Source organism: Gavia stellata, chromosome 3, assembly GCF_030936135.1.
Source record: "Gavia stellata isolate bGavSte3 chromosome 3, bGavSte3.hap2, whole genome shotgun sequence".
Classification (NCBI taxonomy): Eukaryota; Metazoa; Chordata; class Aves; order Gaviiformes; family Gaviidae; genus Gavia; species Gavia stellata.
Window position 1 is genome coordinate 32,072,884 of NC_082596.1, and position 72,089 is coordinate 32,144,972.

The 72,089-nt window shown below is 42.3% G+C and overlaps 2 protein-coding genes across 2 annotated transcripts; both read right to left on the reverse strand.

Annotated features, from left to right (window-relative positions):
* Positions 1 to 17,192: 17,192 nt before the first annotated feature.
* LOC104263148 (fatty acid-binding protein 5) lies at positions 17,193 to 23,982 on the reverse strand. Its single transcript, XM_059836363.1, has 5 exons — positions 23,970 to 23,982; positions 21,710 to 22,093; positions 18,648 to 18,820; positions 17,578 to 17,682; positions 17,193 to 17,449 (listed from the first exon to the last, which is right to left on the reverse strand). The coding sequence occupies exons 1-5, from the start codon at positions 23,980 to 23,982 to the stop codon at positions 17,399 to 17,401; spliced, it is 726 nt and encodes a 241-aa protein (XP_059692346.1). The 3' UTR covers positions 17,193 to 17,398.
* Positions 23,983 to 32,554: 8,572 nt separating this feature from the next.
* Positions 32,555 to 36,488, reverse strand: MRPL53 (mitochondrial ribosomal protein L53). The gene is made up of 3 exons (XM_059815609.1): positions 36,395 to 36,488; positions 34,810 to 34,922; positions 32,555 to 33,089 (listed from the first exon to the last, which is right to left on the reverse strand). The coding sequence occupies exons 1-3, from the start codon at positions 36,481 to 36,483 to the stop codon at positions 32,965 to 32,967; spliced, it is 327 nt and encodes a 108-aa protein (XP_059671592.1). The 5' UTR covers positions 36,484 to 36,488; the 3' UTR covers positions 32,555 to 32,964.
* Positions 36,489 to 72,089: the final 35,601 nt, after the last annotated feature.

A 72,089-nucleotide genomic window follows, 5' to 3' on the forward strand; every position in this document is an offset into this window, starting at 1 on the left:
TATATAAAACCATAAGAAACCTGGCACCACCTTAATCTTATCTTTGTAATTGCACCTATTATGGTTCAGGACACACCTTCACTTAAATACAAGTAAAGTTCAAAATCTTTCTGAATCAATCTGATATTTTATTTAAGTGTTGTAAGAAAATGATTCAACACTGTAATTACCTCTGGCCATAATTGATTGTATTTGTTTACATGGTAGGTTATTAACAAAACATTATCTGGAACTGAACTCTACCTTTATGTACAGTTTAGATTATTGCAGCAATATACCAAATATAATGTCATAAATGTGCAGCAGGTGGCTACTTAATAATAGTAACATTCAGCATTCGTTCTAAATAGTCTATTTAGGACCAAATTAACTGTCTTGCATGAGTGATTAATTTGACTGATAGTGCACTGTCTGGCATGACTAATAAGCATTATGCAGTTTTATTAAGCAATAACTCACAGCTACATGGAGATGCCAATCTTTATCTTTGAAATACTATTTTACAAAAGGAGTGAATGGTCTTTGCTTCTTTCAGGGTGACGTATTCTACTCCAGGAGCAGTGCAGTACTCTTCAGTGACTAAATTTGCCATCTGGTATAGCCCAATATCATCTTGCCAGCTTAAAACGACAATATAATCAGCCACTCCAGATTTATAACACTGTCTGTCTGTTTGAATGTCATGCAGTAATACCATATTTGATCAAGCCCCTAACTGCATGTAATATTTTAGATCTCTGTGTAAAAAACTATGCTAATTTTGAAGAAAATATCTTAAAAAGATGGAAAATGAGGGAAGCCATATTTCTGAGTATGCTCAGAACAGACCCATGGAAATATTAAAACCTTTCAGCAAACCTGTCTCCCACACGTCTCTCTTCATCCTCTCAAACCAATTAAAATGTTAAGAGTTGAAGTCAGTGATGTGGCAGACACCGGGATACAGAGCCGTTTGCATGCAGCTCACAGAAATTTTTTAAATGGATGAGAAGGCGCTGACAGGGAATGGGGAGGGGGGAAATATAGGGAAGCCAGGTCCTCCTGCTCTACTGCAGTGCCTTCAGATTCCTGCTGCAAGATATTGGGTGATCTTGTAGTTTATAATACCAGCAGCAGGATTGTCACTAGGCTAATATTCATACATACCCCTTTTGCTATGTACTTCCCATTGCCTGTGGTCATCTCCTTACACTCTTGTGCCTTGCTCCAGCTGAAGACCTAGCTGATGTAAGCTGGTGTCAGTGGGAAGCTGTAAAGGCCTGTGGCTGCCATGGACTCAGCTGAATTGAGGCTCCAAATGGGAAGATTTGGGTTTCCCTCCTTTTAGATAGAAGATGTTCCCTTGTGCTATTTATTCAGTGCAGAGCATGATGGTGCACTGAGCCATGCCTCAAAGAGCAGCTAAAGGGCAGATAGTTTACATGTAGGCGGATGTACTGTGTGGTGGTGGAGTGCTGAAGGGTTTCGGTTGGGTTTTTTTTCAGAAAAGTACACTTGGAAATGGAAATGCCTGCCTGTAATTTAAAAAAAAAAATAAATAAAATGTGGTTTTACAGGGTTAAGGAAAAATACATTCTGTAACATTTGAAAAACTGAAATATCCTCTTCAGAAAACATCGGGGGCTCAGGCTCCCACGGAGTCAACTAGTGGTGTACTGTGGGTCCCACTGGGGAGCTGAGAATATATCCTCCCAGCTAGTGTGAAAATCATACTGCTAGGCAAGAATGATTGATCAGTTTATAAACAGACAGATGGGAACAAGAGTGGGAAGAAGAGGAAGGTGTGTCTCATTAGTGGTGTGGATTACTCAGTTTTAGTTCAAAAATCATCTAAATTTAACCTGAGGATTGTTCTGTTTCTTAACCATAAGCTTTTTTCAGGGTGGAGCTCTTTCTTCATTCTACTTCTACACACCCTGTTTTACCAGCATATTTCCTTGTGTTAGAGACAGTCTGTTGATCTTTCGGATCACATCCAATTTATTAGTTTTCTATGGTTAGCTGAGTTACGGTCCTTCGATGACAGGCATAACTCCCTTGTACACTAAATTGTTTGCCATGAAGCACTATGGACCTGCTCTGTAAGCACCAGCTTCGTGCATCTCATTTTTTTATTACATCCAGTGGCTCTTACATTTACAGCAAGTCTATGCCCCAATTCTTGGTTCCCTCTATAAGAACAAGGAAAATATCAAGACCTCCGGGATTTTTTAGAGGATTTTATAGTTTAGATGTGAGTACTTGTGACACCTAGTGGTTCTGGCAGAAAAATGCAAATATTTTAGAGGAAGAGGAAGTAGGGGTTGGGTCGGGGAAAGGAAGGAGGGATTCAGTATCAGCTACTGGAAGATAGTTACTACAACCTGAGAAAACACACAGCTGAGCAAATTCTTTCCCTGGGGATGTGACACACTTGTCTGAGGCAGCCACCCTTTGTAACCCATCACGTAAGCAATGGAAAAGTTCAGCTATATGAAACACTTCTGGGGTGGGGTGAGATGAGGTGATTAGAGGTGTTTGGGTAAGGTGGTCAGGCAATTGCCCAAATCCTCTTTGTGAAACAGGAGGTGAGCACAGGAGATGTGGGTGATGGCATCAACCTGGCATCAAAAGAACAACTTAAAGGCACACCTGGGATGGAGCAAGACTATTGATTCAGGGAATTCCACACAATGAAAAAAAAAAAAAAGGAATATATTTTAACCAGTTCATTGCTGGCTCTTTACAAAGTCGTCCTCTAAATGTGACACTTCAGCAATGTCCCATCACCCAAGACTTTCCCTATATTCAACAGAAAATTGTGGATGTTTCCCAAGCCATGGACTCAGAACTTAGGTGGACTGAACTGCTCTGTGAAGAAGCCTGTTTTAATACCCTAACAAGATCCCTTGAATTGTATGAACTTTGTAAAAAGACAAGATCGAGATCAGACATCCGCCTGATGCATAGCAAACCAATTGGGAGTCATGCTCAGATGCAGTGACTAGGCAGCATAAGCTGTGCTGGCTGACTGGGACCCTGCACCTGGAAAGGCACAACCTGTTTGCTGTTGCAGGGCATGGCTCTTCATCAGCTACCCAGGCTAGTGACTCAAGTGTGCAGAAACTCAAGAACCTCCTATGTTGGAAGGTCTTGGGAGAAAACCGCTTTTGATGGTAGAGATAACAACATCCAATGGCTTTTGGCAGTATCTAAAAGAAGTCAAAACAATGGAGTGCAACATAATGCAAAACTCCCTCAGAGCCAGGTATTCACAATTAATTAATAAAAGTGCCTATTTCTATGCAGTTGTCCGCTAACACAAAATACCCATCTGAAGATCTTTTTAACATAGGTAACATAAACAAAAACAGTTTACTGCATAACTAGACCATTTTGCACAGCTAGATAACAGATCTATTAAAACACAGCTTGTAAGCATGCAGATACAGACATATATATATGCATAGTTTATATATACTTAGTGTGACTCATGAATTGGAGTACACGGTGTGACTCACACAACTCCTGTGAGACTTGTTGTGTATGCTATGTACCTCCTACTGTGTCATGGCTTCTAGTGTTATAGTGTACCATTGTATGTCTCTGGAAGACAACGAAGTATGTTTGCAGTGGACTCGGCAGTTTAGTCCTCAAATTCTGCCACCTGGCATTTCCAGGTCACGCCCTTCTTCACTGCCTTGGCAGGAGCAAAATACCTTAGCTGGATGCTTCAGGTTAGGTTAGGTGAGATAAGTCTGACCCCACAGTGTGCCACAGTTGTTATAACTCCTGTCAGATGTTATTGCTAGGTTTGTCCAATGAAGGGATAAAGCTTGAATCACAGTAACTGCATGATTTAAGTGTCTAGAAGTTTGTGAACAACAGATCCTATATCGCTCCCAAAGCTGCTCTCAAACCTTACAAAGGGTCATTTTGCTTGGACTGCTTACTTGTAGTTGCTTGTCTAAAGGACCATTGTTAGGTGTCCCTTTGTAGATGGTTATAAGAGAAATAATAAATATGTTTTGTGAGAGTGCTGCTACTACAATGGCAGGAAGAAAACTGATCTCCCCTAGTAACCAAGGTGTAAGCTGTATGCCATCAGAGATAGGAGTAAATACTTCTCATACGGAAAAGTAATACATCTGATGATGGGAATGAAACTATTCAGGATTTGCTAAAGAATGATCTCTGTTTCCTCATCCCAACCTTAAACAGCATAACTGCAGTTAAAAATGGAAACTGGATTGATTCATTCCACTCAGTACCATAGTCCCATTTTCCCACGTGAACCCTCAGGTTTGCAGGGAAGCCAAGAAATTATGACCTGTTGGGTCAGCAGAGAAGCAGAGTGACTTCCCAGGGCACAGCACCACCGCTGACCCGGGCAGCCTCAGCACGCTGCCGTGATATATCCCAAGTCCAGCTAGACTCTGCCTTGTAGAAACCCAGAATAAGCAGAACCTGGAGAAACAATCAGTTTGATAGTAAGACCTTATCAGTCCCCGTTCATTGTCAACAGTGCAGATAGCAGAACACCGGACAGAGTTGTCTTGCATGTGCAGGCAGAGCCTGTAGGGAAGGTGGAAGCAAAGCCATGGAGTGAAAAACTTTTAAGAAATGGAGTTGCCAAGAAAGCAATTGTCCACTTGTGAAGAATGATAAGAAGAAAAATACCTTAATTGGCACGTCGGCACCCACATCAACTTCTGAGATAGAGGGCAGGGACAAACTTTGCAACAAAGGAAGGGACCTATCATTTTTCTTCAGTATTTGAAAAATATTGCTAAGGAAGGATGTGGAATCTCCATTAGTGAAATGTTTTAAAAATAGCTTGACTGTTATTTCTCAGGGACAACACAGACATCATTGATTCAGCTTTGGGATAAAGGAAGGAATTAAATAACCTGTGAAAGATCCTTCATGCTCTACTTAGTATTATTTTTCTATGATACACTTCTTTAAGATATAAAAGTGGAACAGTAATGAAGAACAGTGCTTACAGCAACACCATCATTTCTCCCTTGCAATCTCAAAAATGTATTGTAAAAATGAAAGAAAGAAAGAGGGAGAAAGATAAAGGAAAAGATAAAGAAAGGGAAAGAAAAAGAGAAAAAGAAGAAGAAAAAGAAAAAGAGAGAAATATAAAAGCAAAAGAGAAAGTAAAAGAGAGAAAAAGAGAAAGAAATAAGAAAATAAAGAAAAAAGAAAGGAAAAGGGGAAGGGGAAGGGGAAGGGGAAGGGGAAGGGGAAGGGGGAGGGGGAGGGAAAGGGGGAGGGGAGAAAGAAATAAAGTAAGAAAGAGCAAGCTATCGCAAAGCGTATAAGAAACTAGGAAACTGGCTAGTTTAGGAACAGCCCAGAAAAGAGTAAAATTACATATTTGGCTTGAATAGAATCAAACTTCTTTTGCACTGTTATACCTGGGCTCAGCATCGGAGTCCATTCAGCTTTAAAATTGTGTTTCAATATCTAGAATAAATCTAGTATACAGAACTAGGACAGGAAATACCCATAAAGAACCCTGTAGAAATTCCCCTTTTGCTGAAGTGGGAATATTGACTACTAAAGGACTCAGAAAAAAGGAAAGTTGAATGAATTCCACTAAATTCTTCTGGTCACAGAAGGGAAATAAGCAAAAGCCTTCTAAACCTCCTAATAAAAGTATGAGCAAAATCAGTAAAATGTTCAAACTTTTCTTTTGAAGAGGCCTTTCACTATGTGAAATGCTAGCCCTAGCCTCACCAAAGGATAAAAAGGGGACAGAAAAACATGCCATGGTTGCTTACCAGTTCTTCACACTTGTTTTCTTTTGCAGAAGTAAAAGCTTTGAACAGCACGTTTTTTTACTTCCAGGCAGCGTTGAGTATTTTTGGGTCTGTGTCTGAAGGAGTACTGTTTGGTTAGCCAAATCGGACACTGGTCATTAGATGAGCCAATAACTTCTAAGGCACATCAGAACTCTCAAGGAGCACAGTTTTATCTGGTAGAAAGGCAAAGTCGTAAAAATAGAGGTTATGCTGCTCTGCCCTCCAAGAACTGTCCCTGTGAAATGCACCTATTAAATGCAAATCACATGAGAAAACCTGCACTGCTTCTTCTTGGCTTGGGCATTAAGAGCAATTGTGTTAATAAAATCATGCTTTTATTGATGTAACCTATTCTTTTCAAATGATACGCGAAACCACATCAAATTATATCCAAGCGCATCTTTCAAAAGCAACAGGTGAAGTCAGGAGAGTTATCTCGTATAAAATATTTCATAATTTTGCTGGTAATGTGAGAGCTATAAAAAAAATTAATCTGGCTTTTCCAGATTTGTGTTGGATCCATTGGACTCACAGTAATAAAATAGCATCAGATTTTCCTTTTTCTCCCTGATGTAACTACATACAACTTAATATGGAAATAAAGTTGCTCTGCTTAGTAAGTAGCTGGCATTTTATTACATGAAATTAATTTAAAGACTTGCAAGAACAACACCCCAGTGTATAGGGTAGTCAAAATTAATTACAGCCTTCTTTTCAGCAATATAAATAAAATAACTGTACAGGCATGAGTGACAATATTGTATAGCATGTTTTATTGGTGTTTTCTTCAAAAGATGTCCCAATAAGCATTAAACTTAAAAAAATTACATTGGATCCTAAATGTTTTTTTGCTTGTTCATATGTCATCATAACATTACTGAAGGTAACTGTGAAATGTTATTGTAAGATGCAACTGAATATTCTTCCTACTAAAAATCTGTTAATACTATTCAAGGCCAATAAACCACGTAAGGGAAAGGTTTTCTTTATGATGTAATTTAATAAGAGTAACACCAATAGAATACAATATATTTTGTTCTCTACTCAATTCCACACATTTCTTTTAGATTTTATTTCAAGAATAAGACAGTGAGAGCATAATAAAACCATACTGGCAACGGTGATCTCTCTGTTGTAAGTATTAGCCTCATCAACCTATCAGAATAAATAAGCAAATATATGAATCTATCAAATTTTACTTGCTGCTCAAATTGTGTTCCCAGTGAAATCTCTTACCATCATAAGTGTTATAAAGGAGAAAAATTTTATAATCTAATTTTAAAGAGTAAATAACATGACTTAAAATTAATCATCCTTTCTTGATCTCTAATATTAGCTTTCAGTTACTAAAGTTACTAATCCAATCTTACTGAAGTAATGCAAGGCTTTCCATTGATATAGAAGGCTGTCATTTCATAAGATACCATCAGTGCCTGTATAATAAGTGTGCTTAGCTCTTGATCTTAGCAGGAATCCAGCTCAGAACTCCAGCTCAGTATGCTTCAGCCTCAAAGCAGCAGTTAGCTCTCTAGTAAAATCGAGAGAAGAAATTATGGAAAAGTGCCAAACATCTCCTGAAATTTAAAGCCGTGAGTACAACAGGACCAGAGAAATCTGGATTTTATCTTTACAAAAATAGTTGATCACAGTGGAATCAAGACACAACTGACAAAAAGTTATCAGCTGGGGAAAAGGGAAATTCCAGTAGATGTCTGGACAACCTCTCACACAAACCGTGCTTTAACTTACAAGGAGGGATGTTCAGCTGGTCCAAAATAAGTCACTATCTACATGAATGGGAGCTATGGCTGATGACCTGAGTTTGCAGAGCTTTATCTAAGATTTTTTAAATATTCCAAAAGGTTTGATAAACTTTATTTTCCAAGGATAGGTAATGTTTCAGATTTGTGTTTTCTTTAACAGAGAAAAATCTCTGAGGACACCTTTCTTTCCAGACCCATTTTTTTGACATATTATATCAAAAGATATTTAACTTGAATTGTTCATTCCCTCTCCTCTACAGACCAAATGAGGAAAAATAAGTTGAGAAACTTCTACGGACTGTGTCTTAAACATTGACCCCAAGGGAAGGATATCTTTGAGTAAATTCCCAAAGCAGTGTATGACAGATGAGAGTAACTTACTGGGAAAAGACGTAAATTATGAGGGAAAATCTCAGAACCCTGTAAATTAAGATAGCAACAAGACAGAACCCAGTGAAAATTGAGCTACAAATTTTCAAGATCCAGCTTGAAACTTGAGTTCCAGTTCCATCCAGATATGATCAACCTTTTTCCAGGTCTGTAGAGCTCTAGCTGACAGATTAATAACGCAATCAGATCTTTTCAGATTAAGTTGTTTACTTCATTTGATTATCATAAGTCACATTCAGAAAATAATAACACTGTCACTGTTACAAAAACTCAATCCAGCAGAGAATTGCTTTTTGGGAAAGCATATATCTATCTACTTTCCTAGGTCAGGTACTGATCAAATACTGGACAAAATTCTGCTTAAAACTGTTTCAGCACAAGCATAAGAATGATGTACATGTGGGACCAGTTGAATCTGGGGCTAATATTGCTTAGACATATACTACTTTAAAATCAGACTTTCAGGGTGGCTGCCACGGTTAACATACATTGCATGTAGTTAGAGGGAAAAGCTGTGCACTTAGTTTTCTTCATTCTCTTGATGCTGAAAAACAGAGTGAAAAAAAGAAAAAAAAAAAAAAAAAAAAAGAGAGAAACTGGACAAGACCCAGCTATATTTATTATCTTTCCAATAACCATGTCAGCTGCATGATCAGAATCTGAATCCAAGAGACCTGATAATCTTAAGCATAATAGGAAAAAAGAAGAATCTTCATGAAGAAAGTGAACATCCAGAGGGATAATGTGTAGGCTCAAATAAGCATGAACTGCGTTGTGCAAATGACAAGGGGAAAGAGGACTGAGGATACTAAGGCACTGAGGCATCTGTGATTTCTGTTTTAATCAGTTGGCTTCCTCTCTTCTGTTGCAGTTTCAGAAAAGCAGCCATAGGTTAAGCTGGTTAAACAGAAGGACCATATTCCATGAAGCGTGCAACAAGAATATGATTATTCAAACAATGCCACCAGTAAAGATATGCAGCTTGCATTTTCATTCTGCATCTCACCAAGAGAAAAAAATAAACGTAAAAGAATAAAAACATCTCATTTTATGAACTTTATTTATAGGCGATTAAATCTGTAAAAGGAGGGTGGTTTAGGAGAATGAGTGGAGATGAGACAATAGAAAGCACTCAGAGAAAAACCCAGTATCAGTTACTGCTTTACACATATTGGAAAGGGAAAGTAATCATGATATTTTGCCTTCATTACACTCTGCAACAAAATAGGAATAATTCCTACTTCTCTACTTCACTGGGCTACTTATAGAATTAAATTACAAAGCCTTAACAAAGTGGCTGTAATTTCTAGACTGAGGAGTCAGTCTGAGTTGCCTTCAGCTCAACTTCCCATGTACCCAAAGAGCCCTTGTACTCCAGGAGTATCCAGAAACTCCCTGTCATGGACTCTTTGGCCTCAGTTCAAGGTTGCTGCTGAGGTCAAGAGATGCAGACTACCCTATTCTTTATGATTTCAAATTTGCTGTTCACCACACAGGACTATACTGCATGGCCACAGAGGACATCAAGCCACAAAGTGAAAAAGCTCCTGGGGTGTGCGGCAGCTCAGCCTGAAAATTGCACTCAGTCCTTTGATTTTCTGTTGGACACTTGCACTGTACAATGAGCTGAGCTGTGCCCTTAGTGACACAACCAAATGCCTTTTCTGAGGGTAGACTCACTGATTTCAAGCATGAATTTCCAAAGGAACCAGATGTTATGCTTGTGGGAGCAAATGTCCAGTCCTAGATAGGTAGTATATATTGTCCTCAGAGTGGGATATTTGTCTTCTGGCATTTATTTTCAGAGTGTACATCTGTGATTAATGACAAATGTGCTATTTATTTTAAAGTATCAACTATAATAATAAGGATTCAATAGATTTTTGCAAGACATTTTCTGCAACTGATTCTGGATTGCACTTATTGCTGAAAATTTACATTTCTTCCGAAACTAATGGACTTCACCTGTAAATATCTCCAGAATATAATTAAGACTATCTGGTAGAGGGAATTGATTTTTGAAACATTTTTGCTGGAAAGGAAGCCAAATTGACTCCTGGGAGCGGGGTCTCTAACGGTGTTTCCTTTTCCTCTGAAATAATAGTATGAAGTAAAACCATTCTGGGAAGTGTCAACAAAATCTTAATTTGATGTACAAGGGCTGAAAAGCCAAAGCTAGAAGAAGAACCATGGGACAAAATGTGTTTACACAGATGCTGGATTGTCTCCAAAACCTATGAAAATAGTGCTAAATGCTCCCAGGGCTGAACAATGGGACTGAAATGAGGCATCAAAGAATAACTGATATATGTTAACTTGCTCCCACCCACTATCACACTGTGTGGGATTTTTTTCCCTACAAGCACAAATAATCAACATAGTGCAAAGGGTTTCTAATCCGTTCATTGTGTGAGCCCATACTCAGGCAGGGAAGGTGTCACCAACAAAGGTTTGATTGGAGCTGGCCTGCATTACTGCTTTGATTTTGTAAAACAATTTCAGGTAGAATACAAGCCCTTTATAAGGCAGTTCCTTCACAGAAATTAGTTTAATGCATGAATTTTTGTGTAATATCTGCAGGTATCTGTGCTGGGGACTGACCCTCTGACAACTAGCTCAGGCACAGGCTGATGCCCTGGGCTGAGCAGAAATGGGGCTCCTGCGCCCATGGGCAGGGGTCAGGGGAAGCCCCATGATCAAGTCCATAAAGGCCTGTTGGTGCCACTGGGGCCCTGAAAAATACTTACAGGGCACTTATTTTCAGGATCTAACTTTAATAAGAATTTCTTTGAATGGGCAGCTTAATGAATAACAATATACTGGACATAGTATTATACAGAAGTAGGTAAGATTGTTTATTGTTTATATTTGCTAGAATCAACAATACTAGATTTTTAGGTTATAACCTAAAAAAGATAGAGTGACTATTCAATGAGCAAATATATCTTCCTACACTGACCTCCACACCTGAAGAAATAATCATTGCCTTTTTTTAGGACAGCTGACAGCAAACAGTGGAACCATAACCTCAGAAAACTGAGAGATTTCCCATCATTGACTTTGTTTTTTAAAAAACTTTGATCTGAAGTGCATGTGTGAGGTAGGGAGGAGAGAGGAAAAGGAAAGGCCAGTATTAATTGCAGAGAGCGCAGGCAGAATGGGATAACAAATTTGAAATAAATCATATAACCAAACCATAACAGGAAAATCTTTGATAGTCTGAGCATTGTGTAGCTAGTACACTCTCCCCGCAGCAGAGTGCCCTTTCATTAGTGTTCCTGGAAAGCTCAGGCAAGACATTTCCCTAATGTGGCAAAATATCAGATCTGAATTGCTAAACAACTTGTTTTCTACTCCTTTACACCAGTTCAACACAAAAAAGCCCCCTAAAACTCACCCAACCCCCCCAAAAAAACCAAACAAAACCCCAGAACGCCCTTCTATGGAAACAGCAGAACTAGACACATTTGAGAAGAAAGTGAGATATAAATACATAAATTGGACACTGCTCATGACTTTAAATGAACCTGTGTTGGAATGAATATGGAAATTGCTTCCCTTTGGGCAAGTTTTACTTGCAGCTTCAGTTTGCTGAAGATGTTTCTTTTACCCTTCCAAAATGTTTTTTCAAAAGCATGCACTAAAATGTCACAACAAAACTTATCTCCTTATTTCATAATTCTGTAGCATTATAAAGCAGTCCCGGCTAGATAATGCATAATTTCTTCTTTTTCAGTTGTTCGTGGAAGTCTTATTTTCCACTATCTTATGTGATATAGTGAACTACAGAGAGTTATTCAAATCTCAGGACCATTTGGTTATGAGAACATTGGGTTCACACTTAATGAAGAGTAAAACTTTCGGCTTGTATAATAACGAACAGAAGGAATTTGGAAATTCATTATATTTTCAAGTCTTAAGCATTGTAAATCTTGGCTTGCAATATTATAAAACAATTGTCATTGTTTTAGAAAAAACAATTTGTCATAAGTATATAGTCAAATCTAACACAAACAGGTTGTATATATGGTAGTTCTGAGTCACAGTACACTTACATTGAAGTTACCAGCAACATAGGATGATGCATGACAATACCAGCACAAACATCAAAATAAAGCAAATAAATATGCGAGCCTAAGTAGTTCTGGAGAATTAGCTCCAAAGAATTACAGTTTCCTGTTGACCTGCATCTTACCATTGGTCAACTTTTTGTATTTAGGATAACTTCTTATGTATGCCAAGAGGATTTATAATGTTTTTCTTCCATTTAATGTCAAACAAAATGTCACTTACGTGTGTAGTCTTCCCATCATCAAGGCACTTTAATCGTCTATATCTCCTTCATCAGCCGACCTATTTTCATGACATCTGTGGGACAATAATTATCTTTGGGATCTCTAGCTTCTACTTCACATGTGACTGAAATCAGAGAGCACACACACACAAACACAGACTTCATAAGCCTTGTTCCCAAAAGAAATAAGGGAAAGGGATAAAACCAGGCTCGCCAGAGATAATCCTGGGGGTGGCACACCAATGTTAGAGGGACAGTGTGCTAGCGAGGTCCTTTGGTCTTCCATCTCAGTGAAGGTAGGGGATGGAGATCCATGTGGCACCAAAGACACAAGGGTTATTGATGTGTTAGAAACTATGGAAGCACCTGAGAATGGTCACGTAGGAATTAGGGCTTTTTTCCCCAAAAAAGTGGTGAGATCAATAGCCCAACTAAAGTGCATCTATACCAATGCACGCAGCATGGGCAACAAACAGGAGGAGCTGGAAAACATTGTACAGCAGAAAAACTATGATATGGTTGCCATCACGAAAACGTTGTGGGATGACTCACACAACTGGAGTGCTGCAGTGGATGGCCATAAACTCTTCAGAAGGGATAGGCAAGGAAGGAGAGGTGGTGTGGTAGCCGAGTATGTTAGGGAGTGTTTGGATTGTCTAGAGCTTAATGATGGTGATGATAGGTTGAGTGTTCATGGGTAAGAATCAGGGGGAAGGCCAACAAGGCAGATATCATGGTGGGAGTCTGTTATAGACCACCCAACCAGGATGAAGAGGCAGATGAAATATTCTGCAAGCAGTTGGGAGAAGTCTCACAATCGCTAGCCCTTGTTCTCATGGGGGACTTCAACTTACTAGATGTCTGGTGGAAATACAGTACAGCAGAGAGTAGACAGTCTAGGAGGTTCCTGGAGTGTGTGAAAGAAAACTTTCTGATGCAGCTGGTGAGTGAGCCAACTAGGGAAGGCGCCTCGCCTGACCTATTGTTTGTGAACAGAGAAGGATTTGTGGGTGATGTGATGGTTGGAGGCCATCTTGGGCATAGCGATCACAAAATTATAGAGTTCTGAATTCTTGGAAAAGTAAGGAGGGGCGTCAGCACAATCACCACCTTGGACTTCCAGAGGGATGACTTTGGTCTGTTTAGGAGACTGGTTGACAGAGTCCCTTAGGAAGCAGTCCTGAAGGGCAAAGGAATCCAGTAAGGCTGGACACTCTTCAAGAAGGAACTCTTAAAGGCGCAGGAGCAGGCCATCCCCATGTGCCGAAAGACAAGCTGGCGGGGAAGAAGACTGGCCTGGCTGAAGAGAGAGCTTTGGCTGGAACTCAGGAAAAAAAGGATTTTATGGCCTTTGGAAGAACGGGCAGGCAACTCAGGAGGCCTACAAGGATGTCATGAGGTTTTGCAGGGAGAAAATTAGAAGGGCTAGAGCCCAGCTAGAACTTAATCTGTCTGCTGCTGTAAAAGACAACAAAAAATGTTTCTATAAATACATCAAGAACAAAAGGAGGGCTAAGAAGAATCTTCATCCTTTATTGGATATGGAGGGAAAAACAGTGACAAAGGCTGAGGAAAAGGCTGAGGTACTTAATGCCTTCTTTGCCTCAGTCTTTAAGAGTAAGACCAGTTGTTCTCTGGGTACCCAGCCCCCTGAACTGGAAGACAGGGACGGGGGTGCAGAATGAAACCCTCATAATTCAAAGGGAAAATGGTTAGCAACCTGCTACACCACTTAGACACCCACAAGTCTATGGGACCGGATGGGATCCACCAAGGGTACTGAGGGAGCTGGCAGAAGTGCTCAACAAGACAGTTTCCATGATCTACCAGCAGTCCTGGCTAACTGAGGAGGTCCCAGTGTACTGGAGGTTAGCAAATGTGGCACCCATCTACAAGAAGGGCTGGAAGGAGGATCCAGGGAACTACAGGCCTGTCAGCCTGACCTCGGTGCTGGGGAAGGTTATGGAGCAGATCATCTTGAGTGCCATCACATGGCATGTACCAGACAACCAGGTCATCAGGCCCAGTCAGCACGGGTTTATGAAAGGCAGGTTCTGCTGGACGAACCTGATCTTCTTCTATGGCAAAGTGACCCACTTAGTGGATGAGGGAAAGGCTGTGGATGTTGTCTGCCTGGACTTTAGTAAAGCCTTTGACACCGTTTCCCACAGCATTCTCCTGGAGAAGCTGACTGCTCATGGCTTAGACAGGCACACTCTTCGCTGGGTAAAAAACTGGCTGGATGGCCGGGCCCAAAGGGTTGTGGTGAATGGAGTTAAATCCAGTTGGCGGCCGGTCACAAGCAGAGTCCCCCAGGGCTCAGTATGTTTAATGTCTTCATCAATGATCTGGATGAAGGGATGGAGTGCACCCTCAGTAAGTTTGCAGATGACACCAAACTGAGCGGGAGTGTTGATCTGCTTGAGGGTAGGAAGGCTCTGCAGAGGGATCTGGACAGGCTGGATCGATGGGCTGAGGCCAGTTATATGAGGTTCAACAAGGCCAAGTGTCAGGTCCTGCACCTGGGTCACAACAACCCCATGCAACGCTACAGGCTTGGGGACGAGTGGCTGGAAAGCTGCCCAGCTGAAAAGGACCTGGGGCTGTTGGTCCACAGCCGGCTGAATGTGAGCTGGCAGCATGCCCAGGTGGCCAAGGTGGCCAACGGCATCCTGGCCTGTATCAGAAATAGTGTGGCCAGCAGGAGTAGGGAGGTGATCATGCCTTTGTACTCGGCTCTGGTGAGGCCACACCTCAAATACTGTGTTCAGTTTTGGGCCCCTCACTACAAGAAGGACATAGAGGTGCTGGAGCGTGTCCAGAGAAGGGCAACGAAGCTGGTGAGGGGTCTGGAGCACAAGTCTTATGAGGAGCAGCTGAGGGAGCTGGGGTTGTTCAGCCTGGAGGAGGATCAGGGGAGACCTTATCTCTCTCTACAGCTACCTGAAAGGAGGTTGCAGAGAGGTGGGTGTTGGTCTCTTCTCCCAAGTGACAAGTGATAGAACAAGAGGAATGGCCTCAAGTTGCACCTGAAAGGGTTGTCAGGCATTGGAATGGGCTGCTGAGGGAGGTGGTTGAGTCACCATTCCTGGAGGTATTTAAAAGATATGTAAATGTGGCGCTTAGGGTCATGGTTTAGTGGTGGACTTGGGAGGGTTAGGTTAAGGGTTGGACCTGATGATATTAAAGGTCTTTTCCAACCTAAACAATTCTATGATTCTATGAAATCGCTCTAAAAAGATACTCTTCTGCCTTTTGTTTTACAAGAAGTGATCTCACTGTAGTCAAAACAGATGTCCTATAAAAAACATTGGAAGCCTTTTCCATTCAAATGACAGATAAACAATTAACACTGCCCAGTATCAGAAAAGTAAACATGCAGTGGTAAGTGATAGACCAATGACTCCAAAGAAGGCACAATCACAGAATCACAGAATCACTAAGGTTGGAAAAGACCTGTAAGATCATCAAGTCCAACCATTACAAAAAAAATGTCCTGCTTAAAGCAGTAATGTTGCTTCTTTTGGAAGGGAGGCAGGATTTTCATATCATGCCATGGATTGCTGCAGCCATTCTTCTGCTACTATTTAGTGTATTTCTGATCGTAAACTTACGAGGTTCCTCATCAGATCAGTTTGTTTTCTCTTTCTATTGTTTCTAGGGGGAGATTCCTTCCCCTAATAACAAAAAAATCTCTTTCTAATATTCCATATAAGAACACTGCATAGATCTTCAAGGTTCACTTCAGAGACAGAAAAAACACTAAATGAAAGTGATATGAAGATTGGCCAATGCAAAAAAAGATGTTAGGGGATCGGGAAAAATATTTACTTTTCTACAGTTTATGAAAAAATATTCTGCAACAAATATGCTCCAGTTATAAATTCTTTCAGATGACATAGGTAAAGGCGGTGTTTCATAAATAGTCAGGAAATTACAAATAGGATAAATGGTCCAAAATTACAGGAAAAGTCATTTTCCATGTTTGGTAGGATGAACATAAAGAACAGACTTTTCTGCTATTAGGGTGAGCTCTGCAATATGACACATGCACTGAGCAGCTAAAATACTAGTAGTGTTGAAGCAGGAACGGATTCTGCAGCAAATGATGCTGCAAACTGGAAGTGTCTGACTGCATGATCCCCCAGACTTCTGAATCTGATAGAAATCTCCCCATCACCTGTCATGAAACAGTTTCACTTTAGGATGTTTGTCTGGTGTGACAGAAATCCACCTAAATCTTTTAAGTTTTGTCTGATCTGACATCTCATTGGAAGAATAGTAGCATTGTAAGCTCTGTTTCCCTACCAGTGTAAAGGTAACACTCAAGACACTAATATTTCTGATTATTTATTATGGCACTTTAAAGCATATAAACTCCATTTCTAGGTGTCCCAAGTGAGTTTAAAAATAAAATAGAATGAGGCTTTAGGTAGTATTTCAGTAATTTTGGTTAAGAATTTTTAGAATGTTAGACAGGAGATAAGAATTTTGCTAGGAAAACAAAGAGTCTTCTCAAAATAAGGCTTACCTTCAGCAAAGCATGGACTTGTTTGCTTAAGTTTATCTTGTCCATTGGCTCACCAGTATGTATTTTTTCAGATAAATTTGTGGGTTTGAAACATGAAAAAACCCTAACCCCTGAAAATATATTTCTCTAGTTGAACACCAACAAAGTTTATCTCTTATTTATACCCACCCAATTTATTTGCTTTGTAACAGGCAAGTTAGAAACAATTCTAGAGCCTGAACTCTGAATGTTTTTTCTGTTTCAGGTCTTACTACCTTAGCAATTAAGGATGGTGGTCAAAATCCAGCTTGTTATTGACTGTTTGTTGCTATATATTGCATTATCTTGAACTGAAGGCAGTTTGTAGTAGAGCCTAAAACCAAACAGAGTTTTTATAAAACCTTCCTTTAAAATTCCACTATAGTAACAACATTTCCACTTGATATATTTGACAATTTTATTTAACAGCCTGGTAAGTTCAGAATAGTTACGTAATAGTTACATCACGGCTTTTAAAAAGGATGGCACTCAGCTACTCAGTCCATTGAAATACTAGAAAACAGGGAAAAGGAAAATACGGAGTGTAAAGGAGCTCTGTCCACTGAACTGAGTTATTTGTAGCAAGTTCCTACTGAATGTGATGACGTCCTCATGCTTTCTGGTAGACTCTAACACACTTGACACCATTCATGTCACATTCCTAGAAGATAAAAAGATGGATTTATTAATTTGCCTCAGTACAGACTATAAGGAAACAGATCTTTTAGAGTTACTTTTCAGGCTACCAGCCAGCAGCACTCAAGGATCAGAAAGCAGGACCAGACTCACCACCACCAATTGTCCATCCACTAGTTTCCGTGTTATTATGGTCTTCTTGCCATCCCATTCCTGCTCTTGAATCAATGACCCGTCATCTTTTAAGCTGACAAGGGTCTGAAAGAAGAACGCGAACATTACTATTTTACCCTCGACATTTGATGGAGACTGAGGCTTTCCAGAGGAAAAATTCCCACCCCACCTTACTCAATACTAATTTTGCCTTTGACTTCTATAAAGCCAGGATATTGTCTTAAAGGTTTTATTGATCCTCTTCTTACATTACCTCACTGCTTGTTCACTCACTGCTCTGACTCATTCCTGCATCGGGTAGATCTTTGACAGCATGCACAATTTCAACTAGCAAGAGCAGACGATGTTCTCTGTTCATCTCTTTGTACATGGGCTTTGAGCTTTTGTGTAACACTTATCTGATCTTGCAATAATAGATGAATTGCCAGTGTGTGGCTGGAGGGGGGGAATGGTACACAGAGAGCACTCACACAGGGAAATGAGAGAGACATATTTGAGGGCTTCTTTGTGTTTAACCTCCTTTTGGATGAATATTCTCCCTACTCAGTGCAGGGAGAAGCTCTTTGCCTTCTAAAATTGGAGATTAAGGACTGTGATTCACATGTACACCTTGTGAGTCTGCTATCCCACTGCACACTGAACCAGGCTCTCTTGTTATGCAAATACAAGACTGAGCGGAAAGGTTAACCCTAGGGCTGAATTGCCTCTGATTAAACATCAATGGGATTTTTTTCCACAGGCTTCAAACGAAGTGGCGTTTGGCTGTAACAGGGATTTAGATGTCTGTTAGTTTTACTAATACAATGCTTCTGCTACAAATTGAAAACAAGAAAATACACAAGACAATATTGGTTTCAGCATTTGCCCTCTTTGGATGTTGCTTAATCCACGAAAAAAAAGAATTTATTTCAATGAGACTTACAAAGACAGCTGTTCATCAAATAAAGCATTGCTAGTGTGGATGTCAAAACTGATTTTTAAATAGCATCTCCATCTGTAAAACATCCAAAGAATTGTGCTTTTTTCCATAGAAAGTCTAGTATACTGACCTGAGTTTTCCTGCCATCTAATGTGTTTTCCTCAAATTTCTCACCAAGCTTGAAGCTGAACTGTGAAGTTTTGAAGGTGCTTTCTGTTTTTACGGTGATTGTGTCCCCGTCCTTAATAATGTAAACATCTGGTTTGGCCATGCTTCCCATTTTTCTCATGGCCATACCCACACCTGCAAGATGAGAGGCACAGAGTGTCACAAAGTCAGTTAAACCTTAAGGCTTAGGGCCACACAAGAATTCAAATACCTAATTCCCATTTAATTAGGCACTTAAGTACACTTGAGAATCAAAGCTCAAGAGCTACAAAGAATGAGGATATTTTAAATTATCCACTGATGGGGGAGGAAAAAAAGCTTATTTGCAGGGTTATTTTTTTGCTTCCTCAGAGAGCTAAAATGAAAACTATTTTGCCCTCTAGAGGACTCGCAGATGTCCCAAAACTCAGCATTGAATTTTTACAAACAGAAATAAACAGGAAAACAAACACAAAGGCTTAAACTAGTATGAAATTATTCCCTTTAAGTTCTTAACACTTCAAAAATTCTACAGATTTTTAATTGTCAGATTAATCCACCTGCATATTTATTTCAACTTACTCAAGAAATACTCTTGCATCACTGTGCACAATTGCAAACATGCAATTTTTAATAAAATTTCATCTTTTACATCCTGTATCCAAAGTACAGACTCGTGAATTAGAAAACCACTATCATGCAAAATAGTGCTTACACAAACAAACAAGACCATGAGAGAAACGAGCTTTGCGAATGACTGAAAATTTATTATCTGGAGACAGCAGCAGCCCTCGAAACTCTTCAGCAAAAAAGATTCACCCCACTTCAGCTCCTGCGTGCACTCTTTGAGGGGTTTGCTCGAGTCTTTTTGATCTGAAGGGTGAAGATACGAATAAGAGGGAAGTCAGGCAAACGTGAATCCATCAAACTGGAAAGTGCAGATCTCAACCAAGGACTGGTAAGCAACCAAATGGAGCAGAAAGTGCCATCAAGTCAGTGCGTGTCTGGGCTCTGCAGCTGGTGTAGTTAGACAATGTTGTCACATAACAGCACAGCACTCCCTGGAGTGCACAGGATACTTGGGTGAGGGCTGAGTCCACAAAGCAAAGATTACAGTTTCCTTGGGAGGTGGAAATAACAAAGTACTTCCCAGCCACTGCTTCTCCAGACTCAACTGAGACTCCAGGACTGAGCCTTAAACTTGGGCCTGCAGAGCAAGAACCAGTCCTCCTCAGTCCAACTTTTCTGACCAGAATCGGAAATTATTGGCACAGTGACCCCCCACCCACCCCTTTGCTATTGTCCAGTCCAGAGTAGTCAGTGAGTTATCTGATCAGCTATGCCTTGGGATCCAACTAAACAGAGATGAGCCATGTATGTCTTCCATATGGCAAGGAGTGAAATTCAAACTTCTTCATCCTCAAATGTTCTTTTATACAGACTAAGCAGAATCTGCAGAATCTCATTTACGGTGCATCAACAGGATCAAAGGCAGAGTTTCCTAAATAGTCAGCAAGGGTGAGATCCAATAAAAGACTGGCTCTTAAAGTGCGACTTGGAGTAAATTTAATTGCTTAAATTGTAATTGTAAAAAGGAAAAGTGACTAGTTTAAGATTGCGATCTAAAAAACAAACAAACACCACTCAGTTGCTGCCTACACATGGGAGGTGCTCTGCAGTTGCAGCACTTAATTTCTACTTTGAAGTTGCAACTTGGCACATGCCTAGCCCTGACGTGAGCACCGCGGCATCCTAATGCATGGCTGAACTGAGCTGAGCTTAAAATTCTTGAATTTCCTCCAAAGTCTCCCAAAAGGCTCAGTCCAGAAAGCTTTCTCACATCATAGCTATCACACATTGACAGGCCTCTCACAAAATACAAGTACAGCCACCACTGTCTGCAGAGTGTAAAGGCAGTGATGCCTTTTGTATTTTTACATGAAAAGCACAAGACCTAAATTCCTTCCTCTCCTTCCTCCCTCCAAAGACATTCAAGGCCACATCTTCTGCCTCTTGAGAAAACATCCTAGCTTTCAGCAGTGAATAAATCACAGAAAATAATAGCTCCTGGGCTACACAGGCACTGCAAGGTGTCTATCACCTGTTGGCCAGGATGCTCACAGGGAAGTGGTAAATTCGAACTTGCGGAGGAGGCTCCAGGTGTTCGGTCTGTTCTTCATCTGCTAACTCTGTGATACAAAATGTAGGGCAACCTGGAAGCAGGGATAACAGGCCAGGACTGTCCCCCTGCGGTGAGGGTGCTACCCACAGGAGAATAAACAGCCTCTGGCAGCGCAGTCAGCTGTCGGTTACCCATAGGCCGTTGATCTAGTCCGGCTTTTTCGTGAGGAGACACCCAAGGCGATTTCACGGGAAGGCAGCCCAGGCTCAGCAGGTCCGCGTGTGGCCACCCCGGGCGGTGTCAGCCCGGCCCTGGCAGCAGCGCTGGCGCGCGGCCTCCATCCGCCTCCCGCCTCCCCCCTCCCGGCGAGGGCAGCGGGGACCCGGCTCCCCTGCGCCGCTCCCACCGCCCCGGGCTGCCCCGGCTCCCCGCCCCGGGGCATTATCCGGAGAGGGAGGAGCAGACTGGCCTAATCGCAGCCGGGCTGCTGGCACCGGCTGATAATCCGGGGTGCTGCCGGCGGGAGGGGGCGGCTGGGCAGCAAGGAAGGCGCAGCACGGGGCGGCGGGAGTGTGCCTGCTGGCACCGGCACCGGCCTCCCAGCAATCACGGTGCAAAAAGGGTGGCCGACATCTTTAGGACGCGGAGCCGGCGGCGGCAGCTCTCCCTGGAGGAAGGGTCTGCTCCCGGCCGGGGCTCCCTCCCCGGCGGCGGCAAGAGCGGGCACGCCGGTGCCGCATCCCGGCACCACCCCACAGCCGCCGCCCGCCGGCCCAGCTCCGGGGCCGCGCCCTGGCCGCGGGGCCGCGCCCGCCGCGGACCTTGGACAGAGCCTCGCCGGCCGGCAGCGGCACCTCCCGGGGCGGCCGGGGCCGGGGGCTGCATCCCTCCCTCCCGGGGGCGCAGAGCCGCCGGGTCCTTACCCAGCTCCTTCATGTACTCCTCGAAGCCCTCGCTGGAGATGAGGCACCATTTGCCTAAAAACGCATCGATGGCCATGGCGGCGGCGCTGGAGCTGGCGGTATCCCTGGGGAAGCGTGGAGGCAGGAGGACGGGCTGCAGTGGGGCCGCGGCCGTCTTTATAGCGGGGCCGGCGACATGTGCCGCCGGGAAGAGCCAATGGGGCGGCCGCCGCGCCCCGGCCCCTTCCCCGCCGAGCCCCCGCCCGGCGAGTCCCGCCCGCGGCGGCGGCGGCAAGAGCGGACACGCCGCGCCGCTGCCCGCCCTCCTCCCGCACACACACGCACGAACACACCCGCACCCACCCCTGTCTGCTCCCCGGGCCCGCAGCTCCCCGGGACGGCACGCTGCGCCCAGAAACGGAGGGACACTGCCGAAGCCATCACGCCGAGGGATGTCATGACCTTAACGCTGCTTCTTCGGACACAAACACCACCCAGCACCCGCCGTGGAGAAAGAGTCCGGCGTGCTGTGCTCTGGCACCCATGGGGTCCAAAACCAGTCTCCAGGATTTTGGCTCCAGGGAAGTTTTTTAAGTCTGGGGCACTGAATCCTGAATTATGCCGTTTATCACATATCATGCTTTTTAGGGATAATTCGGGAACAAACAAGCGTAGGGCATCATATGGCGTGGAGGCAGAGCAATAAGGAGTCAGCATCCCAAACCAGTGCATTGGGTTTGATTGCAGGCCTTCCCAGCACCCCCCCAAGTCCTGCTGGTATATCACATCTTACTGAACTACAGCAATCCATAGCTTGCTGCAACCTGGGAGCAGACCTGTTACATACACACAAGATCAATCAAAATACAGAACTAACGCAGGTACTTGCAATACACAGAAAAAACAAAGCCTGAATGCAACCTCATGCTTTAGCACTGGAAAAATGCGGATTTAGAACCTTGGTTTTAGTCCATATTGAACTGCGATACCCTAAATCCTACTTCCTAAAGGAAAACACAGCAGCTGCCATACTGTACACTGGTGCAGAAGTACCATCATAAAATACACGCTGTTACCAGGCCTCCTGAGGTTTGGGCCAGTCTTTTGTCAAATTCTGCCAGGTGAGCAGAGAGATTTACTGTCATATTCTGAGAGAAAGCTGCTCTTTCTAAGTCACAACAAAAATCCTGATTCAAATGTATCCCCAAGATCTGTTTCCAACATGAGCGTCATGCCAATCTCTGCCTCTTTAGGCCTTGTATCAGACTGGATGAAACCCAGAGCTACTATGTCCTGACCAGAAAAATAACAATCTGAAAATACACCTAATGCCTGGAGTTTTTTGAGGGAGTAGCTGTGGCTATGTTTCTCTGCTAGTACTTTTGTGGAGGAGTTTGAGATTGTGGTGTCAAAACCAGAGCAGACAGCAAGGTCTCTGTGCTGGTTCCAGCATTTGACAACATGAGAAGGCGTTGTGAATCTGAACGTTTTGGTGCAAGGAGGACGCTTCCGCTTATGCTTTGCAGTGATGCAACTTAGTAGAGCTAAACTGAATCAGTTTGAAGGTTCAGTACTTTCTAGAAAAGGTCAGATTTGTCATACACTAAGTAATCAGCTCATTTTTCAACTGAGATTTTAAAAAAATCCTTCCAACATCCTTCCCTACTGAGCTGCTTTTAATTACCTTCCACTTCTCTGACTATATCTTTGCTTTTAATATGCAAACAACACTATAGCATCTGCTCATAAGGCAGCAAGCCATGTTGCCTTTTTTGTCATTAAGTACGTACATTGAAAGCGTTCCCACAGGACTTTCAACTTCCTTCCACTTTTACTTTTATCTTTTTTTTTTTTTTTTGTCTTGAGCAAGACACTTTGGAGTAAATTTTAAATTAGGCTGATGTTTACTACCTAATTCATGGTAGCAGAACCAAAATGACATCCATCCTGCAGTTCTTTCCTGGTTGCTTACAGAAAGCATAAATCAAAAGCAATTAGATTAGGGATCATACAGAATCATCCTTCAGGAATTAGGAAGTCTTCAGTCTTGTAAAACAGGGACAATTTCTAGAAATAAGAAATCTTGGCTTTACTCCATGTATGCTAGCAAAGAATTTCAGATCCACATTTCTGCAGTGCTGCCTGCAGATGGCTTACGATATGCAAATAGTATTCAGGTATAAGTGCTGATAATGCAGCAGAAGATGTAAAATCCACTATTTCCATCTAGTGGTGAGATAGTATTCCTGGATCTGAAGTACATGGAGATCCAGCTACTTACCTGTGCAGAACATGGCTCCATTTTGGAATCCTCCCACAAGTAATTTGGCTTGATTTTTTCTCCTTACAAATTTTTCAGCTCTAGGCATGTAAGTTCATGTAAGATGTAAGAAGAAAAGAGAATCTTATCTCTCTTTTCTGAATTGCAGACTGTTAGGATACAGTGAAAAATCTCTCCCAATTTTTACAAAAATCTAATGTTTTGCAAATTAATCCGGTGATATGGATTACCAGCTGTGATACTGTGAATGCCACATCTCAAAGCTTCTTTGAAAAAGGATAGTGCTGAAATTTGTGGTATCTCACATAGCAAATGAACTAACTAGAGGGACCAGAGATGTATCCTTCTGGGTAAGGTACAAGTGGACTGGGCTGCAAAATAGACGTTATTTTTTACTATGGCAGTACAGTATATATACTGGTCAAATACAGTTCCTGCTTTGGGAGCCAAAATAAAATGGTCAGATATTCAGAGATGGTTGGGCCACAGGGATCTGTCTCTGTAAATCCCAGTTCCTGCCTGGTTTGAAGCTGATGTCACGGTCAGACATGTTTTGTGTGTGTAGTCTCCTCTTCTCCCTGGATATACCTAAAGAGAGGCAGCAAATATATGTATTCATATGGAAAGCGTTGAATTCCTACGCCACATGTTACTGTTTCAGTGCAGACAGCTGAAGTTCTCTGAAGTTTTGCTCATTCCCACATTAGACTATACATTGTCCAACAGAAGGAGAATCAAATTTACGACGAGAAGCGTCAATTTTTCCATGGAAATTAGCTGCACGGAAAGCACGTAGCCACAGTTAGGAGCAACCACCACCTTGGCAGTTTGGGCCTGCCAGAGTGAATGTTTTCCCAAGGTAGTCAAGCCCTTGCGTCCTGTAGGAAGGGAGGGTATTAGAGTCCTTCATTACCAAGTGCAAAGAAAAGGACCAAGGCAAAAGAGTGCACAGAGACCTTCGTTCTGCTCCTTTGGGCAAACACACGTCGTGCAGTGATGCTTCCTCTGACGTGAGAGTTGGGAAGCTGTGGCTGGCAGTGTTTGAGGTTTCTCTTTATGTAGCCGTAGCATTACCCATTGCATGCAAGCTAAGCCATATTTTGTCTTTCGGAGTCATAACACCTGCTTCTTGGGCAGGGCAGAGCACCACCACCTCCTCATCTGCAACATATCGCTGATCAGGTCACATAGGAAGTGTAACTTTTTTTCTAGACCTTTACTCATTAAAATGCCCATATGTTTAACTTGGAAGGAACCCAATCTGATAGCACTATACTTGTTTTACTGCGTAAAAGGGAGGATCTCGCTTTCCTTCTAGTATACAGACATATCGTGTGTATATATTACCTTCTCTAAGTGGTAGGCTTCTTCTAGACAAGATTACCTCTTAAGAAAGGCTTAAAAAATTGCCAGGAAAATTGGACACCACAGCCCAAACTTTACTCTTGAGCCTATCCCTAGTTGTGAAAAAAATTAAAGCAGTCCATGAATAAGTTACTCACCCCCAAGGCACAGATGAGAAAAATCACACAGGTAGCACAGCTTTGTTTCTGTTTCCTTGCTGTACAAGTGTGGTTTTCCCTTCCCAGCATGTCATCACTGGGCAGACATGATGAAACATGTGCTATGGTTGCATAGCTGTCCCAGGCAAGATTTACTCCAGCTAAGGAGCAATTTACTTGGGCAATACTAGACCAGGCAATACAAAACCTACAAGTTTTCATTTGTATGTCAATATGCACAAGATCTTCTAGTGTATTGGCATGTCATTACCTCTGAGCTAGAAGAGATGGGCATAGCCTGTGTTTTATCAATGAGCTTTGTGCAATACATCTCAGTTTTCAAGTCAAAACAAAGCCATCTTACTCTCCAGCATGGCTTAGCCTAAGGAGCATGGGCCCAAGGAGTCCTTGCTCTGGATCTGGCCACTGCTGCATCTGCTCCAGCTGGCCAGCTGTCGGGGACGGGCAGGCTCACGCATGCCTGTGTTCAGCGCCGAGCCAACCGGAGCCCCGATCCTTGCTGATGCCACAGAGTATTACTATAATCCAATTAACACGCCGGCAACCTCAGCGTATGTCCTGTATGCTGTCAGCAGCGTGTTCAAAGCAAGTTCAAAGGGAAATGCTTACACCGAGGGCAAAGTTCGCTGTGCCAATGGTGTGACAGCTCACTGGTTGTACCTTGCCTCAATGACAGGAGAGAAAGCTCCAGAGCCTGCAGTGACCAGAAAGAGTTCTCCAGGCTTCATTTTCCTCATTCCAGACAAAAATGGCCTGATTTCAGTTCCAACCCAGCTCACAGTGACTGCAGATATACGAGCCTGTGTCTAACTTTGGAGGCTTTGAAAACCGCTCTTTGTTTAGCAGCACTATCTACCCTGAATAGCAAACATCCACACATTAGCATGAAAATATTTTTATTTATCTTCAGAATTTGATAACCAGCATAGTCATTACAATGTTAAAAAAGAGATCAGGATGACTATAAATTGTCCTTAGCTGTAATTTTAGCATTGAAAAGGCCTTTGATCCGCATAAACCAAAAGCATATTAGCAGGGGATACCTGCTCACTGAGAAGACTTTCAGAAAGATAATACACTGGTGTGACTTTTTAGAAACCTCAGATATACAAAAATTATCCCAAAGCTCTATAAATAAAGGCAAATAAACCCCCCAACTTTGTCCTTTCTGTGTGGTCTCAAAAAATAAGATCATAAGGGCAAGGACAAGGAATGGCAAAATGCTTTGGAATAAATAATGATAAAAGAAATATTTCTACCAACAATGAGTAATTAACCTATAAAATTTAGAATCACAAATTACAGATGTGCCCACTGTATTTTGGAAGGGGTGTATAAAGTTTTATCACTAATTTTTTGATTGCCTATTGTAAGTACAGTTTCATTACTGAGGATATTAATCAACCACTGTGAAGGTAACCTCAGGAAAAAAAGGTTAGCTTATAGTTCTAACAATTGCACTACTTTTCATTCTCAGGATGTCACCAAGGAGAGCAACACATATATAGAAATCTGGAGGGCAGAGCCTGACACTTGTCCTCTACAGGGGAAGGGTCTTCTCAGTGTGATGTGGGTACCAACACCCTTCCCAGCAGCGTTGGAGCGAGAGGGACTGCGACTGCTACTCTTTGTGTTGAGCAAAACCTTGTTGTAAGGTGTTAGCAGTATGTACAGCCTGCCTACCAGATCAGGGCTCCCAAAGGACTTCATCTTGGGGCGACAAAGGCTTAAAGTGTAAAATAGATCCCTGGGGCACTGTTGATGAAGGCTAGCTTTTGCCAAAAAGCACAAGTCTCTTCACACCTGCGCGCAGCAGTAAAAGATAGGCTCTCCAGGGTGTCACTAAAGCATTAACTTCCAGTTCTGACTTGCCTTTCAGAAAAGACCTCCTCTTTCATGGACTGTAGAAGAACCTAGAGAGAAAACATTTGGAAGCTAAAGCTAGTTTTTACTATTATCCCATTCCCATTGCAACACACTAAGTTTGCCCAGTGTATTGACTACATGATGTGTTCAAAAGATCTCTAAGAAAATTCTTGCCTCTGGCATCTCAGGCAACCATGCAGGACCAGCAGCTATTCTCCAGTTTGCTCTTCTAGACTTGAAAAGCCTCATGGTACTTGGTTTTACGTCCCCGACTCCTTCTTAAGATATGATCTCACATATCTAACATCTAGGCCATAGAAAATCTATAAGGAGGTAAGGAATTACACTGCAGTTCCCTGATTTTTTCCTATGCTTCTGCCACAAGATAGTTTCTGGTACTGATTCTGGTACTTCTTCTTGCATGTGCAGTCTAACTTGATGCTGAGCTAACTATGTGAAGGAAAGGAAGAATTAATAATCCAATTCCTAAATTTGCCATTTCCAGTAAATACTCTGAAATCCATTTGAGAAGCAGATTTTGAAGACAAGTTCTATAAAGCCTTGCATAGAAAAAGAGACTTTAAAAACTCCACGAAAATAATTACTGCTTCTCTTATTCATGGAAGTGATTTGAGCCAGTCAGATTCACCAGTAATGAAAAGACAATTCAGTGAATCTGTGCAAGAACTGTGTTTGAGACAAATTTGCTGGCTTTGCATGCTGACCATGCTATTGTTACAGTAAGGCTGGTCTTTGACTCCTCGCTCAAAAAGAGTGGAGGGGTCAAAAGAAGCAGAGAAGTAGTGGCTGAGTAAGGAAGGAACCTGCTGCTTTGCCTCCTGCCTGTCCTCTGAACATCCTGCAGAGACTGTCAGTCTGAGTTGTGAAAACTTGTCCAGGAAGGACTCCTCTTTCCCAGGCTTTGCTCCTATTGACCCAGCATTCCCTTCACAAACAGGTCTGCTGGTCCACTTTTCCAGCTATTTTGTCTTAAATGTTCTTTTCATATGTAAGCAAGTCAAACTCGACTCATCCAGTGAAGCACAATGCAGACATCTCCTTTGATATGCTATTAACCTCTGCTGGCAACACTGCCAGTTCGCAGGAGACCGATTTAGGTCAAGCAGAGTCTCTGTGCTCACCTTAACTCTGCTTTCAAGTCCCACTTTGAAACTGAATGAGACGTGATCAAAACAGGTCGGCAACTCCTTTGCCCTCACACCTCTAACATCTATCCCTGGGCACAGCCTTAGTTTTGTCAAATCTTCAGAAGGCCAGCTCAATGTAAAGACAATTTGTTGTTAAGTTAAAGACGATCTGAAGCGAAGTAGCACCTTTAACCGTTTGTGCTGCTCTGTCCCAAGATTCCTCAGCATACAGAGCGAGGTTGAGCGGGAAGAAGAGAGCAAGTAGTGGTCTACCAAGAGCAAAGCACCTTGGCTGCTTGAAGCTACTGCAAGCTCTTGGCAGACAATAAAAAAGGCTCAGAAGAGCAACTCAGGCCTGCCAGGGGGAAAAGGTGAGACTGGATGAGATCAAATAGTACCAGAAAAGAAAAAGGCTATTACACCAGGAGAAGGAGAAGGGAGGGGAGGGAAATGCAGTTGAGAGAGGCACCGCTGACAGGTGACCTGTCAGTCTGAAGGTGACTCCAAACCACCCAGTGGAGAAGCGGGGCCCGGCATCCAGGGAAACTGGTCGCACATGTAGTTGATGAGGTGGGCAGTAAGCCAGCAATTCTTAAACTGCAAGGTGTGTGTACACCTGCACAGGGAGCGTACGCATGCAGAAAATATATTTGGGAGCAAAATTCTTGAGAAGTGTTAAATACAGTCCAAGGATATTTAATTTTTTTTTTTTCTTCCTTACACCATATAAACTCCTTGGTCATTCAAAATTCATATATAGTAGAGGTGAAGAACTAGGAAAAGCCAACCAAAACTAATGCATTCTTCCACATCCAACAGGGCAAGTACTTGTGGGCAATTTTCTGAAATTAGTAGATGACACCTTTTGCACGTTCACAAACAGCAAAAACATGTAAGATGATTGCATGATTTTCAAAATAATTGACATTCAAAGCACCTTCCACTCCTCAGGTGGGGTTTGCACAGCAATACTGTATTGCACCCAGTTTTTCCTACAGTATGTAGCACGAAATTCCCCAAATTGAGATCCCCGAAAATAACAAAGAACAAAATTTGCACTGGCATCCATGAACTACCACAATAACATGTTTCTACCTGTTTCTACCATGCAAGAAAGGCATCAGGACATTGCAATTTTGAACTTATTTGGGCCAGCTAGTAGTTAAAACTTGCTGTAGAAATGTTCACTAACACTGCTGCTCCCAGCTGAAATCTTTAATAAAGATACCATTATCTTTTTCTAAAAACAATGCTGCAGATATTTAAAAAGGGAGCACCCTGATCAGCTAGTGTTATCTGAATGGCACATTTATCTGTTTCAGGACTATTTTTCCTATGCATCGACAAGAACTTCTAAATAAATAGGTATTTGTACGATAAACAGGTCTAAGATGATTCTAATCATTATTTTAAATCTCCAGGTATTAGACATCTAGACATTTTAATGTCATCACCTGCTATCAGACACCCTACCTGAATGTGGTGTTTGTATTTAGTTAACCCTAGTGTTTTTAGGGCCTGTTCCTGTTCCTTTTATATTCAGGCAAACACCCACATTTTTGGTGGGGTATAGTAATCAAGATTAGTGGGCTAGAGAATAACAACATGCAAAGTCAATGCTCACCCAGCCCCGCGTTGTTCTGCATGACTGACCTTAATACCCTCTACATCCACAGCCCTAGACTGTCAGGAAGATGTCAGAGCAGCAGGTCGCTTGGCTTTGTTTCAGTCCATCAGACAGCAGCAGAAATTGATACTGTATAAATAGCTTCCAGCAAAGTTATCTAAATGCTTAGAGAAGAAATTAATTAAAGATTACCTTTAACATACTTGAAAAATAAATTCATACATTGTACAGGGAGAGGAATTTTCTACATACTAGCATAATAATCACCAGAGGAGTAGCTCCTTGCCCATATTGCTCGTTTATATCACTTCAATATCTTGTAGTCTTAAGAATGCACATTTTTAGCTTTATTTTTCTGTCCTGTGTGTTTTCTTATATACCTTACATATTCAAATCCTAGTCATTATTTCTTTTTCAGGCATAAAACATATCGGAGTTTTACCACTGCAAATTGCAGCTACTAGCGCACACAGCAAAAGCAGCATCAGCTAACAGCTCAGCCACTGAATTGTCAGTCATCTCTCCGGGGCTGTGTTACAGGCCTTTGGCCTAATCTAAGCAAAAAGGTTGGGCATCTCTGGGTTAAAATGAAAGCACCTAGCAAAGACGCACCTTTACAGAGCAGGATGCCTATCCATGCAGGTAAAGAAAAAAAAAAAAAAATCACCTTTCTTCAACAGGATTTGTTTTGGCTATAAAAAGCCTGAACTAGGATCTTCATTTTTCTGCATATAAACCCCAATCTTGGGCCAATATAAACACTACAGAAACTTAATATTACTTAACCCCTGTTTTACTCTTTAAATACTTACAGATAGCTAATTATTTAAGATGGATGTAAGTGCTTCACATTTAAACACAAGTTTTACACACTGACATCATTGTACAAACTGTCAACGTAAAAAAAAAAAATCACAAAAATCACTGATATATTACAGTAAGAGGGCTTTTGAGCATATGAATACATGATTAACCGGGGAGTGAATAATTCTGCAGTGTTTTTCCACTTGAACAATTCTCACTTTCCCTGTAAGGCTTCTTCAGGTAAAGTCATGCTATACGATGTTCTTCTAAATTGGGGGGGGGGGGGGGGGGGGGGGGGGGGGAAGAAACCAAAACTGTCCTTTGAACAGCCTTATTTCTACTTGGTCCACTTTCTAGGATACTCTTCTAGCTTGACAGGATTTAAAATCCTCTCAAGCAGTTTCAGATGTTCTCATAACTCCTCCATCAGAAGGGAGCTCAGTACCAGGTTCAGCAGCTCAGCACTCTGAAACCACTCAGAAGAGTTGGTGGCCTAATAAAAAAAAAAAGGATAACAGACTGCAGAGAAGGTATTCATCCCAGAGACTAAGTCATTCACATCTAGTGTTCCCATGTCTAAATTTCATTGACCCAACTGCCCCAATCATCTTATGTCACTGTCTTCTATTTTCTATTTGTTGCAAACACATGGAGGAAGCCACCGTAAAATATCATCAAATGTCTTTAGCATGGCTCTGCTTCTCCAACATAAGATATCACCTTGATATCAGCACCCTGGTGAAGACGTTGCAAAGAACTACCATGACAGTGCTATTTAAAACAATGTTGCTTTCAGAAAGGACAGAGTCCATTTACAAATCTCGGCAAAAGTAAGGTAAAACTAGTTTCCTATTTGTGCCCTAAATCTGCTGCCAAATTAACTTTGGAAATATATGTACTACAAATTTATAGAAGTCAGGCATCTGATTAACAACAGGTAGAACAAATGCCTCTCAATAGTACTGCACCTGCAATTCTCAAAACTGGAACTTAAATTAGATTTTCATTATGAATTGAACTAGAACAAAACTGATGCACATGAAATACCTGTGCAGTTGACACCTCCACCCGCACAGCATGAGGAAAGATCAACCCTCCCAAACCCACAGAGCTTTGCAATACAGATGAGACACGTAAGCACTTACTTTAGTAAATAATAGGGTTGGACACAGGGCTATAAACACCAAATAAAGCTCTCCCTTTGATCTTTATAAAATATTTAATGAAATCTCCAAAAAGTGAGTGTCAAAAATATTACAAAAGTGAACTTCAAAAATAGCCCTTTTCTCCAATTATTAAAAAAAACTAACTTAGCTTTCCCTTTGAGCTAAACTTAGCTACTTTTATGCAGGATGAGTAGCTCTACTGTGTGTTCACAGTCCCACTACCTTGTTACTTTAATTGCTGAGCTAAATTTACATTTAGCAAATTTCACACTTTCTTGAAAAAGAGAGGAAGAAAATGGCAGGGACTTAGCAACAGATGTATTATAAACATAGTATTACAAAATCCACTTTGTATTTGCAGCTTGCTGTCCCTCAGCTAAGTCAATGACGAATACTTTCAAAGTTTTCTTCAAATTTTTGTATTTAATAGTTTTCAAAAATAATAACCACTCTAATATATTTTGCATTCCACTGTATAGAAATTTCCTAGGAAATAATGTGCACAGAGATCTGTCTTCACGGTAATATTAATTTAATAGCTAATGTGCATTATTCACATTGATACGCAAATACATGTGATACTAGTCCGACATGCAGACGACTGGGAGGCAGCTGCTTAGAAAGACGCATTTATGCATCTTAAGCCACTCTGACCCATTAGTGTTAGAAGATTTGTTGATTCACTATGTTTTCCTTCAGGTGAAGATGGGGAATATTTAAATGGTTTGTTCTGCTGCAATTTAAACTTGTCAGTGTTTTGGCCATCTCTCTCTTTCAATTTTGTTGCATAGGAGAAACGCCTTCCATGCAGCCTGCTGTTTTTAACACATGTAAATGCAAACACAGTTGTTTTTCTGTTTTTCAGGGACTCTTCTTGCTTTTCTGTTCTTCCTTAAGCTCTTTTGAATTACATCTGGACCCCAATGCTGTTAACATTTCTATTGTCGTCAAGTTGGCTCCCTTCATTATCAATCGCTCTCCATCAGCTGTAAAGGGAAAAAATTTTAAGAAGTCACAAAGTCTAAGTCACCATTACTTTAGTGTGCAGTTCTGTTTTGTATATATAAATCCAAATACCCTGTTCATCTTGTCTGATCAGAAAGTACTCCACTTACCAAGGAATCTGATTATGCATCATCAACAAACAAATATATTAAACTGCACACAATACACATGTAATTTTCATTTATGTACTGCATTATTGAAAAATCCGAAACATTTGTCTAGATACATCTACAGTAAGAACACATATTTGATGAGAAAGGCTCATACTATGCCCTCAAAGTCATCTAACAGAAGGCACTGGAAGGCATAATTTCCACACATGGCTCAGCATTTTAGCAGCATGTTGTCTATGGTCCGTTTAACTTACTTCTTTAGCCAAAACAACAAATTGGTTTACACAATCTGGTGCTTATAATGTAAAAAGTAGAAAGAGGAAGGATTTCTAAAATTCTGAAAGAAATTATTTTAAAACAGGGAGGAGGCAGTAGAAGCTAAGTATTGTACCTAAGTTAATTATTTATTTTTGCAAGATTTGCAAACACAAAAGCCATACTCAAACCCATGTAATGCAATACCACGCATGGCATCCAAGTTGCAGCCCCGTTTTTGCCGACTACAAGGGCTGCGAACTCTTCACTTGGAAAATAATCAGCTGTTAGAAAATGAAGAGTTCAGAGCTGTAGCTCTTGGCATTAGTGAAATAAATTATTTTGGTTTTACGCTGTGAAAAACATTAAGCTTTACTGCTGAAGTCTTAATACATCACAGTTAGAGGCAAGGACGGGAAAGACAGAGGCATGGGGGAGGGAGAAACAAGCAATGTCAACACTGAAATAACTAGACTTTCCTAAACAAAATGAAGTACATTCAACACTCTTGACATTTCTACTGATTCACTAAATATATGGAAATTTAAAGAAAAGGGAGTAGCAAGAATCAATAATAATGAAAACTTCAGTGGGCTACATGACATATTGGTCCATTACAGCACAGCAGGAAAGAAGATGCAGCCGGAGAAAAGGACAAAAGCAGATTAAAGCCATCTGTTCACAGCCTAGAATCTGGGCTGCTTCCAGAACTGATGAAATTTCCACCATCAATTCCCTGCCTGCTCACTATACCCTCAAAGGAAACCAAGAAATTTGTTGTACATCAGTTGACCTCATTCTTCAAATCCATCTGCATACGTATGGTCTTATCCATATGAGCAGTTCCTTCAAACTGTATAGTAAGTTACTCAGTTGCATAAGCAACTAAAGGTATTCAACTTTTCTGTTCTCAAGACTGAGATGCCTCCACAACAGAAAACATAAAAAAAAAATACAGAAAGTGAACAGATTCTTACATCAAAACAGCGCTACACTTACTTTCCTGGAATTGTACCTGACTGCAAGGTCACACAAGTATGTCACTACAAAAGTAGACTCAACCCTTAAGTCAGTCCTTTGATCGAAGATCCACCAGACCTAATTGTAGTACAAAGACATATACACACATTTAACTAGACATCAGGCTGTTAGTAACTCCCCCTTCCTTTTTGCCTCCCAGCTGCGTAACATCTAGCTTTGGACCAGAACCAAAAACAAGTCACCATAGTAAAAAAAAAAAAAATCATAGCAAAGGCAATAACATCATAACAACACAAACCTGGAAGGTCGTTTTTTTTTTTTTTTTTGTTAAGACTTAAAATGAGCTCCTTACCAAACATAACATCTACAAGCGGTTCAGACCCATCATGTCTCACATCAGCAGTCACTTCACAGTTTCTATTAGTGGCCTGGACTTTTTTATGGTTTATACATTGAAGAAATTTTCTGCAAATATATTTGAAAATATATTAAGTATGTTGTAGACAGAAATTATAGTAATTATATTTCTAAACCTAATTTGAATATCTTGATATTGCTGGGCAACAAAAGTATAAACAAAATAGGATTTGTATTTAATCATTTCAGACAGGTACTTCTTATGAGATAATCACTCTTAAAAATCCAAATGGATAGTCCTTATATGCTAACATGTAAAAAACATACCAAAGAATTTTTCAAAAATTCAGTGTATGCACTTTATGCGTTTCTCTCAGGTGGGTTAGCAACAATAATAAAAAAAAAATCAGCCAAGTAATTTTCATTTTTCTTTATACACCAGTTGCTTGCCAATGTTTTATATTGTTTGGGGTTGAGACAGCATTTATTTATTTAGCATCATCGGTCTCCTGTAGATTTCTGAAATGCATGACAGCTACTTGACATTCTGGCGGCTTAAAGACATGCTAAGTTCTCTTACTACGTTCATTTAAAAAGTAGATGCATCTGTAAAGCCATTGCAAAATGACATTTTACAATGGTTTGGTGCAGAACTTACATCACTCAAGAAGCATAATTACTTAAGATTTCTCCAACAGTTAATTACCAAGATAGAGCAGCAGCTGTTGCTCCCTCTCTCTCCCATTATCAGCATTTGGACTAGTGATTACAGACCCTCACCTCAGGCTCAGCAACTGAGAGGGGCATCTCCCACGGTAGTTTGGTAAAGCTAAATGCGCATGCCTACATGCAAGGATCTACATTTAGGCACAGAGATCTTCCAAAAATCAGCACAGAATGAATGCTGTGTGCATCCTGGTAACTCTTAGTATAAATGCAACATACACAGCGTCTTCTCATTCTGAAATGTTAAGGTTCTGCCTGGACTAAGCTACAAAGCCCTGAGAAATGCAAGCCTTCAAAGACCAAGATCATGGAAGTTGAAGTACAGCCGATGCAGAAGTTTGGGAAAAGGAGGTTCTTCTCCAGAGACAGAATGACAGATGGAACCATTTCCCTCATGATTTGCTCCCAGAACGTCTTCTTACTTTTGCTGGCTACAGTGACAGAAGTTTTAACGGCTTCGTTTCGCATCTGCCACTGCTTCGACCTGGGCAGCAGCCGGCTGGGGCAGCCCCCCTGCCTGCTCTTCAGGAATCCTCCACGGGCGGAGGGGAGCAGGCCTGTGCCCCTCGCCATGCCCGGGCTCTGCGGCAGGACCTGGGGCACAGGCCGCACTGCGGGCACATATAACCTCTGCCTCTACCCTCCCCCCCACCCCCCCAATAAATAAAATTAAAGGCAGAAACCCCAGCTCTCACACCTGCCGTGAAACGTACAGAACCCACGCCCCGGGCGTAGGAAGGGCGTTGGGTGGTTTACAGATAGGGGAGCCCGGCCCAGGCCTCCCCGCCGGGCGCGGGCCCGAAGGCCAGAGGATACCCAGGCCGGGGCCGGGGCCGGGGCCGCAGCCCCCTCACCTCGTGCTCTCCACGTTGGACTCGAAGGGGCAGAAGCGGACCACGATACTCTTCACCGGCCGCAGCACCACGCGGATCTTGGACGCCATATTTTTTCTGCCCCCTACTACAGCTCCCAGCAGCCCCCTCGCAGAGGCGGGAAATGGAGGCGGGCGTTCCGTCTGCCCCGCAGGCACCTGGGAAATGTAGTCCGCGGCCGCCTCCCCCTCGGGGTGTTGTCCGCGCCCGCCGCGCCCCTCACGGCAGCGCTGCGGCCCGCTCTCCGCGGCCGTGGGGGTGGAGGGCCACGGGCACGGCAGCGTGGGGCCTGTGGCCCTGCGTGCCCTGTCTCTGCGCTTGGTGGGATGCCGGCCGCCTGCCCTATGAGCCTCATGTAACAACACGCACTCGGGGCCCAGCTCGTTGTGGTTGTGGAGGGAGAGCAGTGTGCCAGCAGTGTGCCCAGGTGGCCAAGAAGGCCAACGGCATCCTGGCCTGTGTCAGAAATGGTGTGGCCAGCAGGAGCAGGGAGGTGATCGTGCCCCTGTACTCGGCGCTGGTGAGGCCGCACCTCAAATACTGTGTTCAGTTTTGGGCCCCTCACTACAAGAAGGACATTGAGGTGCTGGAGTGTGTCCAGAGAAGAGCGACGAAGCTGGTGAGGGGTCTGGAGCACAAGTCTGATGAGGAGCAGCTGAGGGAACTGGGGTTGTTCAGTCTGGAGAAGAGGAGGCTGAGGGGAGACATTATCGCTCTCTACAATTACCTGACAGGGAGTTGTAGAGAGGTGGGTGTTGGTCTCTTCTCCCAAGTGACTAGTGACAGGACTAGAGGAAATGGCCTCAAGTTGCGCCAGGGGAGGTTCAGGCTGGATATTAGGAAAAAGTTCTTTACTGAGAGAGTAGTGAAACATTGGAATAGACTGCCCAGGGAGGTGGTAGAGTCACCCTCCCTGGAGGTATTCAAGGAGCGTGTGGATGTGGCATTGTGGGATGTAGCTTGATGGACATGGTGCTGTGTGGTGTTGGGTGGGTTGTGGCTTGTTGTTGTGTGGTGGGTGTTTTGTGCTTTTTTTTTGTTTGGTTTTTTTTTTTTTTTTCCCTAGGTTGGACTTGATGACCTTACAGGTCTTTTCCAACCGTAGTGATTCTGTGATTCTGTGAGAAGGACCAACTGACCAACCTGTCCCGGCTCCTCCTCTGACTCTGTAACAGAGTGGATACAGTTAGGGAAAAAAAAAGGCATACTTTTGACATAAAATGGTCATAAAAGACGTCCTCTGGGCTCTGCAGCAGAAGGAGCAGGCCCTTGTGCCGTTAAGACTTCCACGCAGGAGGCAGAGGGCGTGGGGTAACGCTTGCGGGAAGCTGTAGTACGTAGTATCCATAAAGTGAAGAAGCAAGGCCGGGTTTGTTTCTTTACGTTACATCTACCCCTATGACGTGACAGCTTTTGATGTCTTCCAGAAGTAGTTTATTCAATCCAACTGAACAGAGAAGGATGTTACTGAGGATGAGTAAGGCGTAGCCAATACGGCTAAGGATAAATTAGAGGCGATATTTTGCCATCTATCAAGCCGAAGAGAAACTCGTAAGAGGCAATGCTGCTGGAAGTGGGTACGGTTCTTGTCCTGAGGGGTTGGACGGAGCGGTTGCACCCGCAGCCTTTGGAGGAAGGTTCTTGGACGTTGGCGGGCGGTGTCCACTAGGTGGCAGGAGCCTCCCTCAGCAGTCGCTGCCGCCGTCTGGGGGCTTCGCTCGGCTCAGCAGCGCCGAGGCCTTGCGGGGGGTTGGGGGCGGGTGGGGCAAACCCGGCAGCGATGGCATTGACACACACGTTGTGGGGTTCTATGGAAGAGTCGATACAGACCCGTTCTGATCGACAGGAACTGCGTTACGTATCTAGCACCCCTTGTAAGGAGTAACCGATTTTTAGAGGCTTATCTTTGTGTATTGGAAGTCCTCTTTTTTAAAGCACCACATAGTCGTTGAGAAAAATCACCCTCTTCCTTGAGATGTAGCCAAGAGAAATGAAGTAGCGAAACTAAACACAGCAGAGCCAATATAGTTTTAATATTTAATGTTTTTATTATTTTTTATGTCATAGTCATTCCATTACGGGAAAAAATACATTTCTGTGAGATAGCTTTTGAAAGACTCCGCTGTAACCAATAAATGGCTGATTTAAACAGGAATTTTTCCTATTTAATAGGATCAGATACAGGACCAGGTAAATAGAGTATTTTACGTATAGAACTTACAAAATTTCAACATATCTTTCTTCATCGTAACACAAAGGGCTTGATATGTTCCATTTAAAATCTGTAGCAGAATTTCCATTAGCTTCTATGGCAGCACTGAAGGAATAACATCAGCAAAGGACTGGGGAAGAAAGACTGATCACTGATTCTTCTAAGGGCTCCATTCTCCGCACTGTTGGTACAATGGCACTTACTGACTTAAAAATATGCATGGCAAAAACTGTTTTATATTTGCTCTTATTGCATTTTGATAGTAATTTCATGAAAAATGTTTAGCTTATGTTGCACAATTAAATGAAGAGAAATTTTTGTTTACTCCTTTCCACGCTCAGATTGGTTAACTTTTTAACGTTTATTGTCAGCAGTAAAAGTTGCATCTTTCCCCTTAAGCCATCTGTTTGGAATAATCGAAAACCGTCTCTGCTTTTTCAAACTAATTTTTAATTTTTTGAAGTTCAAGAGATTCGCAGTAACATGAAAGAACAGGTATCTGGTAACTGAAAGGCTCTGTGTTCCTTTCCTCCCCTCAAAAAATGGACTGCATGTGTGAAATGAAACCAAGGGACTATGAAAAGGAATATTCCATCCTTGGATGCTGCCCTACTTGTTGACAACCAAGTCTTTCTCAACACTTCCTCTAGATGCAATAGTTTTAGCTGATGGTAATTCTGGTGAGAGTGCTAACTTTTACAGTTACTAAATTAGATAGAAAAACAGCAAAGTGAGACAGCTATTTAAAGAAAACCCCAAACATTTCTTCATCTGCCTTTAAACCCAGTGGTGGTTAACCCCACTATGTTGGACTACCCTCAATTTATACCAGACTAACTCCAGCTGACCTCTGAAGCACTTTAAATGCCATTTCAGGAAAGCTGATAATTTATCCATGAAAGACCTTGAATCAGTCTCTCCAGCTCCAGCAAGTAACCTGGGAACTTTGAAAAGTTTGCATTTGAGACTGTTCTCTGGGGATGTCCTTGGGAAACTGAATGATTCATGATTCTTATACCTGGTGATAATCATACACATTCCTAAAGCATAGTAACATGAAGAAGCATAAAAGTGATATTATTATAATAGAAACAAATTTAGTATTCCTTTCACCAGGCTGATCTGTTTTATTATAAATGCTGCCTCATCGCAAGTGTACAGACTTTCATGTCATTAGTTTCACTGAAGTGTAGTCACGAGTCCATAGATGATTTATATCTAAGCACCATACATGGCAAGGGAAAAATGCAGCCATGTTTTACACTTGAATTATGAAGACATGCAGAAAAAAACTATAATATTAATTACAGTAAGTCAATGTTCCTCTTTTCTCATTGATCCTCCAAGCTCTCTTAAATTCAGGGAGGATTCTTCCACTTTTCGCCCTGTTTCTTACTTCACGCTTTCATTTTCTGTAATGTTTTCTGACTATGTTTTCTGGCCCACATCTCAGAACTTTTGAAACCTAATTTCTCCATAGTTTCAGCATGTCTGGTTTTAGCACCTTGGGTCTGTCTTTTCATTGCTCTTTAGTTCATTTTTTTCCCTTAAAATCAGGTAGTCTTTCAGATTCTTCTTCCAAAACATTGCATGAGAGAGGGCTTTCAGTGCTTCATTTCAGGTATGGTATTGGGATGCACTTACTTGATTCTGGAGTCTTGGATCATTATCTCTGCTCGTCCTCAGCTGACTCCTTCCTCTGCATCTTTATCCTTTTTTTCTGGGTCTTCCTTTGAGTCTTGTCACAAACATCAATAGGCCCAGAATTTAGTAATCAAAATGTCATGTCCGAACATCTAGTTACAATGCTGTGTAGTCCAGAAATAAAATGTAATGCTGCCTCCAGGGCAGTAGCCAGTACTGAGGAGAAGCGAGCCAACACAAATCGAATAGCCTGCCTGTTTTGCACTGAGGTGATGCTTCCAGATGGCCAACCAGAACAAGCTCTTTGAGAAAGACAGTGTGCTGGGCCTGACAGGAGAAACAAATTATTTCTGGAAACAGAAAAACACTCTGACAAGTGCGGTATCATGGGGCATATCTTCGTAAGAGCTATGGACAGAGACGGTCAAGATCACAAAGGACTTTTAGGAAGTCATTGTAAAATACTAGTGCCACGTTGAAGGACATGTTGGGATGAATCCCCTCCCATACTGGAAGAGCACTGTTTATAGTACTGAGTCATAAAAATATGAAGCAGTCTGTGTTTTCTGTCTGGTTTTGTTTCTTCCTTTGAACTGAATATTCTTACACCATATGTCGGTTACTGAATTTTAAAAATATTTCCCCAAAGAGAAGAGCTCGTAAAGATCCTTTATTCTCTGAAAATTGTAGAAGTCAAACATAGTTTTATACTAATACTACTACAAATTTTGCTTATAATTTGTAAAACAACTAATAGTTGTATGCTGTAAATGTGGTTTTCAGAAATAAACCTAAACTCAACCAGCAAAGGTGTCACTTAAAATGAGCTTGGTTTATAATTCATTCTGAAATAGTAACTCTGCATATCAGTTGAGAAAAGCTTTTATGGGAGTGAATAAACAGGTTCCCTAGTTGCTCTTTCCTCCTCTGGAAACATGTATTTCTATTGCTTAAGGTTAGCAATTGCTAGCAGAAATGTTTGCTAAAATTATATGCAGTATTTAATTGGCTGAGAACATACTGTGCCAGCTCCTGACTTTTGTAACTTTATTTCTTGAGGATAATACTGAAGTTTTTCAAGCTACACCTTTATATCAGACAGAGCAAAAGCTTTACTTCATCTATTTTTCTTCCCTAATAAATACTATGTTGAAAACATGCAGCTATCATTTGGATTTTTATGTTGATTTAAAATATGCAGTTGCTTTCAGCAAAGAAAGTTCATTATCATAATAGCACAAGGCACAAAGATGAGCTGAAATGAATGGTAACCACCCAAGGTTAGCATCTGAGTCCTTGAGGTCTGGAATCTGTGCTTGAAACTACAGGTAGATTAAATGTGTATATTTTTACTCTAAGGGTCCTTGCACACGGTGATCCACGGGTATGCTCCCATTTGACAGACCTAACTCTAACACAGACATTATCATAATTTAAGAGGGAACAGATGTCCAGAAGTGTGTAATTTGGAGAAAGAAGTTGTATTGGAATTTGAACTATATGTTCAAAGACTTCCTGAAGGTTTGTCTGTGCTTCGGATAACTTGTTATGGATTTTGAGAAGCTCAGCAGCATATTGACATTTGTACCGCTCTGCTAAGGGCATACTTCAGTGTTGTGAATATTGTAAGTGAAGCGGTTTGTTTTCATTGTCTTCTAAGAATAGCCATGCTTATAGATTGACGTTTTAAGTTATTAGTATTGTCAGCAAACTATAACAATATTGCTCAATTGAACGTGGTGACCAGCCAATACAGTCTCTGTATACACCTTCATTCTTTCCATGGCAAGAACTTTCATCTGATATTCTACAAGCTTATTTATGCACCAGTTTTAACTTTTATTTTTATAGACTTCAAGAAGGTATCTAGGCATTACATACATGTAAGCCATAGAATACCTACTTAACACAGATAAAAGTTGAAACATAGTGTCTAATCAGCAGACATAAAGGAACTAGATGTCAAAACAGGAGATTTTTATCTAACCATTTTCTGTTACTAGTTTCATTTCGTTTTATCTACTTATTAATATAAGTAAAAGGTATCTCTTCAAGAGAGTTGTTGTAAAGAATTCTTACTGCCTATGTGACTAGAAGACCATATTTCTTTAAACTGGAAAACATCGACATCAATGACATGCTACTAAATTTAGTATTGTAATTCCAATATAAAGGTAGTTTGCATTACTGAGAGGCTGTGATAAAAATATTCTATGTTGTAAATTTAAATATGCCACAACATCCTTTGCATGAAGCTCATTCTACATTTGCTGTCCTATGCTCAGTTACAAAAAAAACCCACACGAAAAACCCTAGCAACTGGATCATGAATCTGTTGGTCCGACATTGTATTAGAGTAACAGAGGCGTGTTTGGTTAAAAGCCTGCGTAGCACAGGAAGAGTATGATTCAGTTGGTTTCACACAAGAATTCCAGATGCAATGCAGTCAATGATATGCACAGACGTACTGCAGCTATTAGTAGAATAAAGATCTGAGCCATTTTGAAGTATTTGTCAGGTATCTCCTTATGTGATTATAATAATAGTGTAATAATTACATTATTCTGTACTAATTGAAGTAAGCATGTCAGAAGATAGAGGAGAACAAATGAGATAATGCAGGAGTTGTTATACACGCAGAAGCTACATTATATAAACAATAGGCAGCAGATGACAATTTAGATAGGTATTCCCAGGGAAATTATGTTACAAAGGTGAAATTAGGAATATAGAATGCCATATAAATAGCAAAACTGGTGAATTTTGTTTAAGCATATATTGCCAGTTAATATAGGAGTGAAGCAAGTATCATTTCTTGAAGCAGTGGTTTTCAACCTGTGGACCCTTAGTCATCTGTGGCCTATTTGTAGTGGGTTCATGAAGGATTATTTTAAAAATTTAATTCTTACTGTTGGGAGGCTTCTAGTCAGGATCAGGGAGTCTCAATGTCCACTTGAAAATTGTGAGGATCCACAGATCAATAAAGATACACTGGTAAGTGGTCACTGTTCAGCCCCGACAATATGAAATAGCAGAGTTCCAAATGGTCAGATTTTCCAGACAAGGTCTCTTAATGTTTTAAAAATATCAAAGATTCTTCTCTGTATCACTCAAACCAGAAGCAATCATGGCAATTTTTGCTCAGTCTTGAATAACGGACAGCATATCCACATTTCATCCCTCTTTAACTACATTAGCTAAGTTAAACATCTTAGTGCACTTAGGATAACTAATTCAATCCTTACTTTTATTCACTTTCTTGCATGAAGTATATACATATTAAACAGTGAATGCATGAGTCAGAGATTGAAAACACTTGTGTTTAGTTTTGTGCATATAAGGCTTTTGTTCACATACTGAAATTGCTTGATCAAATTTCACTTAGGTCAGTCACATTTCCCTCTCTAGTATTGATTGATAAAAATTAACCAGATGAATCAACAATATAAAACTAGAAATATTTGCAATACATTTATTTTTATGCTGTTTTCCTGTTTCTAAGTGAATTAGCAACTTATAAAGACAAGAGATTAAGAATTATAAATAGCATTTATTTTCCAAAGATCATTTCTAGCAGTAAGCAAATTTCATTGAGAAATTTAGTGAAAATCAAACATTCGTGACCAGGTATTACCATACTAAAATAGCTCTACGGAGATTTAAGCAAATATTCGAGGGATAGCCACTTCAAAACAAAGACAGAGAAACTGTGAACTTAGCCACATTTAGTCACTCTCCATCATGCCTGCAATGAGGGAGTACATTCATTTACTACGTACTGTAGTCCCCCCAACGAGTCCATGTCACCAAAGAAACAGTAAACCAGTATTTTTCAAAGAGGCTTTTTCTTGCAAAATGCTTCAGTACCGTGTTGACAATGTGAGGTTTGGGGGATAAAAGCTGCCCTTGTATCCCTTGTACAGTGCTAGCTGGGTTTATTGGCAATACTAGAATTAAGGTGATGTCTGACCGTTCATAGCCCACTCCCATGCTGCAGGCACAAAAAAAGTTTGTCTGTGCAGACACTCCGTTGTCCAGATTAATAAGAGTGATGCTCTTGCTGTGACTGCACAGAAAGGAGCACACCGTTTGCGAAAGGCAGCAGTGCACAGCAAAGAGGCAACTGCCTGTGGCTTCTCACAAAATACATTTACGACAGCAGACAGCTCCAGTGGAATAATTGTGATGAGCTAAAGGTCTCTGCTGCCTTACCCTGAGCTGCCCACAGTAGCTGACAATCCTGCTCTGTCTTTTGTGGGGCTTTCACGTAACTGTCTGTAATCAAGCAGAGGTAATCAGCTCAGAGGAACAGATTTCTTCTCCCAGTCTTATACAAATATATAATCTTCTTTGGTTATTGATTTTTGCTATTTGGTAGTGATGCGTTTAAGTTTTAAATCCTCTGTGCTTCTCACTGTCTTAATAAGCTGCTCCTGCCTCCCCCTCTCCTGGGGCTTCGGGGACATAGTCAATACCTATAAAGTCTAAAGATGCGACAGGAAGTTTCATCTCATTAAAGTGCTTCACGAGGCGAGATTTCTTTATTTCTTCTTGTGATTTGTGTTCACGATTTCTGACCTTTAAGGTCGATGTTGTCTCACCAGTACACTGTGTGCCCCTGGGGAGTGTACTCAAGTATGTCACAGGACTTACTAGGGGATTTTTGCTTTATTTTATACACCTTCCTTATCCACTATAAGGGTATTCTCATTTGTTTATAGATCACTGTGATAGCTCAACGAGTAAAATCGTTCTTCTAGAAGATCAGGTTCTGGGGAAATTGCTTACATTTCTTTCACATATTGCTTTTCTACCATATTTTTCACGTACTTATGTCAATAATGCAACTTTTTACTCTTTAATGGTACAATTCCACAGTAAAGACCAATTATCTTTAGGAATATTATAGCTGTCGGGGATTTTTTCCACTGTTCTTATCATACCTGTGGTTCTGACTGTGTTGTGTTGCTAAGGTTTCTGGAAACTGGGTTATGACTTGTCCTCTTTCTCCATCTTAGAGCACCTCCAGGAGGCTTGAAGGGGGTCACAAAATAAAAATACAAGTGAAGGAACAGCTACACAGCTTCCTAACCCTACAATATTACTAAGAGTCCACATGCTTCAAAGTGTCGAGGGACTGTAGGCATGAGGTGACAGTAGGTTCCCAGGGTGTCCCATTGCTCCTTTGCAAGCCAGCAGTGCTGGCTTCATGAGTCTCTCCTGGATCTCCTGCTGCTAGATATTCGTATTAACCAGTCAGCCCCATGTTAGCACGGCCTCCCTCTGCTCACGGATGCAGCCCCAGCATAACAAACCATGCTTCAACAGCTTGAGAGCTGCAGGTGGCTAAAGAGCCCCAAAACTGCCACCCACCATCTAACAGCAGTCAGCAGTTTCCAAATTTGTTGTAAGTCCTTGCAGTTAGTAACTACAAACATTTATCATTTTCTCCATCTAAAGAAATTAGGCTGCTGCCTTCTCGTCCTAGAAATGTGGGGAGGGCAAGTCAAAGGAGTCTCACGAAGACAGATGGGGCCAGAAAGAAGCTGTACTCAAAGAAATACAAGTCTAAACCATTCTCCATTCTCTGTGTTGCTAAAATTCCATTTTACAAAGAGAAATGGCTGATCAGGATTCTAAGCCTTATCAGAAATTTGCTGAAGCCACCAATGACTTTACTAAAACTGCTAATTTTTGAGCGACACTGCATGCTCTTGCATAAAAATGCTCTTTCTATCAACATCAGGTTTAAATATATGCATAACTGGCTCCGCATTACTTGAGAATGATCAAGTTCTCAGAGCAAAAATCAGGAAGCTATATGAAGAGAAGTGCCATGGGAATAACAACATGTTTTATGTATTTATGAAACTTTTCAATTAGGAAAAGTAGTCAAACGTGAAGCAGTCTTAGTCTGCTTTCATATATGCACTTTTCCATAGTATGCACACAGCACAAGAGTATGCATGAAAATACATAACATCTAGATGAAATACAGAAGTGTTATCAATCCCTTTGGCTGGTATGAATACGTTAAAGGGATTGCTCTGCCCCTTTAGGAGCCTGATGTGATCCAAGCAGCACCGGTCAGCCAGTGCTTGAAACCTTGGCTGAAAACGCTCATGCTTCATTTTTTTGGTAACTGTTCCAGAGAAGCACTGGATGCAATGAGCTGAAAAAGATATTTTATTCCAGGTAACATTCAGTAAAGAGATGTCTCAGTTAAATAGGTACGCTTTAAAGCCTTTGCGTATTGTGTCAATTCCAGTATCAAAATGAAGAAGTTGCTTGGAAACTGCTGATTAGTGGTAAAGGTTAATACTGGCATAGATGAGAGAAACGGATAAACTGCCAACCTAATTATTGAGTTGTGATCTAAAAACTACTGAAGTCAGGTAACCAATAATGATAGAGTAGGAACCAAAAAAGCCCCCCCCAAATAATTAGCTAATGTCATGTTATATGATTTTCAGCAGTTTGATAATGAAAAGTAAGTAACGACAATAATGACTTGGAAATACCTCAGGCTGATGGTGCCTTGGAAATGCATTAGGTGGCCATGGGCACCTACCTGTATATTGCACCAGAGTTTGTGCAGAAGGATCTGATGCTTTCTGTTGCTAATATTTCATTGCAACAGGGATCCAGGCTTATGCTGGGGTACATCCATTGAATCCACTGGTGTTCTGCAACACAATGCAGCCCTGTCTGAGGTGCCCACGGATTGGTGACTGCCTGGGTGAGCCTCTTTGAGTCCATGGGAGCTGACTTCACAGGGTCAGAGTTTTGTTCAGCAAGTGCATTTGGGTCCATTCCCCTTCTGCTTTCCTGTGCTCAGGGAATGATTTTTCTGTGCAAACAAGGGAGGAGAGATTCATCCAAAGCCTTCACTGCATACGAAATATGTTTAGGCATGTTAACCTGTCTCTCTGTGCTGGTTTCTGGGATGGCACTGGACAACTGCAATACCTGTGCTCATTTAGTCAATGGGTAATTTACATTAAATTTATCCAGGTGACATTAGTTCAAAATTCCTATTGAAATTTTTGAATGCCACTAAATAAAAACTCTTTAATGCCTTCTAACTAATACCAATTTAGAATGATTTCCTTAAAAAATGCTGAGTGCCAAAGAAATTATGACTGTGTCTGATTGTGCCAACACTATGTGGAGCTTACTTACATTTTGCAGCTAGACAAGTCATATCAGATTTGCTTTAATGGGTTTTCCCAGAAAGCATTTTCTCAAACTGATGCACAGCTGAACAACCAGAGCTTGTGCGATTCTTCTCTTGGATGTTTCACAATGTCGTTTTTCGGCCCCCTAAATGTGAGATTCCAACTAAAGTAACAGAGCATGTAATGTTGGCAATAGAAGCAGGTAACGTGAAATTCATACCTCACACCTGCTTTTCTATGCCACTTAAGCTGTGCCAAAATGCTACTCTCTTGTTGGAAGCTAAGCAAATATCAGATGCCTTTCATTTCCCTGACATGTGTGCCACATGCCACAATGTGCTCCAAGTCTTATTTGCATTTGAAGAAGAAAGGATCAGCCTTTTGTGTGCTTTTATTGCAATCATTGCTGCTGTAAGGATATTACTTTCCTGGCAGGTATAGATTGCCTAATTGGTCCCGTCCATCCAAGTGTCTCTGTTTTTTTCTACATTATCATTGTGTTTGTAAGACTTGTGCTACCCTGATTTATTTTCCTAGTGTCCTAAGCATGCGTGATAAAGATAAGCAAATGTAAGGTAAAAGGCAGCCCACGTTTTTTTCTTTGCTGTATTTCCTGCTGCTTTTACTGGTTGCTGGCTGTTTTGCTTTGGGGGAACACTGATCTGCTGAACTGCAGAGAGTCTTCCATGACTTACAAGTGTGGCAAGCTGTGTGTTTAATGCAGGATTCCTCTACTGCCTCCTAACTTCCCTGTTCTTCACAGCCACAGGCAGCCTGGAAACATTCTTGACTCAACTACTGACTTTGGATTTCTTTGGTGGAAGACGAAGAATGATGGCAGGAGAAAACTCTTGCTGTCCACAATGACATCCCCCACTCTGCCCTTCATTTTTAAGGATGGGTTCATCTCTCCTTCTGCTGAACTCGTGCAGAGTTTCAAAAGGATCCAGGAGAAAAAAGAAGTGGTAGAGTGCTCCATGCCTGGACAGGATTCAGCTGTCTATATATGGGTGCTTACTGTTATTTTAGACAGTGTGTGCATCCTGCCTAGCCTCCAGCTGCCCACCTTATGGGAAGGTGCAGCTCTTCCCCTAAGTCCCATGTCTTATCTGCCAGCCCATGCAAATGACTTGGATATCCCAAGGTACCTCCAAAGGATGTCTTAAGAAGTGCACTTACTTGCATCGCTGGATTCTGTAAGCATAGTAAATATTGTAATTTAATTCATTGGTGGTGGGAATAAATTTGGACTGATCTCACAAAAATTGTAGTTCTCTTCACTAAGGTTTTTACAACCTAAGATTCTGGTATTAGGAAAACAAACAGAATTCAGTCTCATTAAGTCTATCTGCCAAGATCTACAAAAGAGGAAATGAAAGAATATTTTTAATTTTTTGTGTATTTTTCAGTCTTTCCTTGGAGTGTGCAGTTGGTTCATGAGTAGAGATCAGCATACCCAAAAATAAAAATAAAGGGAGATAGAATATGTATTAGTGTTATTGTTGTGGAAAGTCAGAAAAGAACCAATAGTTTGGTTGTAAAATATTATCGTATATGTGAGAAGGAAAGGTCAGTCATAAATAATTTCAAGTGAGGAATGCAGCTGGATTTGGAGGATTTTCTGGGAATATGGTTTTATTCCTCCTGCCACAACCTAACAAGCAGAATGAAAGTAAACAAATGGCATGAGCCTGTGAGTTACATTTTAGTGAAGACAGTTGACAAGTGAACCTAGCTGTGTTGCTAGAACTTAGCTGCTACATGAGGTCGGAATGGCTGAACATGCTGTCAACAGTGTCACCAAATTACTTCAGCTTCCAGCTTGCCTGCCATGCCTTCCCAGTTAGATATAAAATCTATTGGTTCCTTCTTGCCTGCCTAGATGAATTTCAAACACTGTTACGAGAAAGGAAGATCTCTGCAGCTCCCAAGCACAACCAACAAGAACCTATCTTTAACCTGTTTTGTTTTTTTTTCCGTGAGCCAGCCCACTTGACCAGTCTGGCCGTTACTACACACAAACAACTCGCTAAGGTAAGAGTTTTGTGCAGCTCTGGAGCAGAGTGGGCTTCACCTGCAAGACAACTCCTTGCTAAAACTTCTCTTGTGACTTGCCCAAAGAGTTACTACAGGGCTGTACTGTACCAGGTGTGGTTTTGATCTGCTGAGTAAAAGCTATAAATATTTCAATTCACGGCACTTCAGAATTTTTCAGAGGAGAACTTCAAATTCATGATGTTTCATTATTATGTGGCATCAAAAAACATAATTGGGAGATATGGAGAAATAACATGGGTGTTAGGAAAGAAGAAATTGCGGTATGGATTCAACATCTCCTGAGCAGGGAGAATAATGGGAGTTAACTACCCCGTCATAAGCAGCACACTTCAGATGGACTCCTTTGGCCTTTCAGGTCTAGCAATACAACAGATCCAATGTAGTTTAATTGCAGTGGTAGTAATGAAGAGGCTTGAAGAGTACAGAGAGAAGAATCACATCTTTCCCCTTTGGATTCCTCCCAACAAGATTTCAGTGTTGTTTGTTCCCACCACGAGAAGCCGTCATCTTGGGTCAAAGGTGCAGAAATGTTCTGATGTGTCTGGGAAGTGCTGCCCTACCCTGGGATGGCAGTTCTTAACTGGAGTGGAGCAACTCCTGTTCTAAAATATGTGTCCGCATTTGCAGCTTCACAGTTCGCAGCCTTCTCCATTCAGCTCTTATCCAGCAGGTTTTTGTTGTTATAACAAAGGGCTTTTGTGCTCTTTGGATTTAGCTAAACAATCGGATAACTTGAGGAAGCACTGTAGGTGGAAACAGTATGTTTTTTTCCACTGCACAGTGGAATGTAGTAATAATAATAATTATTATTATTATTATTAGCCCAGTAAATTTTCTTTTTTCCTTTAATATGCTCAAAAGAATGTTCCTTAGATAACTATACTCCCAGGCTACTTAAATGTGGATCACTCCAGTGGCTACTTCAGCCATTTGGAAGCAGTGCACAGCAGCTTCACACAGAGAGGGGAAAAAATATGAGCTTTGCTTTCCCCCAGGAAAGAAACAGAGATGTTCTCCACTTGAAAGTAGTGTAATTTATCATTTCCTGTACACTAACAGGCTGTTAGATTCAACATAAAGGTAAAGGTGAAACACTGAAACAAATCTGGAAGACCTTAGATTATAAGAAATAGAAATTTGTGCTGCAAGGGACACATAGAACAGGAATAGTCTTTATTGGTTCCTTGTCAGTATTTAAAATCAGAGTGACAGTGGTGGTGTACTGGTACTGCCTGGAGGGATTGGAGGGAGAAGTTTCTGTAGGCAAAGGTAAAAATACATGGTTTTAATCTTTCCAGCTCCCATAAGAAAAACTTTAACAGATTGATCAATATTTGGATGGCAGACATCTAAAGAAACCCAGGTGACTTTGGCTGAATGTCATTGGCTATTTTCTGTTCATGGAGTGTTCATATTTCCTTAAATTTATGTGACAAGGACTTTAGTGCTGAACTGTTGAAATCCGAGTGATAAGATTTTGTTGTAATTGGTCAGATTTGTCCTAAGGTATTCCCTGGCTGGGTGACTAGGTATGAATGCAAATTTTCAATTACACACATGCTTGTCCCAACAGCTTTGAAATGCACTCTCCAAACCTCTCTACCAGCCAGATAGATATTGTTGGGGCTTTTTTCAAAGTTTCGTAGGAAGAAAACATAAAAGTGAGCTTGAAAGTATAAATGGCTTAAAAACAGGGTTAGAAAAAATCATGAAGAATAGGTTTATTGGGCGCCATTAAGTACAACAGCTTCACTTCAGCTCATCTCCCTAAACCCCTGATTCCTGGAATGAAGGAGTGCACAAGAGGGATCCCTCAGTATTTGTGGCTGCCTTATATTTCTTTATATTTTCTTCTGGACACAGCCAAAGACAAGGTGCAGAGAGATATAAACAACCAGAGATGAAAACAACTCAAAAGCATGATTAGGAGGGCTGCAGTATTTTAGCCAGGCTTTAACCAACAGCAGAGTATCTTCTGGTGTGGAAGCTGCCTGGCGCAGCTGCCTGGCCACCGCTGAATTCGGGACCTGCTGGGACCACTGCAGGGCTGTACTGGGAAGAGTCCACTTGGGATCTGGACAGTAACAAAGCGCTAATTGGCGGATGTTAGTATTACTGGAACCGTAATAAAGTAAAGATGATTATGTTATTCCTCTGTGCAGCCACAACCAGTCTGTTGTGCAGTTATCTGAAGAAAATGCCCACAACTAAATAAATCACTGTGTCAGGGCACCTCAGGACTCTGAGGCTGTATCATTTTGGTTACACTGCTGTAAATGTAGTTTAATCCCACTGTGTACGAAAAGAGTTCCTCCTGATTTACAGGAGTATAGAGTACAGTAAAATCTGTACCTATCTTTTCTCTCTAGTTATCTAATACATGTGGACTTTGATTTGAGGTTTTCAGCAAGAGGCTTACTGCTGAAGGAAATCTGTGTCCTTCTGTGAGATGTGACAATATTGTTCTCAGCCTGAGCAGTGAAAATCAGGTCTTACATTGACAATTGAAGGTCTTTAGAGGTAGATCTTTGCCTGGTGTTTTACAGACATCAGCACAAGCACCAAGCAATACAAAGAATTTTTCTTAGTTGCTGATAGGTTGGACTGGTGAATTTTTTGTATCAGGCACATCTAAGCGAGTAGTTCTTTGAGCAGCAGGACTAATGGTATTAACTTGAGAGGATTCCCTCATGTTTAAGAACATATAAAAATACCTATCCAAGTATTTTCTGCACTTGAGGTAGGCATAACACCTCTCCTTTGTGTGGACTCTCTAAATTAGCTTTCTATTTACACCCTTCATGCTCAATTCATTCCCATAGTAAGGCTAAGAACAGTTTGTACCTTCCCTCCAGCTGTTGAGAACTTCCCTCCAGTTTCTCTCCATGAAACTCATATGGATTTAAATCGTTATCTGTCAAGTGTGCTTCCATCTGGACACTGTATTCAAAATAAAAAGATGGGAGATTACAGGCAGACAGACCCCACATGAAGACAACAGGAGCACCAGAACCTCATTTCTAAATGAAAGCAAGTTAAAAACGTCACCTAACAAGAACTGCATTTTGGCTGTTGTATGTAAGCACCAGAACTGCCCCAAAAATTCAGGATCTGACCACAGGCCAGATACTCCCTATGTTGATGTTAACATGAGATACCACAAATCTCTGTGCCTGCAGAACCTTCCTCTTCCTTATCTGCTTTAATCAACTGTGATTTAGTGTGCAGTAATTTATCTCTAAATAAAGGTGAAAAGTTGCAGTCGACTCCTTTTACTGGCATTTTTTAAACTGTGCGGAAACTGGCACGTGTTACAGCTCTGATGTGCTAGAGGTGCAGTCAGAAAAAAATTCTTTGGATGAAATTTGGATTCTTGAGTATTGGATGTCAACGAAGATTTGAAAATACATCTTGCTAAGCCATTACAGGCCTGATAATTAGGCTCCTGGTTACTCCAGAGCTGCCTCAAAGAATGATTTGACAGCATAATGTAAGTAAAATAAGACTATTCCTAGAAATGGAAAAAAATAAAACATGATTTATTGATACATCTAATCAAAACACACGTTTGTATGAGTTTAGCATAATCTGATCATTTATAATATACAGATGGAGTGAGATAAGTAATTTACATAGTCATCTGTTGTATAGAGCATTGTGTAGCATAAGTCCACCCATTAATAAAAAGACTACCATGGAGAGCCAAGGCACTCTTCTGCTTTTCCTTAAATAGAATCACAGAATCATAGAATGGTTTGAGTTGGAAGGGACCTTTAAAGGTCATCTAGTCCAACCCCCCTGCAATAAGCAGGACATCTTTAACTACCTCAGATTGCTCAGAGCCCCGTCCAACCTGACCTTGAATGTTTCCAGGGACAGGGCATCTACCACCTCTCTGGGCAACCTGTTCCAGTGTTTCACCACCCTCATTGTAAAAAATGTCTTCCTTATATCTAGTCTGAATCCACCCTCCTTTAGTTTAAAACCATTACCCCTTGTTGTATTGCAACAGGCCCTACTAAAAAGTCTGTGCCCATCTTTCTTATAAGCCCCATTTAAGTATTGAAAGGCTGTAATAAGGTCTCCCCAGAGCTGTCTCTTCTCCAGGATGAGCAACCGCAACTCTCTCAGCCCTTCCTCATAGGAGAGGTTTTCCATTCCTCTGATCATTTTTGTGGCCCTCCTCCGGACCCACTCCAACAGGTCTATGTCTTTCCTGTGCTGAGCTCTCCAGAGCTGGATGTAGTACTCCAGGTGGGATCTCACCAGAGCAGAGCAGAGGGGCAGAATCACCTCCCTCAACCTTATGGTGTCTGAATGGCCACTCTTAGAGTAATTAAAAATATTCAGTACCACAAGTATTTTCAACATCAGCGGTAAGAAGAGACCTCTGTTACTTTAAGGAATGTGTTTCACCTTCACAAAGGTCAGATCCTATTCGGTCACTGGGACTTCTCCTGTAACACAGGACCCAGCCCAATATTCTGCTGTACCAAGGCAGATCCCTCAACACGTGTCCTCCCCAATGGCCCGAGTAAATTATGCCCTGGTACAACAAAAGGCCACTCACAAGAAAAAGCCATTGGGTTCATACAAGGGGCCCTTCATAAGGGCTCCTTCTGTACTTTTCCGAAGTCGGTCATAACCCAGCTGTTACCGTCTGCTGGAAAGATCTCTTGGCAGGAGGCACATTACAAACGCTTGCCAAGCACCAGCCCCTTGACAAAGTGGACCATCCAAATTCTCACAGGCTGAATCCCCTCCGGAGATGTGTGATTTCGTTGACCTGGGGGCAGTTGCTAGTTATGCTTGCTGCCCGTGTGTCTCCAGGTGGCTGTCCGAAGGTAGGAGAAGACTTTATGGGCTGAATCCATAAAAGAGAAATAGTAATTTTTCATGGGTAATTAGGAAAAGCTGTTTTAAATTTTAAACACAGATACTGTCATTATTGCAAAAGCAACACCTTTTGGGGGCATTCAATTTCCTCTAAGCCATCTTTAATAATCATTATATTTTTATTAAATTTCTAGCCCTAGGACTAACTATTATCATTGATTTAAAGAATAAATTACTGATTAAAAGTTTTTCCATCATGATTTCATCCCAGTCTTGCTTAAATACTGGAAACTGTCAAGCTACCAGCATGAAAAATAGTTAATCTCAGTCTAAAATTAAGCAGTTAAATTTATCTGCATAAATATAAATTGACATCTTTAATCCCACAGAGAAAATTCCATATTCCCAATACCAGATCCTGTCACTTAAGATTGCATTGGTGTTGAAGCATGGAGATCCTCTTAACATATGATTTATTTTTAATGCTTTCACTGAAATTATAAAACTATCACATTTCTCTTCAATGGGTTTAAGCTTTTTTCTTTCCAGCTACACACGAGCACTGCACAAAGACTCAAAACTATTGATGCATCACCTCTGGACTAGTGTTCAAAAGAATAAATGATTGCTCAAACAGCATTCTAGGAATTTGCCTTGGAAACACCCATATAGCCTGACATAAAATGTGAGAGAAGAGGAAAAGACAGCTGTAAAAGGAAACCATGTCATAGTCCAGAATGAAAAGTCCATCACGCATTAAAATACAGATTGATAGTTCCTACCCCCATAAATTAAATTGCTTTGGACTTGTTTGTAGCAAATAAAATAATTTAAGACACCAAGTTTTGAACCTTTTTCAGGGTATAATGCCCATTGTAAACTCTGTAACTGAAGTCTTGATCTAAATTGCTCATCATTTATATACATGTAGGTACTCTTTGCATGACAAGTGTACACACTGCTTTAATACCTACATCTGTTCCAGCTCATTAAACCCAGCTGTGCTTTACTTTTCCTCTCTTCCCCTTATGGTTCAATGGTAGTAAAACCATTCCTCCCAGGCCATAAATGAAAAGCAGAGAAGGCGTTAGCTACAACCAGCCAGAAAAAGGCTAGTATTACCACTTTCCTCGATTTTCCATGCTTAAGTGTAAATTGATCAGGGAAACATACTCATTGCATGGAAGCAAAGCCAGTTTTACTCTGGAGTGCTAAGCCATGCATAGAGCTATGCTGACGTACTTACGGCATTGCAATGATACACACTGGTTGAAATGGAAATGTAGAAGTTCTCCTAGGCAAATTGAGAAGTCCTGTTATGAAGCTTGTTCATCTGTCCTCATGGTTGAAATGCCAGTGTGGTCTGTGCTCATATACCAGCTCACAACCATTATGATTGTACCACTGTATTATGACAGTCAACTCCCCATGGCGCCAAGCCCTGCAAGACTGATCCTCAAGCTCTCACACCTACTAGTGCAGTCCTGGTTTTTCCCCATAGAATAGCTTCTTACCTAAGTTTAGGTAGGGAGAAGAGAATCAGACCCATTTCATCCATACTAGCAGTTAAGTTACCCCTACTTTAACAAAATCTCATATGACCCCGTGATGTTACTATGGCATGACAAGGCTGGCCTTGGTCTCCTAGCCACATAAGGACAAAACATGCTGCACAAGGCACGATCAGCTTGATGCTTATGTATCCTACAATAAGTTCCTATCAGTATCCATAAAACTAGTATTGTCTGCTGTCACTGGTCCCCATGTCCCATTGAGAAAGAGGTCCCTTTTCCTGTGCTCAATGATTTCATTATATTTGCACAGGAGTCTTAGGTAGGCACCTTGTTCCCCTCTCCCTGTGGCAGAAACAGCCTGTTGGACAATGAGCATTTGTGCGTGTGCGTGGTGTAAGGAGCTCTGCAGATGTCTTTCATTCCCCACAACACACGCCTTCCTCAGAGCCCTGCACCTTACTGCACTGGTGTGGTAGGCCCAGAAGGGCTGCAAGACGGAGGGATGCTATGTGGGAAAATAAACCTAAAACCTTGTGAAAGAGTTTTGACTGAAGCTTCCCTGTCCACAGTGGGTTATTTGTAGTGTTAACAAAGGCTTTTGTTTGGCTTTTACCCACACTGCACTACACCATCTGTCCGTAAACGTAAACTTTGTTCCAGATTGGTGTTTTGGACCCTGACTGCAAGCTAAGACATCAGTGATAATTTCCCTAATACAAGGTTGACAAGGGCTTCACCCAGCATGGGCCCCACTGCCATATTTGATGGCATACCAAATGCATTTTTAACTGAGGATGAGACTAGAAGCAGTCTTAGAAAAGGTCTGAAAGCAGAGGAAGCAGGATCGGACCCCAGCCCCGGGGCAGATCCTGGAAGCAAGCAAGCAAGCGTCTGCAGGGCTGTTTGGGTATAGCTTAAGAACAAACTGGAGAAGGAAGGAACATCATCAGCACTGGAGCCACAGCTGATGCCAAGATGATGCTGCCTGGAGGAAAGAATCCATGTAATCTCATGACCAGTGACTGAAATTATTTTGCTAGTTACTCTTTGCTATGGCATGGCTTTTGTCTCAGTCAAGGTGAAGAAGCAATGTGTTCCTCTACCATCATTAGCACGTGCGATCCCAGATGGAGAGCTAATATCTAAGCCTACAGCTAGGGATTTAACTGAATAGCTACTAGGCTTTAACTGAATAATGCTTTTTAAGTATTTAAAATGGCAGATTTAACAGAAGTGACTGTATATTTCTATTCTATCTATTGATGGATAGCATAGACTGAGTTTAAGACACTAATGCTAGCATTCAGGCAGTGTCCTGGGCGGTCTCTGTTATGAACACTGTTGGCTGTATTGACTGGAAAAGTCACTGGAGAGGTACATGGTCTCTCCTTGTGCTCCCTGAGCATGGGGGGTGAAACAGGAAGACAGATCTTTTGTGAACAGGCTTCTGTATCACAGTTTAGCATCCTGTTTATGTTTGCTTATATTTTTTGATTCTTGGCTGATGAAGCCTGATGTCACTGCAATTCTGACTCCCTCTTGTAACTTGCAGTCCTTCTTCATCCATTCATTTGCTGCTTCACCACCAAGTGACAAAAGACTTTTTAGTACAGAAGGACTTTTATGTGAGAGCTGAGAAAATATTGCCTTTTCCAGTTTAGCATCTGCAATAAATTAACATGGATGGACTATGATATGAAGACCGTAACTGGTAAAACAGGTCATGTTTGAAGTTTGCCCAGGCCTTCTGCCAAGCTAAAAATTATTTTCTTGATTTTTATTAAAATAACTGAAATCTTAAGCCATTGCTATTGTTTCTGCAAGCTAATAACCTAGGAGGCAAATGCTTCTGGTAGACACAGATCGAAAGAAGAAATAAAGGCTTAGGGAACTGTCAGAGGTATCTAGCTGTGACCTTGCTATAGGAAAGAATATGAAAAGGTATTTTCTTTTATTACTTTCCTAGGACAAAGAAAATATTGTGATTCCCTCATTGTTGTGTATCAGGACTTGCACTTTTTCTAGACTACAACAGCCACTGAGGGCTTTGGGGAAGGGAACTTCACTCACCGGGGGAGAGGAGGAAGGAAAAGAAACTGCATGGATGTACGGGTTGAGTCTGAGCTCAGCCACCTCTGAGCAAGGAGCTAGAGGAGACGGAGACAGATTGCTGATGGCCAGGGAAGAGTAAGGCGGTATCAGAGTGCCACAAGTGTAGCTGGAGGGTGAGGAAGCATGAGCAGAGGGGACTCTGCAGCAAATCTCTCCAGCTTCAGCACCCTTTCTGTACTACTGCACTCCAGACCTGAGAAACCCCCTGGAAAATGCTGTGGAGGGCAATGGGTCAGTCAGGACGTTGGCAGCGGCAGGGGCTTGGGCCTCTTCCTCTTCTGCCCACCACAACAGCGGGGAGAAGAGCAGAAATACTGATAATATGTAACCCCATCACTGGGGAGGTGACACTGCGTGGGGTTGGGATCCTCTCCACAGGTAGCATGGCAAGCATTTTGCTGCCATTTGCAAACTTTGCTTACTGTCTACTTATTTCTTAACAAAGCTGTATTTATTCTTTTTAAACATCTTTTACCTCCTTTAATAAAGACCTTAGTTCCACACTCCATTGGCAGATAAGTACTTAAGGAAACACAAAAAACAGGCAGGCTGATCCAAACTTTTAATAGATTTCAAAATTACATAAAGCAGTTGCCAGCTGGCACGCATGTGACAAAGTAACTCAGCATCACATTTCCTCACCCTATTTCCCCATGCACCGCCGCTTGCCACACAAAGCTCCAGGCACACAAAGCCCTCGCAATGCCTACCTCTCCTGGACTGCTCCCAGTGATGACAGATGAGCTTTTTAGTCGCCTGTGCCAGGCCTGCGAACTGACGGTGTCCTAAGCCCATGCTGGCAAAAGCCCTTTGCATTATCCTTGTAAATGTTGTGCCATTTACCTCCCGCCCCACTACTTTGAAGAACAATGGGCTTCCTGGCACCTTGGCTGGGTTACAGACAGGGCCATTTTGCTTTCAGTTTGCCTAATACTGGTTTTGTGTCCATTAAGCAGCAGCTCAGTGCACAACTGAGCCATCGTCCTGCCAGGTGCTTTCATAGCGGGGGATGGCCTCATCAGCCAGGCTGGTAGAGGATACACTGAACTCTCCTGAAATAACAGCACGTACTCATGTTTTTTAAAGGCAAGAAGATGCTTTCATATTCAAATAAATCTGGGCCACACAGCGTCATGCACAATGCCAAGGTATCCCACAGTGGTATTCACAAAGGCTGTGTCTATAATAATAAATTAGACATGCCTAGGAATGCTCCCAGGTGCTGAGGCCAACTGGCATCGAACAGCTTACATGTATGCTAATAAATTGTCTCATCCTCCAAAGCAGGGTTGCTGCGCACAAACCACCTACACCGCTCCAACCTGCCCAGGCATTACTCAGGAAGCGTGCTCGCTGCGATGGGCCAAGCGCAGGCCAGGGATCGGTCTAATGGTTTACTTGAATAGATACTGGGTGGCATGCTGGGCACGCTTGAATCTGCTAGCACAAGAGCAGCCAAATTTTCCCTCCTGGTCAAATAACCCATCCTCAGTGGTGTTACTCTTTCACACTGATGTGTCCACAGAGTCTCTGTAGCACAACCACCGTGCGGATAGGAAAGGAACATTTATGAATGCCATCAGTGGCACTTTGGGACTGTCCTCTCCTCAAGCTGGCTGTCACTGCAGGGGTGATGATAGGAAAATCAACCATTTTCCAGCCACAACACATTGGTAATCACCTCACAAACTTCCACCACCACTATATCAGTTGTTCACTGGTTGGCATCAGACTGACTTGACGCTGGCTTGCAACAAAGCCACCGCCTGCCAGATCTCAATTGCAGAGGCTGGTGCTGCCTTCTTTGCACAGCTCCATGAAGATACTTCTTGCTCTGTGTGCACAAGCTCTTCAGTCAGTCCTTGCCATCTAGGGTCTGCGGAGTAAACGGACCAGGGGTGACCGCAAGACATGAAATCAGGGAGATGTTAATAGCGGAAATTCCTCAACCTTAAGGCTCATCTTCTTTAATATTTCCATTAGTGATTTCAGCACAATACATTAAGAGCAATGTTGATGAGATTTGTTAATGCCATGAAGCTGGATGGTTAACGTGAAAAGAGAGGAGGCTTGGGTATCCTATTGGAATCAGCAGATGAACTTCAGTACCGCAGTAGTAGAGACAGGATGAATTTCAATAAAATGAAAGACTATATTTGAGAATAACAAAACCCATGTGACAACAAGGACCTTATTGTTGCCAACCAGAGGGGAAGGCATGTGTTTGTCAACTGACCGGAGAATGACTATGAACTACCGTGGGTGGCAATCACGTAAAAAGCAAATGAAGTTGCAGGAAGTGTTTGCAGGGACAGGGCCTCATGAAGAGCCCTGACTCCTGGACAGGTCTCTGGTGGTGAGAGTAAGGGAAACAGGCAGGAGGGGGCAGGGGAATGGGTAGTCTCTTTCATGAGAGAAGGCTGGCAGCCCTTAACTTGGTCATCCTCATCCTGGGGGAGGGTAAGAGGGGGAGTAGACTTGTTGCCTATAATTGTACAATGGAGGTGGAGCAGGGACACTTCAGAGCAAGGACAATGTTGGCACAAGCCAACGTTTGCATGCTATATATAAATACAGTTAGGCTGGGAATGAAAAGATGTTCCTCTTTTCTAAACCAGTCCTCTCTGGAGCAGCTATTCAAGCAGAGCAAGGGTGACATAAAGGAAGAGATTTTTAGGCAGTGCTTATCAAGTTCAAAAGAAGAACAGCATGACATCCTCACCTGTGAGGGCAGGGAACAGGGCCTGGCAATCCATATTTCCACTGCAGTCCTTTTGTCCTACAATGAAGAAGCAGCAGACTGTGCTTACGTATGTCCTTGTCCCCGCGACCTGGGGAGCGCAGAGAGTATCCAGAGAGGCTGCAGCCTGCATCAACTGCCTCCATGTACTCTCCTGGATGGTCTCCATGTCACAGCCTGCCCCAGTTTCTGCTGTCTTCTAAGGATCTTTTCCTAAGTTTCATATCCTTCATTTGCATCCATATTTGCATAATTGAGAAGAAAATTTTCAATTTACTGCCCCATATTATTAAATTCAGTGGTGGAAAGGGACAGCAGTGAGGAGACCACCTATCCGGAGTGCATTAGTTTGCCGTGTTGGAGGGCTAAGAAGTAACAGACAGGCTGCACTGAGGGCAATGTGCAGAGCGGGAGTAGGGACACCAGAAAATGATCCCCAAAATCTGGCATGCCTGCCCTGCATTACGGTAGCACCGGTTTGGACATGAGGGCTGGTTATGATCAGGAGCAGGGACTCTCGCAGGCTGCTTGGCTAATTTGGCTGCAGGGACCGGGGAAGATCCTACATGGTAGCTGGAAGGAGACTCTGCTGGCAGTTGGCCTCATGCCGGCATTTGGTGGAATCACTACAAGAAAAGTAAGTGGGAAAACCACCTGTCCCGGTGGTCACCTCTCCCCACCCGAAAAGACCGAGTATGTCTGAAGGCATAATTAAAAACATCACATAACCAGCGAAGCCCTGAGGCTTGTCAGTATGAAGTGAATTATCATTAATTGATACAAATTGTTTGTTAAGGAGTGAGTCATTTGTCACGGCTTGCACAGTGCCTTGGATGAAGAAAACCCTTAAAGACAGAATAAGACCATTTGCTGTAGTTGTGGAGGAGTCTCTGGGACAAGCTGCACATATGCTTTCTAGCTCTGCTTGATGCCTGCCACAGCAAGGCTTTCATCGTTCATTTTCTGGTACTAGTACGGATCTGAAATGAGCAACCATCACAGTTGGTAAGCGATGCCAGTTCTGGCTGGGAAGGATGCGGAGAGCTCTAGCAGCAGAATCAAGGCTGCATTTGTTGAAACCCTCTGAAATTGATAGTGACACAGCCTTTCCGGAGGGCAGTGTCCATAGCTGTTCTGCAGAGAAAGAGAGGGAATGGCACTGCCCGGGAGCAGCAAGCTGGGGGTGGCAGCCCAGCCAGATGGGCAGTGTTGTGCTGACGGGGTGCTGTGCCCCTGCGTCCAGAGAGCAGGGCATGGCAGTGCTGGTGATGGGCTCAGACGCAGACCAGGGATCACCAGACATGTCTGTATTGAGACAGGTCTGGGGCAAGCGAGGAAGTTATGCCAAGGTAGAGTGCTGAGCACAGGCACACCTCAGCTCAGGTATGAGGCTTGTACCACTCAGGGACCCAGGGGAAGCCTGCCCTGGCTGTGAATGCACTCCCAACCCCCACAGGTAGATTTGGCTTTCCCACAAATGGTGATTTGCATCTTCCGTCCTAGGGAGAAGTTCTAGTTTTCGAACAGGGAAATAGCTGGGGCAGAAGTTTTTGTCAGCACTTTTTGAACTGCCTGCCTCAGTTCCCATCTCCAGGGCAGCACTTGCCTGCAGCCCTGTTCCGTGACAGCAATTGGTAAGGGAGTTGGGAGTGAAGAGTGAAGTAACATGGGGTGACATGGGATCAGCTTCTGCAGCGGGGAATGCAATAATCCAAAATAATCCCACTCCCCACTGCAAAGAGATGAGACAAGTACTTGCTAAGTAAGGAGGCATGTAGGACAGAGACTACTTTGGAAAATCATTCATTGCAATCTGGCCGAAAACATGAAGGTTTTGAAGCAGTGAACTCAGAAGGCAGCCAGCCTTAGTCATAGGTGTCTGTTCACATGGGACAAAATACTGCCCAAGCACCTCACCTTGCTCTTCACTATGCGAGGCAAGTCTGATGCTGAGGACAGCGCTTTTTTTTCATGCACTCCTGCTTCAACTTCCTCGTCTGACAATCAGACATGCGTCCTGGAGGACTCTGCTAACCAGCAATCTTTTATCATTTCAGTAATATATCTGACGTTTTTTGCAGGTGAGTCTTTCAGGTCGGGAGCCCAGCTGCTTCCCTAGCGTGGCTTTGTGATGTGCAGCCTGTCTAGGTGGTGGGTATAGTCAGTCACTGCTTTCTGCTGGAAGCAGGCAATATTGCTTTGAAGACCTCTCCAAACATACAAAAAATGTTGAACTAGTGTAAAACTGGAGGTTTTAAAATTTCTAGTACACTGGATGGAGGCAACTGGTAATGTAAGTTTTGTTACCAACTTAAGGAAGAGCAGGAACAGGTATTTGCATGGGAGTCTGCTCTGTTATTGCCAGGTTGTCCCCTTGATAAACTTGCATGCATTTTTCATTAATCTGGAACTTGCTGCTGCCCTTCTTTAGCTAAGATAGTTTCCAGAGAATGTTTTCCCCAAAACTGGTCTCTCTGCAACAGCTTTTTCTGCCTGTGAGGGATCGCTTTCAGTTTCCCAGCAGTATTAGCTGGGTCTGAAGAAAGAGAATGGGGAAGAGCAGAACGGCTGAGGATATGGGGTCCCACCCCTTTTCTCCATGGCGAGGCTGTTGTAAGCAGTTCCCTCTTCTCCCTCTCAGTCTTAGCCCTGCCATCCCCTCAGCAGTGTCACCACAGCTCCAGGCGGACCAGGTGGCCAGATGGACCAGGGAAATGATCAGCATCGAGGAGAACCTTTTCCTAGTGAGACCGTTTCTGCCACATCAGCTCACGCTGTCCTGCCCGCCAACGTGAGCGAGGCTGCTTCCGCAGTCAGTGCGCACCCACGTGTGCCCGCCCTGCTGCCACCGGCAGCTGTGCCACCCCTCTCCCTGGCCCCAGCCCTGCACCCTCACCCCTTCCCTTGCCTTGCAGCAGGGGAGCCACCGAACAGCGGCGCTGGGCTGAGCCAGCCCTGCTGCTGGCCATGGGAAGGAGCGGGCAGGGCCCAGCCCTTATTTTCCATTCTTACAAAGAGGGATGGGAAGTCACGGTGAAGGCCGTGAGTGAAATGGAGGTTATGCTGGTGTGCAGTTTTTTGGCAGTGTAGGATGGAAGGTGGGAGTGAAAAGGTTTTCCTTTCCCCTTGCTCACTGACACTCCTGTGCTGTGTGTATCCACAAATCTGGCACAGGAAAAAAATTGCTTTTTGGGTGAGACAGGCATTATGCAGAGTCACTGGGACTGTGCAATAAATGAGAGATTCCCATGACAGATCTGTTCTGGATAACATGCACAACACAGTAAAGCGTTTCTCAGATTTGTACTTTGCTGGTTGTATGAAATCAGAGATAATGTGTCAGGGCTCAATATATTCAGCTGATCTTGTTGTGTGGGTGAGGTCAGGCTACCATTACTGGTCAGGGACAATTACTGCTGCAAAGATAAAACTCATTTCCACCTACAGAGTTCTATGTTGTGCTAAGTTAAGATCATGGTTTGGACTTAAATTGAACATACCAGTAAGAAACATGTGTTGATACAAATCGGTCCTTATAAGCCAACTACAAATTATTACAGCAATCATTAATGTAACAGAGAGTATGAAAATATCACAGCTATGAAACTGCCTGTTGTAATTACTGGTGTTATCGCAGTGTTTTATATTCAAAGTTCTCTGTTCTGGATAGTATTAATGAATATTGATTTGGAGAACAGAAAAAGAACTTCTCAATATTAAAAGCGGTTTAGCTGTATTTAAACCAAGACGATTATTTTTTTTTCTGCCTTGTCTGTATCTTTAGACCCCCATCTAACAGCAGCTGTGATTTATTTTTAGCTTTTTTTCTTTGCATATTTAAAATGGTGTTTCCGTATGGTGTGAAGCGTAAGCTAGTGTAGCAATTAACTGGCAAAGAGCCTGAGCTTTACAATTCCAAATAACTCAGAAATTAATTTCTGCTATGAATCAAAGACATCTACACAAAGTGAATAGCATGCCTCCACTATACACACATACTGTAGATCTGTCCATTCTAGGGACTTAGTGGAGAATACAAACTGAATTCAAAGGAAGACATCTAGCAGCGAGTTTAAATGCCTATAACAGCACAATACTGGCTGAGTGTTGTAGGGTTGTCTTTTTAATTCATATTATATAAATTGAATATTGCAGATTTCAGCAACATCCTTTCAGAAGCACTACCCTGTACATCTAATGGAGCATGATCCAAGGCTACATTTGCATCTAAATACAATGATCCATGCAGAAAATATCTGGCTTTTATTTCTAAATTACAAAGAGCTTTTCTTTTTCTACTCAGAATGGTTCTTAAAGAAAAGGAAGCTCCATCTTCCAAGAGATGATGAACAACTGGTCTCATATTGTTTGGATAAGGTACAGCGATCTTGCCAGTCAAGACATGTTACACTTAAGGAGTTGTAAGACTGTGACTATGTAAATCGTTTTGCTCTGCCATTTTTAACTAGGGGAGCACCCTTCAGTAAATAAATGATGTGGGTACAGAGCAAACTCTTTTTACACCGCATCTTAATTAATTAACAAGTCCTCATAGAGAAATAAGTAATTTCCGGATCTTCTTTGCTTTTCTGTTTTACTACTCTAAACAAATCTCTGGGGTTTCTGCCCTAAAAGACACAAAAAACCTTCAGAACTAGAGAGCATCCTGATCTCATATTTGTGCACAATAGAATTTTTAAAATATAAATCACTGTATTTTTTTCATACATATAAAACCCTCGGACTTCTCTGTCCGGTACAGTTCTCTTTCAGGCCGTTAGCTTCTGACCTCTGTGCCCTCATCAGCAGGGGTGGGGAAAAAGGGCATTGCTTCCCTATTCTGTTTTGCTCATTTATGCTGGTTTACAAGGCAGGCACTTTAAAATAGTTAAGCATCTTCTCAAGGCAGACTAAGACCACCCTAGGTCTCCTTCAAGCCTTTCCAAACAGGGCACCCCTTTATACAGCCAATTAATAAAACAGCAGTGAAACCTGCAGAGATCTGGCCAGACACAGAAACCGGCCTCGACTCATGGCACTCTTTCCACCCAAGCTCCCTGTGCCATCAGCTATCACTTCTGCTTGGCCTCTCTCCAGGCTGGATTAGCTGCACCCAGTGGGGACAAGCTGTACCCAGCCAGAGCCCCTCTGCTGCTGTCTAGCTCAGAAAGGGACAGAAAATCCAGCTGCCTGCAGTGCTTAAAAATGAGGAACATGTTTGGGAGACACCTCAGAAAATACTGGTTTTTAAGCAATTGCCTAGCGTCGTAGCAGATCTCTGGAATGTAGGATAGACCCCAACTCCTCTTCCACATTCGCAGCCACTCCTTCATTTCCTGGTCCTTCTGTGTATGTCTGCATTGCAGTCACTGTTCACAGAAACACTGCCAGACTGGGATAAGCTCACTCAACTCCTGCTAACTGCTGCTGTAGCAGCAAAAAGCCCTGTTACAAATCCTGCTTCAGCAGATTTGTGCATGGCTTTGTGTTTTAAACTATACGCAGTACAATTAGTCAGAACTTTTAAAAGAGAAGGTCCAAGGTCTGTCAATAGAGCTGAGCACCCAGGAATTCAGAGGATCAGTCATTTATTTAGATGCAGGTATTTTGGCATCCACTTTTTTTAAAAAAAAAAAAAAGCCCAATACAATTTTGTGAATTTCTGTTTTTGAAAAGATAATAATTATATTTGGTAATTACATTCCCATGATAAAGACTGCCTTTCTGCTTATCTCGGCTCAAATACATTTTTCTAAATAAAACAAAGCTCACCAATCTTTGTCCTCTCAGTACTCCACAGTTTCCAGTATCCACCTTCAAGGATAAAGGCGAATTTGTACACAGCTCTCTCCAAGGACCCTTTCTCTGTCGTTATGGCTCTGTTTATCCCAGGCTCTCCAGGGACCTGTTCCCTATTTTACTCCCAGCAATGTTTCTCTGACAGTGGCAGGAATGGGAGAAACTTGAGGGAGGGAATTGGGATTTGCTACGCCAAAGCCAGGACAAGTTTTGGTCAAGCTTAGACAATCCAGGACCAAAGACTGTGTGCTCTGGCTACAGTACTAGAGACTTCCCTTATCACACTGGGAGGACCCCTACACATTTGTCCAAGTTCTGTGGAGGATCAGGTTCCTACATACTGCTTTACATCTCTGGCAGATTTATTGCATGCTGAAATTCCTCCACCAACAGCACACAATGCTGCGGCCGTGTTACAGGACACACAACACAACCTCCATTCAGAGCGCATCCGTGTCCTGACTCGCATGCATTAACCTTTAATGCATTTGGTGTCTTCCCAACATCCACGCAGATACAGGACACAAGTATGTTGATCTTAAAAGGATGAATTTTCAGGGTGCCGTAAGCAGAGGCCTGCTCTGCATTTAGTATTCTGTTTGTTTGAATAGCTTGTCCTCCTTCCATCTTTCTCACTACATGTGGTCTTGAGAGAAGTCCTTCTGGGGAGCAACCACTGTGTGTAACAGCTGAAAAGGGCCACTGCTTTCTTCATCTTTTTGTGAAAACATGCAGTATTCAGGGCCAGGTAAGGACATGGAGGAGGAGGTTGCTACCACATTGCAGGATTAGGAGCACAGCATGCGACCTGAGACAGGGGCTGGCAGGAGGACAAGGAGGAGGGGAATTCCACCTAGTTCCCTCGGTGAATCCAAGCCAAGTGCACATGCATCTTCGTACCGAGGTGGATGCTGCATATCAGCTACTTCAAGCACTCATGTCAACAAATAAATGATGGCCTGATGGCTTAAAAACATGTCTTTGCAACACGGGTGTCTGGTAGCAACCCGTGTTGCAAGCGATAACTCACCACTTTTGCTCCTCATTCAGATGGCCACAGCAGAGCAGAGCAGTTTTCTGGAGAGCAAAGGGAGCCAAACTCCTCTGCTCCTCTACCATCCAGAGCCTCCCACACGATGTCTGTGGCACTGGTACTAATGCTGCTGTTGCTATGTACCGATGGGCTTGCTAAGGAAATGAAATGTCTGGACTGTTGAGAAAGCTTTCGTTGTTCATTCATAGGTGATTAATTGTTTACATGGCTATCAAATTGCCCTCTGAGGGTCTGATGGGAAAATAAGCCCTGATGATAAAGTACACTGTCAAAATTGTCCTCATGTAGTTTTAATTACTTTGGGTGTTAGGCATAAACTCTACTCCTGCAGACAATTATTCCACATATATTTTATAGCAGGTCTAGATGTACACATAAAATTAATTGATTTGAAATGGAATACACTGTTTTGAAAGCCAGCTTTTGTTAAGGACTGTGCTTCTATCATTAAAGGAGGGAACATAGCTGAAGTAATTTATGAAAGACAGCTGGAATGTAGTAGTATGGAATAGCAATGTGTAGAGCATGTTAGATATTGAAAACTAAAAAAATATTTTTTATCATCTCTTTGCATATAGGTGGTGGCACTGTCAGGAGCTATTCTTTCATCCTTGCAGGCACAAACTTAATATGTGAGAAATTGATTAATATGTTGTTACGCAATTTCATCTGTGGGAAAGCCATGCCTTTGCTAACATAACAAGAAATGCATATCTTTCAGTGTTTCTATCAGTGGCTTAATCTGGGAAGGTGAAAACAGCATTAGTTCTCTGTGAGGACTAAAAGAGATTCCAAAATACACGCCCTTGTCAGAGTAGACATGTCCTGCCCATTCAAAATCTTACCAGCCCCTAGAGCGTGGCTTCTCCTTGGTGAGGTGTAGGTTGGACCCGAGCCACTTCTGTCTTTGTTGGGTTTGCCATCTTTCAGCCTCGAAAAGGAAGCTTGAAGGTAGTATCTTCCAAACAACACCAGCATGTAAGGGTCACCATGTTGGGTCAGACAAAAGGACTGTCTAACCCAGTTTCTTCTCTCCATCAGGGACCAGTAGCAAATGACAAAGGAAGGGCATGAGAAAAGGATAAGCATGTAATGATATTTCTCAGAAAGTCTCTCTCAGCTTCCAGTGTGTTGTGGCTCAGGGACTTCCTTAGCTACAGGTTGTATTTAATAGCCTATTAAATGCACTCAATGGTAGGTACTTAATACATAGCATGTACTTAATAGCCCTCAAAAGATTATTCTTACATTAGTTTATCCCAGTTGCTTTTTTAACCCATGTACATTTTTAGCATCCCACACACCCTGTAGCAAAGCATTTCATAGCTTAAACAGTAACCCATATGAAAAGTATTTCCTTGTGTTAGTTTTGAATTTGCTGCCTGCTAGTTGCCTTTGTTGTCTCTTACTTCTTATATTGAGACAGAGAATGATCATTCCCTATTCCTTTCTCTGTGTCCCTCATGACTCTGTAGACTCCGTTATGTTTCCCCTCGGTTCGTTCATTCATTGGTTATTTCTTTCTTTTTCTCCTTTTTACCTTCCCTTTCTCCCTCTGTACACCTTTTTTAGTTCTACTGTATACATATTAAAATAGGGAGACCAGAACTGCATACAGCATTCAAAACATGGATTAATATTCACAGAATCACAGAATCACAGAATCACAGAATCACTAAGGTTGGAAAAGACCTGTAAGATCATCAAGTCCAACCATTACCAAAAAAAAAAACAATCAAACCCAAAAAAACCCACCACCTCACACAAAAAAAACACCCCACCCACACACGAAAACCACCACACACAAAAAAAAGAACAAACAGAAAACCACCCACACCACACAGCACCATGCCCATCAAGCCACATCCCACAATGCCACATCCACACACTCCTTGAATACCTCCAGGGAGGGTGACTCCACTACCTCCCTGGGCAGCCTATTCCACTGTGTTACCACTCTCTCAGTAAAGAACTTTTTCCTAATATCCAGCCTGAACCTCCCCTGGCGCAACTTGAGGCCATTTCCTCTTGTCCTGTCACTAGTCACTTGGGAGAAGAGACCAGCACCCACCTCTCTGCAACCTCCTTTCAGGTAATTGTAGAGAGCGATGAGGTCTCCCCTCAGCCTCCTCTTCTCCAGGCTGAACAACCCCAGTTCCCTCAGCCGCTCCTCATAAGACTTGTGCTCCAGACCCCTCACCAGCTTCGTCGCCCTTCTCTGGACACGCTCCAGCACCTCAATGTCCTTCTTGTAGTGAGGGGCCCAAAACTGAACACAGGATTCGAGGTGCGGCCTCACCAGAGCCGAGTACAGGGGCACGATCACCTCCCTGCTCCTGCTGGCCACACTATTTCTGATACAGTCCAGGACGCTGTTGGCCTTCTTGGCCACCTGGGCACACTGCTGGCTCATCTTCAGCTGGCTGTCAATCAACACCCCCAGGTCCTTTTCTGCAGAGCAGCTTTCCAGCCACTCATCCCCAAGCCTGTAGCGTTGCATGCGGTTGTTGTGACCCAGGTGCAGGACCTGACACTTGGCCTTGTTGAACCTCATACAATTGGCCTCAGCCCATCGATCCAGCCTGTCCAGATCCCTCTGCAGAGCCTTCCTACCCTCAAGCAGATCAACACTCCCTCCCAACTTGGTGTCATCTGCAAACTTGCTGAGGGAGCACTCTATCCCCTCATCCAGATCATCAATAAAGACATTAAACAAGACCAGTCCCAAAACTGAGCCCTGGGGGACTCCGCTTGTGACCGGCCGCCAACTGGATTTCGCTCCATTCACCACAACTCTCTGGGCTCGGCCATCCAGCCAGTTTTTAACCCAGCAAAGAGTGCACCTGTCTAAGCCACGAGTCGCCAGCTTCTCCAGGAGAATACTGTGGGGAACAGTGTCAAAGACTTTGCTGAAGTCCAGGTAGACAACATCAACAGCCTTTCCCTCATCCACTAAGCAGGTCATCTGGTCATAGAAGGAGATCAGAACGCTTCATCGGCTTCTTCGCCCTGGTTGGGTGGTCTATAACAGACCCCCAGCAGGATATCTGCTTTGTTGGCCTTCCCCCTCATCCTTACCCATAAGCACTCAACCCTGTCATCGAATTCTGCATAATAATATATTCTGCATAATAATATTTTTTGATTAGTTCTTTGTTGCTTTCCCTAGTAATTTCGAACATTAGAATTGCTTTTTTGATCACTACTGTGTATTGAGCTGACATTTTTAGAGAATTATTTATTCTAAAATCTCATTCGTCTGTCGTTCAACTCATTCAGAACCCATCATTGCATATATAAAGTTAGAGCTGTTTTCTCCCATGTTCATCACTTTACATTTACCTACATTGAATTTCATCTTCCATTTCATTACCCAGCTTATTCATTCTGTATCTATGCAGAGTTGGCCTTTTCCTTTCCTACATGAGTACCTTAGGATCATCGCATAACGATACCCTGCAATTCATCAGTCATCTCGGATCAGTTACGAATATCTTGAAGAGCACAAGCTCTCACAGAGATCTCTTCAGGGCTCTATCTCCCCAGAATGACCTTTTCCTTCTGCGAAAACAGACCCTTTATCCCTATGCTTTGCTTGTTATCTTTAAAATAGTCATTTATCCAGGTGAGAACCAACCTTTTTCATCCCATAATAGCTTTGTTTTTAGGAGCTTTTGCTGAAAAGCTCTTTCAAATAGCTTTTGAAAGTCTAAGCAGAATATATCAACACTATGAGTTGTCCACATTTGTTGACTTCTTCTCATGCTCTAGTACATTTTGGTGATATGATTTGCCTTCCCTCAAGAAGTGTTTTTACTCTTCTTAACATAGTAAACTTTCTGATGCATCCACTGATTCTGTTCTTTAGAAAAGCTTCTATAAATTCATTTTGTTGACCTCTTGTGTAATCTCCTCCACAGACCCAGCAGTGCCATCAGTATGAATTCTTTCTAAACAATGAGGTTCTGTGATTTTCAATTGGGTCCTTCCTTTGCATGAGCAATGAAATAGTTGTTAAAGCTGACAGTTAAGCATTGACCTGGACACCTGGGTATCTCACTGAACCATGAATGGTTATTTCTCAGAACGATTTTTCCAAGTTTACTGCAGATTTGTTCAGGAATCTTTGCAAAGACTGCAGCCACTTCATCTTCTTAGGACTTATTTCTATGACTCTAATAGACACACAGCTTCCCCCACCCCCATTATCGGAGCGATACTGGCATACACGCTACATTCATTCTGGGTCTGATGTATATCATTTCCTTCTTCAGCTTAATCTGTGGGTGGGTGTGCTAGCAGCGATGTGCTGGAGGTGATTTCCGTTGTGGGCAGTGGCAGCTGAGAGCTTTGAGCACACCTCACGCAAGTGACAGTATCTTGAGGACCCAGGCCCAGGCTGGGGTCACAGCCTTCCTCTGCTTCCATCTCTGTGAGAAGATTTTGGGACAGCAGCTTAGTTATTCCTGCTCACTGGATTCTATCGCAACTCTACAAAAAGCAAGAATTGCTTTTTGGCTGCTCCCCTTT

Coding starts and splice junctions, on each gene's coding strand:
- LOC104263148 (XM_059836363.1), bottom strand. Junction 17,683..18,647: donor TAGATGGCAGGAAAACTCAG/GTCAGTATACTA, acceptor TTCTTCTTTCAG/ACCCTTGTCAGCTTAAAAGA. Junction 17,450..17,577: donor TGGATGGACAATTGGTGGTG/GTGAGTCTGGTC, acceptor TTTATCTTCTAG/GAATGTGACATGAATGGTGT.
- MRPL53 (XM_059815609.1), bottom strand. CDS start 36,483: ATGGCGTCCAAGATCCGCGTGGTGCTGCGGCCGGTGAAGAGTATCGTG. Junction 34,923..36,394: donor TCCAACGTGGAGAGCACGAG/GTGAGGGGGCTG, acceptor ATATATTTGCAG/AAAATTTCTTCAATGTATAA. Junction 33,090..34,809: donor GCTTGTAGATGTTATGTTTG/GTAAGGAGCTCA, acceptor TTCCCTTTACAG/CTGATGGAGAGCGATTGATA.